The following is a 60,948-nucleotide window of genomic DNA, read 5'->3' on the forward strand; positions in this document are numbered from 1 at the left end:
GGAGTCTAAAATAAGCCCTCCTCCCCCCTTGCCTTACAGACTAACAAGTTCAGCCCAGCATCCTTTCGCAAACTACAGTCCAATCCATCACATGTGTGACGTGTTATCCTGAGTTGTGGGCATGCACATACATTAGTACAGACCCACTTCTCTACAGAACTGCCACATGGAGGACGGAGCAAGCTTGTTTTCTGCTGCTCCGGAGCGTAGGACCCAAGTCAATGGCTTCAAGTTGCAAGAAAGGTGATTCCAACTAAATATTGGGAATAACTTTCCGGCAGTTAATAGCTTTTTGACAATGGAATGGACTTTCTCAGAAGCAGCCTCACATGCTGTAGTTCCTGGCCAAAAAAAACAACGGGGGGGGGGAGCTGTCTTAGGCACCTGACTTGCCCTTTATTACCAAAATACAGGTAAGAGGAGGGCTGTTTCCGTGTTGCTGCCCGGTGTGCAAGCATCTGACATCACCAGATTAAGGAGCTCCTCATTTCACTTCCTTGTATTGCTATAAGAGCGTTGGCCACTCAAATGAAACTTGCACCTGACCCCAGAGAGCCCTTTGGTCAGCGCAGGACCAAGCGCCTTGGCTGCTTCCAACTTGCCTTAAGTCTCCCTCTGCCAGCTCCCAAGTTCTTTTCTGAAAAGTTGATCGAAATACTTTTGGGAGCTCTTTGAACCCAGGGCTTTATTACTGCGGGCACTCGAGGAAAGAGGAGGCAAGGGCTCTAGTGGACTCGCAGCTTTAAGCATAGCTGTCACCTTTCCCCTTTCCTTGCGAGGAATCCTATTCGGAATAAGGGAATTTCCCCTTTAAAAAGGGAAAAGTTGACGGCTATGGCTTGAAGGCCCAGGGTCTGACCCCGTCGCCCTCCTCCCCACATCCCCCCCTGGGGGGGCCACACTCCTTTGCCCCAGCAACAGCTGGAGGGGGGAAGCCCCGGCCCACTTGGGGGGTCTCTCCCGAGGGGGAAGGAGGAGAGGAAGGGGCGCTGGGGGTCCGGGAGGCGGAGGGGAAGAGCATCTTCTGGGGGGGGGGGCGAGAGAGACGCCGAAGCAGCACCACAAACAAACAACAACGCCCCCCCCCCGCCTGCATTAACCCCTTGGCTGCCGAGCCCTGCAGAAGAGAGGGAAGGAGGCGCCTTCTTCTGGGGGGGGGGCGTCACCAGAGCTGCCCACTTTCCCCTTGTCTTGTGAGGAGGGGGGGGGAGGTTGACGGGTCTGGGCGCCGGCGGGAGCCTCTTCTTCTTGGTCCTCCTCCCGGAGGCGCTTCCCCGGCCCCCTGGGACTCACCTCGGACGCAGAGGAGGGACATGGCTGGGGCGGGCCGGGCTCCGGGCGCCGTCCTCCTCCTCCGGGGCGCCGCCGCCTCCTCCTCCTCCTGCGGCGCGGGGGCCTCTGCTGCTGCGGGGGGGCGGTGCCGCGCGGCGCCGGGCCTCTCGTCCTCCTCATGCCCCCCGCCCGCCCGCCCGCCCAGGCCGGGACTCGAACCCGCGGCGCCCGAGAGCGGCAGGCGGGAGCAGAGAGCCAGCCGGGCCAGCGGCGCCCACCGGGAGGCGCGCCGGAGACCCCGTGGCCAAGGGCGACGCCGCCGCCGCCGCCACGCAGCCAATCGCCGCGCCCGGGAGGGGCGGGGCCAGGCCGGACAGACGCCGCACCTGCCGAGGCCACGCCCCCCGGCGCCCCTGCCCGGCCGGAGAGAGAGAGAGAGAGAGCGAAAAGGCGCTCTGCCCGCGCTCAGGAGCCCCCTCGCCCCGGGGAAGAGGGCGGGATGGAAGGAAGGAAGGAAGGAAGGAAGGCGCGCAGCCTGGGCCGTGTTGTTTTATCTTTTCTTTAATAGAATATTTATTGAGATTATGCAAAAAATTACACATAGAGAAAAAACAAACAAAATCTAACAAACACAAGCTAGCAAGAAAGTTAACAAAAAGGCAACCTAGAAAGAAGGGGGGGAAAGAAAAACAAAAAAAATGATACAAAATACAAAAAACAGATAACTAAGAAATAGGAAAAAGAAGAAGGAAAAATTTTTTTTAAAAAAGCATAAATCCATTTTTCAGCATCTTTGAGCTCGTTTGCTTATTTCCTTGACCTCCTCACACCTCCCCTTTTGTATTCCCATTTTCCAAGCCTTTTCAGCAAATCCTTACCCTCTTTCATTTATCTTTGCTCTATAACTTAACCTATTATCACGGCGTTGTTGTTTTATCATTAACAAGAATTTCACTCTCCGCTTTCTTTTCTTTTTATAAATGCTTTAGTCATTTACCAGTAAAAAACAAGCCACACCAACAATCCGTGATCAAAACTAGTAAACATAATTTATAATAAAGAAAGAATCATCTTTATTTATACCCCGCCTTCCCCAGCCAGAGCCGGGCTCAGGGCAGCTAACACCAGTAAAATTACAATGAAAACATAATAGGGGGGGAAACACTAATTTAATATACAGGTTAAAATACAATTTAAAATGCAGCCTCATTTTTAAAAGAAATAAAGACACAACAAAAAAGACGAAAAATAAAAAACACTAAAAAACCAAATATTTTTCCAACTCACAAACTCATTTCAGGACTACAAACCATATTTTAAATAATCCGTACCCAAAGTTCCTGGAAAGAAGGAACAGAAAGAATGTGAAAACTAGGAAAGTATAAGTACAAAGGTAATTTTTTTCCACTTTCCCCATTCGCCTTGTTGCTGCTCCTCACTGGGGAAGCAGGATGGAGTCGCCCCCCCATCTGCACCCGCTGGCAGGAGAGCAGACCTTGGGGTGGGTCAGGGAAGTGAAAGGGAGGCAGGAATAGTTATATTTCTGCTAATTAGTGGGTGGGAGGGGTCTCTTGATTATTTGAGCGTAGTTAAGGTTATGCGCTATCATTCATACCGTGGGTGTGTTGTTTGTGACACGGTTTCCCTAAGTTTTAGGTAGTAATGATCATCCCTTTTCCCCTTATGGTGTTATGTGTGTGTATGTGTGTTTTTATATACATGCAAGTTGCTTGGGGACTTTTGGGTGACAAGCAACTAGAAGGTTTAAAAAAACCATTATCTTTATCATCATCATCTATTTTAATGTATTTTTAATCTCTTGTTGGAAGGCGCCCAGAGTGGCTGGGGAAACCCAGCCAGATGGGCGGGGTATAAGTGATATATTATTACTATTATTATTATTATTATTATTATTATTATTATTATCCATGGCCTTCTTAGTGCCTGTGTGGCCGTCCTTGGAGTGAAGCAGCCGGGGCCAGGACATTCAGCCCTGGGCTTCCCTCTTCCCCTGACCAGTCTCGCTGCTGCTGCTGCTGCATCGCCTGTGCTTGAGCAGGAGGGAGCTGCGCACCTGTTCCTGTTTGCCCTTTCCCTGCCGTTTGCTTTGCGCCGCCTGTGCCTGGAAAGGCAAATAAGAGGCAGCCCAGTTAAACAACACCAGACGCAGAAGAGATGACTCAGCCTTCAGCCGCTGCGTGTGAACCTGGCGGCCAAGGGCAGCTGCCAAGCGACACATCACCCAGGGCTGCCTCTGCCTTGCAGCCACCCTCCCAGGTGGCCAGAAGAAGCAAAGTGAGACAAACACCCCGACCTCTGAGGGTGGAGGGCCCAGGTGCGCAGCCTGGGAGTCATTTTGGACTCACAGCTGTCCATGGAGGCGCAGGTTAATTCTGTGTCCAGGGCGGCTGTCAACCAGCTCCATCTGGTACGTAGGCTGAGACCCTATCTGCCCGCGGACTGTCTTGCCAGAGTGGTGCGTGCTCTGGTTATCTCCCGCTTGGACTACTGCAATGCACTCTACGTGGGGCTACCTTTGAAGGTGACTCGGAAACTACAACTAATCCAGAATGCGGCAGCTAGACTGGGGACTCGGAGTGGCCGCTGGCCTGAGACCGGTCCTGAGAGATCTGCATTGGCTCCCAGTACATTTCCGAGCACAATTCAAAGTGTTGGTGCTGACCTTTAAAGCCCTAAACGGCCTCGGTCCAGTATACCTGAAGGAGCATCTCCACCCCCACCATTCTGCCCGGACACTGAGGTCCAGCGCCAAGGGCCTTCTGGCAGTTCCCTCCCTGCGAGAAGTGAGGTTACAGGGAACGAGGCAGAGGGCCTTCTCGGTGGTGGCGCCCACCCTGTGGAACGCCCTCCCACCAGATGTGAAGGAAATAAGCAGCTATCTTCTCTTTAAAATACATCTGAAGGCCGCCCTGTTTAGGGAAGTTTTTAACATTTAATGCTGTATTGTTTTTAACACTTGATTGGAAGCCACCCAGAGTGGCGGCTGGGGAAGCTCAGCCAGATGGGCGGGGTATAAATAATTTATTATTATTATTATTATTATTATTATTACTATTATTATTATTAGGGGGAGCTGGGAATATTGCATTTGTGGGAGGGGGCTGCCTTGGAAAGTGGCCTGGAAACTTCACTGAGTTCAGAATAGGGAGTTCAGGGACTGGACAATGTGAGGACATCAAGACCGGGGTTCATTATCTTCACCTGCTCCTCCTCCTCCTCCTGCTTTCCAGGCCCAATTCAAAGTCCTGGACTGGACCTTGAAGGCCCTTCACAGCTTGAATCAGGCCACCTGAATACCCCCCTCCCCATGGTTTCCTACCTCCCCAAAGGCCCTTCTGCAGGTGTTTCCACAGGAGAAAAGGTCTCCTCCGTGGTGGCCCCCTGGCTATGGAAGGTCCTTCCCAGAGAAGCTCACGGTGCCAAGCAAAGGCTCTTCCTGGAATTTTCTCAGCCTTTTCAATCTCATGGTGTCTAGTTCTGTTTTAGCCATACGGTTTACTTTCCAGTATTGGTTTGGGGCTGTTGTATTTTTCACTGTTGTTTTAAAAAGTCTCCCAAAAGGTTTATGTTGTAAGCAACCCAGGTGCCTTTTTGTTATAAAGTAGCTCATCAAGGCTGCTAGTAAATTGGCTCCTTCTGCTCCCTCCCTGCTCAGTTCCCTGTAAATACTTCTTTGGGTGCTTCAGATTCTTGGCTTGTGTGAACTCTGCCTGCACATGCCGGCTGGCTTGGGCAGCCATTCCTCCTTCCCTTCTGAGATGGAGAGAGCCTTATTTGCCCTGCCAAGGCCAGAACGAACTCAGCCTTAGTGAGAAGGCCTCCTCCCAGGAAGGACCCAAGGCTGCTCTGGTGAAGATGCAGTGAGTGGCAGGTTTGGGGTGGTCTGCTGCTGGATGTGACACGCTGTGCAGCATTTGTACTTGACTAAATAAAATAAAAAGAATTGCACTCCAGCTATCATTTCCTAAAGCACTTGATGGATTAGCCAGCTCACTGTGGCAAAATCTCACGCCTATAAGGGCCCAAAGACTTGTTATCATCTGATCCAACCCCCTGCAATGCAAAAACCTTTTTGCCCAATGTGGGGCTCGAACCCACAACCCTGAAATTAAGAGTCTCCTACTGCACTGAGGGATGAGGGTGGCGCTGTGGGTTAAACCACAGAGCCTAGGACTTGCCGATCAGAAGGTCGGCGGTTTGAATCCCCACGATGGGCTGAGCTCCTGTTGCTTGGTCCCTGCTCCTGCCAACCTAGCAGTTCGAAAGCACGTCAAGTGCAAGTAGATAAATAGGTACCAATCAGGGAACTGACATCGGAGCCAGAGGCGGAGGGAAGGCTCTCAAATGATGCTGGAGAAGGGCCCAGCAGGGAGAGAGGCAGCTCCGCAGATGGGGAAGCAAATCAGCGCAACACCAGGGATATAGAGGGGCTGATGGGGGAATCGGCGAGAGGGCTCCAGGACTCTTCACCGGACACCAGCGGGGAGAGCACGGGTCCTCCGCTACCCACGCCCACCCTGCGCAGAAGACTTCCGCGCAGAGAGAGTAGGAGGAGACTGGGTGTCAAACAACTTTTATGTTGGAAAAGATTTAAGAAACGCCCGCTGACGGATTCTGCTAGCGACTGAGGCAGCCACGAAGTGAAGGGCTGCCCAGACTGAAAGGTTTAGCAAGGCAACAAAGCCTGGAGAGGCGGCAACTTACGCACGAGCAACCCATACACATTACAGTACCGCTCCGGCGGGAAGGTAAATGGTGTTTCCGTGCGCTGCTCTGGTTCGCCAGAAGCGGCTTAGTCCTGCTGGCCACATGACCCGGAAGTTGTATGCCGGCTCCCTCGGCCAGTAAAGCGAGATGAGCGCCACAGCCCCAGAGTCATCCACGACTGGACCTAATGGTCAGGGGTCCCTTTACCTTTACTTTTACCTTTACTGTACTAACTGCCACATGTCTTTGAATGCCCCTCTGAATGGGCCCAATAGCAAAAGAGCGGAGTGGGCTCCTGCTCTCTGCGGGAGCCAGTAGATTATTGAATGGCGCCTTGCTTTGCGCTCGTGGTTCGGAGCCTGTGCAGCCTGGCAGGGGCTGGCACTTCCAGCAGATGCCCTTCTGGGAGAAGGGCCTGGCATTGTTTGGCCATTGCCTGGCAACAGGGTGCAGGCTGAGCTCCTGGAGTGCCGTCAGCATAACAGAGAAACTCGATGGCAGGCTGATGTCACCCCAGTCCGCAGCAACACACCATGTTTTCATCACAGGGCAATTCTGCAGACATGGCTCCTGCTCAGAGACAGGGTTGGCTTGATCTTAATTTTATTTTATTTAACTGAGAACACTTACACCTTGCCCTTCCAGTGTCAAGCCCAAGCCCAGGGGGCTTTGTACAAAAAAAAATAGAATTGCCCAAAAAAACCCCAGTGAAATTTATAAAATATTAGTAGAAATGGAGGATCAACAAGAGCAATTAAAAGAGGTGTGGGGAAAGGAGACAACATGGCAGATAGTCTAAGCTGGGGAAAATATGGGAGAAGCACACTTTGAAAATGTTGTCTATAATAATAAAAGAAAATTATTATAAATTAGTTTGGAGATGATATTTAACACCAGCAAGATTAAATCAAATAAACAAGGGATATTCGGTGTTATGTTGGAGGGGTTGCCAGGAAACTGGGACTTATATTCACATGTGGTGGGGCTGTAAATATGAACTTGGGGGGGGGCAAAAAGTGTGTAAGGAGATAAGAGAAATCACTAGGTTAAAGCTGACCAAAAATCCAGAGGTAGCATTATTATCAATTTATGATGGTGTGGAAGATTAATCATAGAATCCTAGAGTTGGAAGAGACCACAAGGGCCATCGAGTCCAACCCCCTGCCAAGCAGGAAACACCATCAGAGCACTCCTGACATATGGTTGTCAAGCCTCTGCTTAAAGACCTCCAAAGGAGGAGACTCCACCACACTCCTTGGCAGCAAATTCCACTGTCAAACAGCTCTTACTGTCAGGAAGTTCATCCTAATGTTTAGGTGGAATCTTCTTTCTTGTAGTTTGGATCCATTGCTCCGTGTCCGCTTCTCTGGAGCAGCAGAAAACAACCTTTCTCCCTCCTCTATGTGGAGGCTGTGAAGGACTTGCTCACAAATTTATTGACAGCTGCATGAGTTATTATAGCTAGGAAGTGGAAGGGGCAAGCAGAATATAAAATGGAAGAATGGTATAAAGCGGTGTGGGATATAGCTATTAACAATAAATTAACGTGCCGTTAAGGTAAGACAGGGAATATGCAGGAGAAATGATTCTGAGGAGATATGGAAGGTATTTGTAGAATTTGTACTGTTAAAATGGAAAGGGGTCAAACCACTGCAAGAGGTGTTGACATTTTGGGAGGCTGGATAGTTACAATGGAATGGTCTTGGGGGTGGGGTTTATTTATTTTTTATTATTACTTTGTCAAAATAAAAAATAAATAAAAATAAATAAAAATTCAAGTATACAGCATAAAAAAAATGCAAGAAATCATTCTGAAATTGAACATCATCTCATGAGGCAATAAAAACTGAAGATGGACATGGAAAATAGGAGCAACTGAGGCCAGGGGTCAGCCGACTGAAAAGTGCCAGCCAGCCAAATGCCCATGCAGGGAAGGGCCAAGGGCCAAATTTCTGGCATAAGCTGGCACTGGAAGTTTGGTTCGACCTGCTGTGAAATGCCAGGTCTGAAAGTGGCAGGAGGAGTGGCAGTGATGCCCCAGTCCCACCTGGCAGGAGAGCTGACTGCCCAGACCTGGTGAACTTCTGGGGCTTCTGTTTTGCCAGAAGAAAAATCACGCAGGAGCAGGAGGCAATGGCAAGGGGTCATTCCTGTCCTCTGGCTGCCTGTGGACCCTGGAGTGAGTCTCAGCAGACCAGTGGTGCTAGAGGAAGAAGCGGCTCTCTCCGGAGTCATCGGTGAATGGGCTGTCAGGGTACACACCCACAAGGCGCATTTGTGTGTGTCCGCCTCTTGGCAGATGGAGAGGATGGGCAGCTGAGAGTCTCCCTGGCACCACCCTTCATTGTGCCCCTTCTGCTGTAAGGACCATTATTGAAAAGGGGGAAGGGCAGGGGATCTGGGTCACGGCTCCCTCCCCGCAACAGTGCCCAGCAAAGGAAACTGGGGGGCTGGGAATCCTTTAAGAATCCTTTACCCTGTATGTAAGTGGTCCCCTTGGCTTTACCTATCAGCCCATATGGGACCAGCATGGGTGGCCAGGCCTGGTGAACATTTCATATTCCTTGCCCCTACTGTTGTGATTCATGGGTTCCGACTTAACTTTATTTTGATTTTTAATGTGATTTTGAACTGTATTTTAACCAATTGGTTGTTTTTGTGCTTTTAGTGTATTACAGTGGTACCTCTGGATACGAAGGGGATCTGTTCCGGAGCCCAGTTCGCATCCTGAAGCGAACGCAACCCACACCTGCTCATCTGTGCGGGTTGCGATTTGCCGCTTCTGTGCATGCACACGACATCATTTTGACTGTCTGCAAGTGGCGAAACCCGGAAGTAACGTGTTCTGTTACTTCCAGGTCGCCGGGGGACGCAACCTGAAAACGCTCAACCTGAAGCAACTTCAACCCGAGGTATGACTGTATACTGTATTTTTCGCCCTATAGGACGCACTTTTTCCCCTCCAAAAATGAAGGGGAAATGTGTGTGCGTCCTATGGGGCGAATGCAGGCTTTCGCTGAAGCCTGGAGAGCGAGAGCGGTCGGTGCGCACCGACCCCTCTCGCTCTCCAGGCTTCGCGGACCTCTCCGCAAGCAGCGGGAGTGCTCCCGCTGCTTGGGGAGAGTTGCCGGCATCCCAAAGCCTGCACGCACCGACCCCTCTTGCTCTCCAGGCTTCGCAGACCTCTCCGCAAGCAGCGGGAACGCTCCCGCTGCTTGGGGAGAGTTGCCGGCATCCCTAAGTCTGTGTGCGCTGATTTCAGCGCGTCCAGGCTTCGCGTACCTCTCCGCAAGCAGCGGGAGCCAGCACTGGGCTTCCACGGCTTGCAGAGAGCAACCTGTTTGGGGGCTGGGGTCGGGGGAAGCTTGGGCCGCCCCAGCCCTGCGCCTGGGGGGGAAATAATTTTTTCCCCTTTATTTCCCCCCCAAAAAACTAGGTGCGCCTTATGGGATGGTGCGTCCTATAGGGCGAAAAATACAGTATATTTGGTGCTAGCCGCCCTGAGCCCAGTCTTGGTCGGGGAGGGAAGGGTATAAATAAAATTTATTATTCTTATTCTTATTAAGAGAAGGGCCTCTGCTGTGCTCTGCTAGGGGAATCTGGTTCCTGGAGAAACAAAGGAGTTGGGTTTGGCATGGGAGGCAGCGGTCCGTTTCCTGCTCCGTGTTTCTCATCCTTCTGCTTGCATTGAGGACTTCCCAGCATAGCCAAGCAGGCTGCCCCCATTTCCTCCTGCTGAGCGGAAAGGAAGCCAGGATCCCGCATCACAGCAGCTGGGAAGGCACCTTTGACCCGCCGGCTGATCGGCCAACCAAGATAGTCACCAGGGGAGCACATAGAAGCTGGAAAGGCTGCTGGTCCAGCGCAAAGTCCAGGTGCTTTGATCTGACCCCTCTCCCTGCAGCGGCGAGAGGCCTGTTGCTGCCGCCGCCTGAGGGGCTTCTTTCGGTTCTCCTAAACCCTCAAGGTCACCTGCTTGCTTCCATAAGCACATCAGCCTTGAGAGCAAGGCTGCAGGCTGCGTTCTCTCAAGCCACGCTGGCTAAGCGGCAGAACGCCTGAGTCTCCTTTTAAATAACACTCTCCACTTGGACAGGGCTCTGTCAAGAAAGTCAAGGCGGCCAAGTGGGCCAGCTGGCAATTCTGGGGGCAGAAGACACGTTAGAAAGAAGGGCGGGGGGGGGGGAGTTGAGAACACAAATAAGAACCTGGCAAGGGATGCAGTAAATTGGATCCCTCTGCCATCTGCAGTTAAAGATTGGCATTGCGGTCTAGATTTAGGTCTTTGCAGCCCATAGAAGCAGAGCCTGTGATCATTCCAAGTTTTAGCATTGTTGTCTTGAAATATATTGGGGGGGTTTTATGTTAACCAAACTCCCAAGTTTTTTCTATTGTCAGCCTGCTAATTAACTGCAATTCTTTTTTTTTTTTTGCCTGCATCCATTTTTTAAAACCTTAAGTTTTATTTCGATTTATTTGAAACCCTGCTACTTCTGCATTATTTTCTAATTTCTTCCAACACCCCGGGTACAGGACAGCGGTTCCTCTATGGGCATCACTACATCATCAGCAAAGGCCTTTAATTTATAGCTCTGTTGACCCACCTGCATCCCATTTATATCTGGATTTATTTGTTTTTTATTCTTCTTGCCAGCATCTCTAGAGCAGTGATAGGGGAAACCCGTATCTTGTACCCTCCAATATTTTACATTTTTCAGTCACAGAATTATGGACAATCAAATTTGCGGTTTGCTCTGTAACCATTGCCTTGATTCCTTTTACAAATCTATCTACAGACTCCTTCTTTTCCAACAACTTAATTATAAATGACCAAAAAATGTTGTCAGAGGCCTTAGTATTTTTATTTAAAAAAAAATAAATTTTAAAATATTTTAAAATATTAAGACTGAGAACGATATGGGAAAATTGTCCCCTATGCGACTATAAATAAGGAATGGTAAAATAAAACAAGAGAGAGAGTTAAACCAGTGACTGCTGGAGCAGATGATCAGTATCAGCAGAAAATAAAGGATGGCTATTAGCTCTTGAAATGCAGAACACGTGAAGTCCCTATTGAAATAAATTAATTTAGACTATATAATTGGATGTATTGTTTTTTGAATTTGGTAAGATTTGGTTTAATTTGTTATCAATATGAATGATTTTTATTATTATTGGGAAATGAATAAAAATTATTTACAAAAAAAATGTCGTCAAAGGCTTTCTCCGCATCCAAAAATATTAATGCTGCTTGTTTTTCATTTCTTACCTCTAAATACTCTATTATGTCTATAGTGTTCCTAACATTATTACACAAATGTCTACCCGGTCGAAATCCAGCTTGATCTTGATATATGAAGTCCCTTAACACCACTTTTCAGCTGATTTTCCATAATCCATGCATAGAACTTACAATCATTATTCAGCAATGAAATCGGCTGATGTTGTCTCTTAAGCCGACTATGGATTCTTTTAGGGTTGCCCTAATATGAAGAGCAAAAAAGAGGGTGCTATGAGAACTCTCATTTTAAATGCCCCTACTATATGTAGCCCCTTCATGGATCCCTGCCTTGTCGTGGCGAAGGGGCTTGAATAACTCTGAGGAACTGTGAGCCATGCCACACAGGGCCACCCAAGACAGACAGGACATAGCCGAGAGTTTAGACTAAATGTGATCCACCTGGAGAAGGAACTGGCAAACCGCTCCAGTATTTTGCCAAGAAAACTCCATGGACATAAAAAAGGAGAAGCTTTGAGAAGAAAGTGAGAGTTTGCAAGGCATGGTTCATGGGGTCACGGATACGACTAAGATGACTAAACAACAATAACTATATGTAGGCTGTAGAAGTTGTGATACATTGCTGGGGGGGGGGGGAGGAGAAGAGAAGAGGAAAGCAAGTCTTCAAGCCCAGTTATGCCTATGTCTCACCGAGAAGTATAGCCAGAGACATAATGGCAAATTTGAAAAATGCACCTGGACAGAAATTTTACCCCGGAAAAAGAGGACACATGGCAACCCAGTGATGGCTCCAACACAACCCTCAGATTCTTATTCTCTTTTTATTTTGTTTGGTGCCTAGAGAATTTACTTAATGAGGTCTCTCGTGAATATAAAACGTAACTATGTCAGTAAATAAATAAATTCTGGGTCCTTCAGTGCTGCTATGGTTGGGCTCTTGGCAAATGGTTGCCTCCGCGCCCTCCTTTGCTCTGCACTTGGCTCCGAGACCTTCCTCGCCGCTTGCTTGAATTTTGGGCCCTGCCCTCGGATTTCTGTTTTCTGCCACAGAATATCCAGGCCCCAATTTTTGATCTCTTTTTTCTGCTGCTTGATTTCTGGTCACTTGTGCTCAGCTTACGTTCCTTGCTGCTACACTTCTGCTCCTTGCTGCTCCATCTCTGCTCCTTGCTGCTTGATCTCTGCTCTTTGCTCCTCCATCTCTGCTCCCTGCTGCTTGACCTCCGTTCCTTAATGCTTAAACTTCTGCTGCTCGATCTCTGCTCCTTGCTGCTCGATCTCTGCTCTTTGCTGCTCGATCTCTGCTCTTTGCTCCTCCATCTCTGCTCCCTGCTGCTCGACCTCTGTTCCTTAATGCTTAAACTTCTGCTGCTCGATCTCTGCTCTTTGCTGCTCGATCTCTGCTCCCTGCTACTAGATCTCTGCTCTTTGCTGCTCGATCTCTGCTCCCTGCTGCTAGATCTCTGCTCTTTGCTGCTCGATCTCTGCTCCCTGCTACTAGATCTCTGCTCTTTGCTCCTCCATCTCTGCTCCTTGCTGCTCCATCTCTGTCCTCCACTTCCAAGCAGCCCATCTTGACTGAGCGTGCCTCTCCCTTCCCCCCTTGTTGTGGGCCTTGTGCCTCTCACCCCACTCCTCCCTCCGCCCATTTCCGAGGGCATCCATAAAGCTGCCCTTACAGAAGATTCTTCAAGCCTGACACGGGACTCCATCCTGCCCGCCTGGAGCAGCTGCACTTTGGGGGCGTGGGCTGAGCCCAGGCCTTGAGCCTCCTCACCAGCCTGCCCGGCAGAGTCTGCTACTTGACTAAAGCAACACTGGGTTTCTTCCCACTTCACAGTGACGGCTTCTCCTGCATAGCTCATGGCACCCCAGTGATGTTGGGCTCCGATTTCCCCCGCGTGCCTCTGGTCCTCATCAAGGCCAGGCCCCTGGTGGCCCCGTGGCAGGCTCTCCTCCGTCTGCCTTCCCTGCTCATGCAGCCAGATGTGGATCCCCTGCTGTGGGCCCAGCTTCTTCTCCACGATGGAGCCAAGCAGGGACAGGTTCTTGTCAGTGTCCCTGTGGCGGCCCAAGAGGATGCCTTTTCCTGCGGGCAGGAGCTGAGATGGGCCTCCTTGCTCTCCTTTGCCTTCACTTCCGTGCTGGGTCCTCCGCAGAGCCCGGTCCCCATCAAGGACTTTTTGCTCTTGTGCCTGGCATGTCCTGCTTCCCTTGCCAACCTGGTGGGCGCAGGAGGCTGGGCGTGGTGCAGCATATTCGGCACATTCCTCGTGGGACGTTGGAGCCTCTTCTGTGTCGTGCCAGCTCTCTGGGCTGCTGCTGCTGCTGCTGCTGTTGCTGCATTTATCTACGACCTCTTTTCCGCTCAAGGACCCTTCCCTGCTCTCCTGCTCCTCCTCTTCTTGGATGTTCTCCTCCTCCTCGGCCTTTTCCTGTATGTCAAACTGGCCCCGGCTCCCCTGGGGGAAGGCCACGGCTCCTAAAGGCACCAGCTGTTGCAGAGGGGGCTGTGGGGGCCTCTGTGTCCAAGGCCTGCCCCTCCCCACCTTGCCCAGAAGACCCGAAGGGGCAAAGATCTTCAAGGACTGCAGGACTCTTCTGGGAAGCCCCCACTGCCGCTGCAGCTTCATCTTCTGCACGTGGAGCTCCAGGTGGTTACGGGTCGTCCCCGGGAGGAAGAGCAGCTCCTGTTCCAGGACAACCACCTGGATCCTGGCCCTACGGCCAGCCGGCAGGAGGGGAGAGCCTTGCATGAAGGCCCTCAGGGACCTCTGAATGAGAGCGGGCAAGCCCCACTGGTGCTGCAGCCGTCTCTTCCTGACGCACAGCTCCAGGGCATCTCTGTCCGACTGGGCCAGGAATGGTGTGGGGGGCTCCAAGAACTCCTGGCCCGTCTGCTGGGGGGCGAGAGGCCGAGCGGGTGGCCCACGGAGCACCACCCGCAGCACCTCTGTGTAGCGCACCCCCAGCCCCCAGAGGGAGGCCAGGTGGCTCCGGCAAATGGCTAGCTCAATCTGACCCACGTCCTCTGGGCGGACGAAAGGAAGGAAGCTGCTGCAAGGTCGAAGGGCACCTTGGCCGGGACGTATCAGCCGGGGGAGCAACGGCCTCGTGGAGAGCGAGGCGAGGCGCCACGAGACCTGGGCCACGGGAGGGAAGACCCCCAAGAGCAGCTCCACAGACCTCTTTGCCACGTGCTGCTCCATCATCTGGTGGTTCAAGACCGCCAGGTGAGCCTTCCGGGGAGTCGCCACGACACTAGCCAAAGCCCCCAGGTAGCCTCCTCTGTTGCAGTCGCCGGGGCTGTGTCCTTCAGGCAGAGCCAGGTTAGATTTTGGTGCTTCCTTCCTGGGGGGCTGGAGCCGCATCTCTGGAAACAGGAAGCGCAGGGACTCCAGTACCAACTTGGGCAGCCCCCACCGCTGGAGAACGACCCTTTTCCGCACATTCAGCTCCAGTTTATGCCGGATTTCCTTGCGGAGAAACAGGGGCCTCTCCTGGAGGACGGTCACAGTCCCCTGCCCACGCCTCTGGCGGCACAGCTGGGGGGTGGCAAGGAGAAGGTTACGGAGGGAGCGCTGGACCAGGCTAGGCAGCCCCCAGGTGTGCTGCACCTGCTTCCTCCTGACGTGCCACTCCAGCTCTCCCCGAACCTCAGTGCCAACGAAGAGGGTCTCTGTTGCGGCGAACCTGGCTGTGGTTGTGCCGGCCACAGGCGAGAGAGGAGGGTCGGGGACCAGGAGAGCCACGGACCTCCTGTAGAGGGTGGGCAGCCCCCAACGGTAGGCCAGCTGTTTCCGGACGAGGTTCAGTTCAATCGACTGCAGCGCAGACTCTTCCAGGAAGGGGAAGGCCTGCAATCTCGGCCGGAGAGGTCTCAGCCCCCGCGGCAGGACCCTGGGAAGGGTCTCCCTGCCCACTCGGTGGCTGAGATCTTGCGACAGACGGACCATGGGCGAAAAGAAGCCCAGTTGCATTTCCAGGGCTTTCTTGGCCACTTGCCGCTGCAAGGCCTGGTGCTTGGCGTCCCAGCGGGTCTCTGGCAGGGTGGGTAGCTTTTGGGGTGGAAGCCGCTCCGCTCCGTGGGGCCCAGAGACCTTCTCCCTGTCCCTGGGCTTTATTGTGGGTAGGGGAGAGGGGGCCCGGAAGTGCTGGAGGGACTCCAAGACCCGCCTGGGGAGGCCCCAACGCCTCTCTATCACCACTCTCTTGAGGTGGCTTTCCAGCAGCTTCTTGGTCTCCGGCGGGATGCAGGGCAGCTGCCCGATTGCAGGGCGCACTTGCTGGGAGCCCCGCGGGGTGAGGAGGCGATGGGTTGGTGGCCGGGGCGGAGGAGCTGGGAGGAAGCGCTGCAGGGACCTCTGGAGGAGGCCCGGGAGGCCCCACTGGTGCTGGAGCCTCTTCTGGAGGGTGTGGGTCTCCAGGCCGGCCAAGGCAGTGGGTGCCACAAACTCCAGAGCAGGGAGAGGTGGGGCTGGAGGCTGCAGCCTGGGGGCTCCGTGGCGAGGAGGGTGAGCCACCTGGGGGCGGGCCCGCTCAGGAGCAAGCGCCACCCTCTCTGCTTCCACCTGCGGGTGGGGATGGCTTGTTGGCTGCAGGTACTTCCAGCCCAGGGGGAAGGGCTTCACCAGGGAGGCAGGCATCTTCTGGGCAGGCGGAGGGAGCTTCACTGGAGAGGCACCAGCGGGTCTGAAGCTCACGGCCGTGGCTTGCTGCTGTGCTCCTCCGGCCCCTGAACTCGCCAGCCCTCGGCCCTCGCTCCGGAGCGCTTTCCGTGGTGGGGCTGGGTGCATGTGTCGCAGGGCCTCCCGCACCCTCTGGGGCAGCCCCCAGCGCTTGAGGCGCACCATCTTCTGCAGGTGCTTCTCGAGTCCTGCCCTGGAGTCCTCGCTCAGAAAGGAGGGCGCCTGAGGCTGGGTCACAGACACAACGTCCCCCGTGGCCTTTCGGGGGGCAGAACCCGGAGCAGCGGGCATGAAGGCCCGGAGAGAGCGCAGGAGGGACTGGGGCAGCCCCAGGGCATGCTGGGCTCGCTTCCAAAGCACGTGCCACTCCAGGATTGCCCGGGCAGCCTCCGTCAGGAAGGGCGTGTCTGTGGGAGCAAACTCTGCCCTCAGAGACCCCCGTTTCCTACAAAAAACAGGAGAGCCTTTCTCCCTGAGGCGCCCTCGTCTCTTGGGACATCCTCTGGTGGGGCTGGTCCTTGGGGATTTCCTCTTCCTGACAAAGGCTTCCTCCTCCACAGGCTCTGCCCATACCCTGGAAGATGTGCTGCTCTCAATCCTCAGCGAACATTCAGAGACTTGCCGGAGGGTGACTTCGAGGGATGTCTTGGACCGAGCAGAAGAAGAGCTGTAGTCTGTCCTGCTGGTGAAGGAGATCTCCGAGAAGCTGAAGGTGGAGGAGCTGAGGGCGGCCTGTTCTTCCATCCAGTTGTCAGAGCAGCACATGCATTCCTCCAGGCCCCTGAGACCCTCCTGCTTAGCCTTCTTCGCCGCCCTCTGCTTCTTCGGGGGTCTGAGCTGGTGAGGACCTTTGCAGGGCGCAGGAGGTGCTCCCAGAGTGGAAAGGGAGAGGTCGCCAGCGGGGCCAGGCTCACTGTCACTCCTGAGCAAAGTGACAGAAGCGGGTGGTTTGGACATGTCTAGGCAGCTGGAGTACTCCAGGCACGAGGTGTTGGGGTCCAGCGGTGCTGGCGAAGATGGGAGGCCCCGTCCTCTGGGGTAAGCCAGCCGTCTGGCCTGCACAGCCACCCTGTCGCAGAGGGTGCAGGCGGGGTCGGCACACAGCAGGTGGCGGATGGGGTCCTGGCGAGGGGTCCTGGGCGAGGGGCCATCCCGCTCCAGCCCAGGCCGCTGTCCTTGGAGGTCTGCAGAGGAGAAGAGGGCGAGCTGTTGGAGTGGGAATGATAGCACAGGCTTTGATAGGGAACCGACATCCAAAGACTGTGAAAGGATATTATTGGGAGATGGTATTAAGAACGTGTCCAGGATGTTTGTGCAGGAAAAGCTCCGCCTTGAGCTATCCTGAGAGGGAGCAGACACGCTGTTCTCTCGCTGAATCTAGCTCTGACAATGCCAGCACGCTTTTCCTTCTGAGAATGTGACTTGGTTTTTCAGCAAGCATAAAATTAAGGCGAGGGAATGCCTCTGGATAAGCCTGTGTGATTTAGAGGCCGGGAGACTCTTGTGGGATTCCCAGCAGCCACTGCTGCTCTGACCAAATAAAGTCACCCCAAACATCACAACTGTGTGTTTATTGATGAAATCCACCGCGCTGCGTTCTCTAATGAAAGCAGGAGGCAGAACTCTGACCGGCAAGTTGCCCATCTCCCTTCCAGGAAAAAAGCACACCAAGAACTCTGGCCAATATAAGTTTCAGTCGTGGGAGCGGTCCCTACTCGCAAATCAATAGTCAATTGTAACAAAAACTAATCCATTCATAAGTATGTATTCTGACAAGGATTACAAATTCAAATAGAGATTACAAACCCAAACAGGGATTACAAACTCATAAGGATATATATAACACAATAATTAGTTACAGAATTAGAGATAAGGGTTTATGAGTAGAGATGTGAAGGTATTAGTTTCAATCATTGAGCAGAAGTCAATTATGGATCAGAAACCAGTAAGTTCATGTTTGTCCATTTGAGTTTGTAATCCTTGTCAGAATACATACTTTTGAATGGATTAGTTTTTGTTACTATTGACTGTTGATTTGCGAGTAGGGACCGCTCCCACGACTGAAACTTATATTGGCCTCAGTTCTTGGTGTGCTTTTTTCTTGGTCCATCTCCCTTCCAGGGCATGCTATGGAATGTGTGGGATGGAGACCCACCTGGCTGCGAGGCACCTGCTGTTGCTGACAGCCTCTTTTCCTTCTCCTCCTCCTCCAAACCCTCACAAGCACCCACTCCAGGGAGCAGAGAGGAGAAAGGGCACTGGTGGAGGAGAATTTTGGGGCACGCAGGAGTTGGGCCTTGGGGGCACCATTAGTGGCAGGATCTGGCCCGACTGCTGGTTGGGAAGGTTACAGGAAAGCCACAGCAGTTGTAGGAAGAGGAGCAGGAAAAGAGCTTGGCTGAGTTAAGGGGAGTTTGGATTTCACAGCCCCGCTTCCAAAATGGGTTCCTAACAGGGCCACCTGGTGGTGCTGATACCAATTTGGGGGAGCTGGGATCTTGGGGTGTCCCCAGGGCCACCCGCCCTGCATTACCTTTCGCCTTGCTTACAGTTGCCTGGGGCCGGTCTCTGCTCGTGGGATGAGCCTGTCAGGAAGAGACGAGGGAGAAGAGTTACTCAAATGAAGGAAAAGAGCCTTTGTTAATTTTTAAATCTGATTTTCAAACATAAAGAAAGATAATATAGAAAAAGAAAAGAGAGAAAGAATAAACTTACATCAAAAGATCATATATATGCCACATATCGAGATTACTCTGAATTTCCTGACTCCCCCCCCCATCCCATCCATGGTCCTCTTAATTCTATTTTCAACTCCAATCTTTCCTCTTCCTAAGTTATCTATACATCCTATTACATTACAAGTGTATCTAGAATCCTGCTAATGTTTTATCCTGTTTACAATGATTTTGTATATACATTATAAACACAATGTTTCTGCTCTGCCTCCACAGCTGGAGACAGTAAATACTTTTGAATCCCAGTTGCTGTGTCCAAATCCTGCCATTGGCCTGAGCCAGCACGTCCTTCTTATGTTCTTATCAACCCCAGCCAGTGCAGCTATTTGATGCTGAGGCTGATGGGAATTGGAGTCCAAAACAGCTGGAGGGCAGCAGGTTGGGGAAAAGGAAGGATTCTCTGGCAAGCTTAAATGTGGAAGCAGCTGCTGCTCCCCATCTTCTCCTAAAGCATCCTTCACCCAGACTGAGCAAAGGGCACTTTAAGGAGCTTTTGCACTTGCTACCAGACTCATTAAGGCGCCACCAAAGCCTTGACCCTCCTCCCACCCTTTCTGCACATGCTCAGGTGCAGAACCAGAGTTCCTAAACCAGGTCAGTTCTTGCAGATGTGGCAAGAGTGTCGTGCGCCTGTGTTGCATGAAAGTCCTGGCTGCATTTCGCCTCAGACGCAGATACCCACCCGTGGCGTCTTGGGCCAGGCACCTGCAGACAGCGGACAGGTTCTCCTCTCTGGAAGAAGCCTCCCCTGCAGAATCTTCCGGGAGAAGCAGACGAGGAGGGAGAAGACGACGCTGCCGCCGAGGAGGAACCAGGGGACCAAGCAGCAGGAGAAATAGCAGCTGAAGGAGTCATCGTGTGACACCCCCATCTTGGCTGCCCAGGCCTGTGGGCCCACAACAACTAAGCCTCCCCCTGCTGCCTTTCTGGGCCACCTGAGGCCCATGGCAGCGTTCCAGGCCACCTCATAAAGGCCCCGGGCATGTCATAGAGGGGCACCCTGCCCTGAGCCAAGACCATACCCTGGTCACCCTCAGGCACCCAATACAGTGAACCCCCAGAACATGCACCCCTTCAGTCTTACTGTGGACTCCCCTTCCTCATCGTTCCGGCTGCTGCACATTCTCTCTCTCTGGACATGGGAAAGCGAAGCAAAGAGGCAACACGAGGGTCTCTCTCTCCTAAGTCCCACAAATCAATCCGCCAAGGAAACAGTTCGGTGGGGCAGCTCCGCTTGCTGTCGTCTCCCCTCCCCACTGATTTAGCTCTTGGCATTTGGGCAGGGATGTAGATGATTCATGGAGCCGGCCGAGGAGGTCGTCTCTCTGCTCTGACTTTTTGTGACGAAATAAATTCTCAGCGCACACAAAAAGTATGTTTTAAAGCTTTACCGGCAGAAAGTTGCTTTAAATGTTACAAAAACAATAAACGATACATCGTCTCAGTTATACATTTCTGTTTTTGCATATATTGATCCCATGTTGTTTGGATGCCTGATTATCATCTTCCAGAGCAACTATTCTATTCCCAACGTACAGAAAGCAAAATACTGGTGGTCAACAAAAGAGTTTTAAAGACGCTCTCAAAGCAAATCTTTAAAAAATGCATTATAAAAATCGATAATTGAGAAGCACTGGCCTCCAAGCGCTCCAATTGGAGAACAGCCTCTACTAATGGCATCATGGATTTTGAAGAAGCACAAATTCAGGGTGCAAGGGAGAAATGTGCTAAGAGGAAGGCATGCTTGGCAAATCCACACGGAAAAACTCCGGCCCGGAAACCGATGTCCCCACTGTGGAAGGACGTGTGGATCCAGAATTGGCCTCCACAGTCACTTACGGACTCATTGTTCAAACCGTGTTTATGGAAGACAATCTTACTCAGCTACAAGGGATCACCCAAGAAAGAAGAAGAAAGATCAAACTCACCATAGGACAATGGGAAATCCATCTCCAAAGTGGAATATGACCCAGGCTGAACAAACAAACTGCGAACCAACATGTAAATTAGGGCTGCCATATGCCCAGAATTTCCTGGACAGAGTCTCCATAGAGACTCCATAGTCTTTTATGGACTCACTGTTATGACCATGTTCATGGAAGACAATCTTACTCAGCTACGAGTGATGACCAAGAGAGAGAGATTCCAGTATAAGACTCAAGAACACACCAGCTTTTTCAGCTAAAAATTGAAAGAACTCTGCCTCCATCTTTTCCAACTTGCAGCATTTTGGTCCGTGCCCAGGAAGCCCTTTGTGTGCAAAAGCAACGCCTGACTCTGAGCGGTGGGGGCTGCTTCATTAAGATTAGTGAGCACTCGGAAAGGCTGTCCTAAAACCTGTGACTCAGTCAGAAAACTCAGCTCACCCCACCTGTTCAGTGGGAAAATACAATTCTTCACAGTAACTTGAGCACAATTTTATGGAACCTTAGACCAGTTCATTGGCTCCCAGTACATTTCTGAGCACAGTTCAAAGTGTAGGTGCTGACCTTTAAAGCCCTAAACAGCCTCAGTCCAGTATACCTGAAGGAGCGTCTCCACCCCCATCGTTCAGCCTGGACACTGAGGTCCAGCGCTGAGGGCCTTCTGGCGGTTCCCTCACTGCGAGAAGTGAGGTTACAGGGAACCAGGCAAAGGGCCTTCTTGGTGGTGGCGCCCGCCCTGTGGAATGCCCTCCAGATGTGAAGGAAATAAACAGCTACCTTATCTTTAAAAGACATCTGAATAGAGCCCTGTTTAGGGAAATTTTTAATACTTAATTCTGTATTGTTTTTAACACTTGATTTGGAGCCGCCCAGAGTGGCTGGGGAAACTCAGCCAGATGGGCGGGCTATAAATAATAATAATAATTCAACAATGGAGGCACAGAAGGATAGGCAGATAGATTGAGAGAGTGCCCCTGCTGCATCTGAAGAGTTCTCTTGCTTTGTTGTCTCAGGCTTTGAAAGCCTTTTTTGGAGACAATTCTGCCTGTTGGTCACTAGAGAGCAGCAGCGCTCTTCCTTTCTTTGAATTCTGGTTTAAAAACATGGAATTCCACACAAGCCTTTCAAAGGAATTGCAGTCAGTGCCTTCCTTGCCAAGCCTCCTTCCACACCTTGCAGAGATCCTGTATTATGTGCACTCAGCAGGAACAATTGCTGTCCCCAGTCTGGTGAGTGAATACCTTCCTTATTGTCAGGCACACTTCCAAGAAGGGACTCCAAATTTAAGTGGCACTTCCTTCGCTGTCAGCCTCAGACTGAGCTGGTCAGGGACAATACAAGGAACCACCAGTTTTCTGGGGCCAGAGCCACACCTTTCTCTTCTCAAACACTGCCTACCTAACACCTCTTTTTCCGGTTCTTCTTCTTCTTCTTTGGCGATCCCTCGTAGCTGAGTAAGATTGTCTTCCATAAACACAGTTTTAACAATGAATCCGTAAGTGACTGTGGAGGCCAATTCTGGATCCACACGTCCTTCCACAGTGGGGACTTTGGTTTCCGGGCGGGAGTTTTTCCGGTACCTTGGGCTCAGTGCCTCTGAGCACGTGCAGATTCTCCTTCCCTCTCCCAAATGAAGCTAACCACCATTACGACAAAGTGTTCCTGAGTTTTAGTCAACAGCTTTTTCCTTCATGAGGAAAATGCCTTCTTGTCTGCCAAAGAACTAAAGTGGTACCTCGGTTTTCAAACGTCTCTGTTGACAAACATTTCAGTTTTCGAACGCTGAAATACCGGAAGTAAATGCTTCGGTTTTTGAACACGCCTTGGAAGTCAAAAACATGCCACGCGGCTTCCATATTGAATTTTCTTTATCAAGGCTTCCAAACTGAGTTTTCGGTTTTCGAATGTTTCAGAACTCGATCAGTCTTCCGGAATGGATGATGTTCGAAAACCGAGGTACCACTGTATTTGGGGGCGTCCTGGACTCCAGCTGTGCTCTCGGTCTGGTCTGCCTTTCTGTCTGCAGCAGCCTGGGCTGATTCGTAAGACGGTTGCTGCCCGGCCGGTCCCTGCTTCAGCCTGGCTGGTTAGGAAGTCGAAAACCTCTCCCAAAGGAGCGCCACTGCCTATGCCCTTGCTGCCCGTGAGGGGCGCAGCGCTCCCTGCCCCCCCTGAGGACCCTGAATGGGAAAGGGCAGCTCCTGCAGCCACAGGTGCAGCAAGAAGGGACTGGCAGAAGGAACCTTCCTCTCCTTCGGTGGCTTTTGCATCTTCCAATTCCATCGTGTGTTGGTGAAGCAATACGATTTCCATGCAGCAGTTTCTGCTCTGCAGCTTCCCTTCCCTCCTCTGGCTTTAATGCAGGACGCATGTGTCTGGGGTCCCAGCAGTTCACTCGCTGTCATTGATCTACAACCGTAGAATGGTAGAGTTGGAAGGGATCCCCAGGGGTCATCTAGTCCAACCCCCTGCAAGGCAGGAATCACAGGGGACAGGTGAATGTCTGACAGGTGGCCCTCCAACCAGCAACAGAGAGTCCATCACCTTCTGAGCGAGTCAAACTGCTCTTCATGTCAGAAAGTTCTTCTCGATTTCTTATGTTGGACTGAAGTGAAAAAAGACTTAGAAATCTGGTCAAATTTAAAGCTTTCACTGTTAGGCTGTATTGCTGCGATAAAAATGAATGTATTGCCTAGAATGTTGTTTTTGCTTCAAACATTGCAAATTTTGGACAAAATGGACTGTTTTAAGAAATGGCGGAGAGATATCTCTAGATTTGTCTGGCAGGGCAAGAAGCCTAGAATTAAATTTAAAATACTAACAGATGTATAGGAAAGAGGTGGATTTGCCCTGCCAGACCTTAAACTTTATTATGAATCAGCAGCTTTTTGCTGGTTGAAAGAAAGGCTACTTCTGGAAAACGCAGACATTTTGGATTTAGAAGGTTTTAATAATGTATTTGGATGGCATGCATACTTGTGGTATGATAAGGTCAAAGCACATAAAGCATTTAAAAACCATATTGTCAGGAAAGCATTGTTTAATGTTTGGATAAGATATAAGGACCTATTGGAAAACAAAACTCCAAGGTGGCTGTCACCGATGGAAGCGAAGGCTCAGAAAAAGCTCAATATGGAGGTCAAATGGCCGAAATATTGGGAAATTTTGGAACAAGAGGGAGATAGACTGAAATTGCAGAGTTTGGAGAAATTAAAAAACAAAGTGTGAGACTGGCTTCATTATTATCAGATAATGGAGGCATACAACTTGGACAAGAAAATTGGCTTCCAGATGGAAAAATCAAAATTAGAAACAGAACTTTTAGAACCCAAAACTAAGATTTTGTCAAAGATGTATAACTTGCTGTTGAAATGGAATACTCAGGATGAAACGGTGAAATCTGCTATGATTAAATGGGCACAAGATGTTGGACATAACATTATGATGGCTGACTGGGAACAGTTATGGACCACAGGTATGAAGTTTACAGCATGCAATGCCCTAAGAGAGAATATTATGAAAATGATATACAGGTGGTACATGACCCCAGTCAAGCTTGCAAAAATTTATCATTTGCCCGATAATAAATGTTGGAAATGCAAAGAAACTGAAGGTACATTCTTTCACCTTTGGTGGACGTGCCCAAGGATTAAAGCTTTCTGGGAGGTGATCTATAATGAAATGAAAAAGGTATTTAAATATACCTTCCTGAAGAAACCAGAGGCCTTTCTCCTGGGCATTGTCGGCCAATTGGTGCCAAAGAAGGATAGAACTTTCTTTATGTATGCCACAACAGCAGCATGAATTCTCATTGCAAAGTATTGGAAGACACAAGATCTACCCACCCTGGAAGAATGGCAGATGAAGCTGATGGACTACATGGAATTGGCGGAAATGACTGGCAGAATCCGAGACCAGGGAGAAGAGTCGGTGGAAGAAGATTGGAAGAAATTTAAAGACTATTTACAGAAATATTGTAAAATTAATGAATGTTAGAATGATGTTAGAATGAAATTAAGTGGTTCTAGCAGCAATGTCATAAAGGTGTATGAAAAAATGGCCGGTTAATAGGTGAGAATCTAAAGCTATAAAATATTAAGTTAAAGGACTAAGACAAAAACAAAGAGGGAAAGGAATTGCTGAATTAACCAATTGAACTGGAATACAAAAAAGGAAGGTGAGAGGAGGTCAGGTCAGGGAAATGAAATGTAAGATACGGAAGGATTAATCTGTTTTTAAGTGTTTTTTCTAACTTTTTTTTCTATATTTTGTTTGTTTTTTTCTTTTTTTCCTCTATATTTTCCCTGGTCTCTTTTATTTTTAACTATCTAATTTTTTGTTTCTGAAATTTTAATAAATATCATTAAAACAAAAAAAAGCAAGTTCTTCTTGATTTCTTAAAACTTTACACCGTTTGACTGTAAAAACAAAACATGCCAAACAACTCAAAGCCGTTTATAGAGAAGGTAAAAATAATTATCGACAAAAATATTAACAAGTTTGTGTCCTTACATGACGTCTTCCCCCGCGCTCAAGCAACCACCCGCTCAGAACATAAAAACAACCTGCAGGATCAGGCCAACGGCATCCCGTCCTCACAGTAGCCTGTGAGAAACTAGTAAGCAGGATTCGAGCCCCAGAGCCCTCTGCCCTCCGGAGGGTTCCAGCAACTGGAATTGAGAGGCATTGACTGCAGAGGCAGAGTGTAGCAGACACGGCTAGCGGCCCTCAAGCCCTCTCCTCTGCCATGAATTTGCCCAATCCCCTCTTAAAGCCCTCTGGGTTGGTGGTCACCACTGCCTCCTGTGGCAAGGAGTTCCACAGGTTAAAGAAGGGCTTCATAAAGAAGGGCTTTCTTTTCTTGTTGCAGGAATTGATGTATAGGTTGGGGGGGGTTGCCCCTCCAGCAGATATCATGCACATGCAGCCCACTACCAAAACCAGCACAATCGCTTTTGTGACTTTTGTGATTTGTCCCCACAAAACACTTCATCACAGTTTCTTCCTATCTATTCAAAGGGCCTCTGCTGCACAATACCAAATGTAAGAATTCACTGATCAATGTATCTATGTACTGGCTCACTGGAAAACTTCAGAAATTCATCTAGACATGTGAGCTCAGCTACTCAGCAGCCCCTCTGCCTGAGTGATAATCCCTGGCATCCTGATACCGGAGGGCCAGACAGGTAGCCATTCCAGAAATAACAAACCCAGATGAAGACCAAAGAGTGTGGTGAACTTGGCTGGGAAAGAGAGAAATGTAAATATCTCTTTTGTTCCACTTGGTGGGTGTTTGGTGGAGGGCAAGGGGAACCATGGGGCAGGGTCCAGGATGCTCAGATTCCTGCCACCAGACCTCCCCTTTCATGATGTAACCGTGATGTATGAGTGATGTAGTTGGGGGGGGTGTAACATGGGGATTAGCAGCTAATAAAAGTTTGGTGGCTCTTTTGTTCGGGGCTTCCATCTTGTTCCACCTGGTGGCAGGTGGGAGTCCTGTCGCGACCGTCTTCAATAAAGACCAAGCCTCCTGGCTGCTGTTTTGCTCTGGTATTCCTGGCTGGTCTCCTTGTTTTTTTTGTCCAAGGGAGCCCTCAGATTTCTCCATTAACCTTCTCCATCCTGAATCTTCTCGCATTCAGCTTCGCGGATGTCTCCCTGCTTCAAGGGAGTGGAGAGCTTAGCAGCAACTGCACATGTTCATTCACAGAAGAGAAAAGCAACAAGGCCAGGGCAGCTCAGGACAGGAAGAGGTGACTCATTTCTTATTTTTGCTTTTGCCCCTGGCTCTCTCTCTCTCCCTCTTGCCCTCCTTTTGCTGCCCTTTCCTTTGGCTGTGCAGCTGCAGCCGCTCCTCAGCCGCCTGACTCACCTCTTCTCTCGGGATGACACCTGGGTTTTCTAAAGGGATTTAAAAACACCCAAACAGCTGCTGCGGTTTTGCTCTCACCAAGTGAAACGTGCAGAGCAAATGCAAGCGGGCAGCCTTCCCCAAGCTGGTGCCCTCCGGGGGTTTGGGACTACAATGCCCATCAACCCCAGCCAGCGCAGGTAAATAACACTTAGGCAGATGGGAGTTGTAGTGCACAACGCCAGGTTGGGGGAAGCTGCGTCAGAGTTCCGTGGCGAATTCTTTTTCAGGCCCAAATATAATGGATAAAAGAGTTCTGGAGGTTACTCAGCTGAGCTTAGTGCTCCTGAGACTCTTCCAGCCTCCCTGGGTATCTCTGAATCAAGAAGTCCATTCTGAACGAAGCAAAGAACAAATAGGTAACTTTCCCTTAATAGCGACTTCTGCCCCTGAGAACATTGGCCAGTGTGATACCAATTTAAAAAAAATGAATATTGGAAAATACATGTCATGAGCTGAGCATCTATTCTGGGGAAAGTGCTGGGAAACATTTCTATATCTATATAGCATTACAAAGCATTGGATTTTGCTGAAGAAGGAAACAGCCTGGCTTCTGCAAGGGGAAGCCCTTCCAAACTAGCCTTTCAGAGCTCCTGGAGAATGTCAGTCGCCCAGGGCTGGATTTGGGTTGGAGGAGGCCCTCAGCTCCTGAAGGTAATGGGGCCCTTTATATGTCCAGCTGTCCTTTCTCAACAACAAATGGTCGCTGTTTTTTTGTGTTGAATATATACTACAGTATATGCTAATTTGGGACACGGGGGGGGGGTTGGGTTAAACCACAGAGCCTGGGACTTGCTGGTCAGAAGGTCGGTGGTTCGAATCCCCGTGACGGGGTGAGCTCCCGTTGCTCGGTCCTTGCTCCTGCCAACCTAGCAGTTCGAAAGCACGTCAAAGTGCAAGTAGATAAATAGGTACCACTCCGGCGGGAAGGTAAACGGCGTTTCGGTGTGCTGCTCTGGTTCACCATAAGCGGCTTAGTCATGCTGGCCACATGACCCAGAAGCTGTACACCGGCTCCCTCGGCCAGTAAAGCGAGATGAGCGCCGCAACCCGAGTCGGCCACGACTGGACCTAATGGTCAGGGGTCCCTTTACCCTTTTTTATATGCTAATTTATGGACCTAATAGGTATCTCAAGCCATTTGCACATAACAAAATATGTATTTTATCAAAGTAATTGTGATATTTTAGTGAGCAGGCTAGCAGGCAGGGCCCATGACTTACATCATGGGAGCCTGCACAAAACAAAACACTGTTGCTGGATGTAGGTTTTATTTTATTTGTTTTTTATCTTATATTTTGGAAATGGACATCCAGGTGTGTTTTTTTTCCTTTATTTTTTTTTGGGGGCCCCCGAGAGAGTGGGGCCTTAAGCTAGAGCTTGTTGAGCTTCTACGTCAATCCAGCACTGCGAGTATCTCCCTGGCGGGAGTGGACCCTCCAGTCCCAGGAGCAGCCCACCTCCCCGTCCAGCTCCGGGGCCGCCGCCTGCCCAGGATGCTGCTCTCCCGGCCGGGCCTCGCCTGCTCCCTCTCCGGGCGGCGGGGCTGGACTGGATGGCCTCGGAGGATCCCTCTCGGCCGGCCGCCCGGCTCCCGCCCCTCCGGCTCCCGCCGCCCAATCAGACGCGCGCTCCTCCCTCCGCGTCCCCGCCCACCGCGCTGTCATCACAGACCTGCACGTGGAGGGGGCGGGGCCGCCGCAGGAGCTGCGCCCCGCCATTGGCCGCCGGGCGCCGAGGTCTCCAATGAGCGCGGGCGGGGGGCGGGGCCGGGCGGCGGGGCCCGGAAGCTGCTGCTCCTGCGGGGAAGCGAGCGGGAGGCGACCGCGGAGCCGGATCTGCGCCCCCCCGGCAGGGAGACAAGGTGGGCCAGGCAGATCCCGGGGCGGGGCGGGGTGAATTGCCCCGGAGCAAGCCGGGAGGGGGAGGGGGAGGAGCAGGATTCATGGGGCGGGGGGCTGGCTTTTTTGGGGGGGGTCAGAGGCATCCCCTGCAGCCTTGGGGGGATTCCCTTGGGGGCTGCGCAGGAGAGCTTCTCGAGGCTTTAAGGGCGTGGTTTTTTGGGGGGTCCATAGCACTTGCCCCCCTAAGATTGCCTTGTGTCGCGACCCTTTTTCTTCTTCTCCCCCCCCCACCAAAAATAAATAAATGGGAAGGTGGGGGGGCTTGCAAGGGACCCCCCAAAGTGGAACTGGGTTGGGGTGTCAGCCCCTAGAGAAGAAAGGGAAGGCGGTATTTTTTGGGGGGGGTCTTGAGCCTGTGCCCTCCCCCAAAAAGCCGAGGGGCTGCTTTGCATCAAAGCCCTCTGCGTGAATTCGGTGTTTTATTCTTTTCTCTCTCCCCCCCCCCCCTTCTTTGCTTTGTTCCTCCTTCTGAAAGGTTTGCTGCCGGCCTGGTTGCCAGAGACGGGAGGCCTGCAGGTAAGAACCGGATCTGACTTGACTGCTGCTGCTGCTGCTGCTGAGCTCTTTTCTGCCTCTGCTCATGGGGCAATGGGGCTCTTTCTTGCAAAGGATCCCTTTCCCCCCCGCTCTGCTCAAGAGCCGTGGAAACCTTTGCACATTTTTCTTCTGGGTGGGGGTGAGGGGTTTTCCTTACTTGTTCATTTTACTGCATTTCTGTCTCACCTTTCCTCAAGGGTCTCAGGGTGGTATACGTGCTTTTCTTGTTGATATGGGGTCGTAGAATTGTAGAGGGTCATCCATTCCAACCCCCTGCATTGCAGTCAGTGGCGTAGCGTGGGTTGTCAGCACCCGGGGCAAGGCAAGTAATTTGCGCCCTCTAACCCGTGCATTTGCGTCCCCTAACCCTAACCCCCAGATGTTGCGCCCGGTGCGGCCGGCCCCCCTGCACCCCTCACGCTACGCCACTGATTGCAGTGCCTTTTGCCCAAAAGTGTGACTTGAACCCGTGTCCCTGAGATTAAGAGTCCCATGTTGCGCAAGAGTTCCAGCCACATTGTTCCCTGGGCTCAGGCACCTTCTTCTTTTTCTAGGCAACCCCAAACCTTCCATTTTATGGCTGTGATTCTTGCTTTCTCATTAAGGAAAAATGGGCCTTGTTTCTGAGCATAGTTGGAATCCCCCAGAAATATCGCTGCTCAGATGCTTCCAGGGAGAACTGGAAGCTTGGTTGCTCTGTTGTGTGTGCACTTTTAAAAAGCTGAATTAAAGCAATGGCTGAGCTTTATGGATTTTGCACCTGTATCTCTTCACCCTGTCTCAATGTGCCTGAATTTGGGGTCTTTTTTTCCCACTCTGTGCTGCAATCCCCTGCAAGGAAGTCCAGCTGAACTTAGTGGACTTACTTCTGAGTAAGTGTTCATAGGCATCTTCAGGATTTTGTTCGGATGAATATGCCACTCTCCGCCCCAAAAGGTGCCTAAAGCGGCTCATAGCGTTATAAAGAGACACAGACAAGCATTAGAACTAGTAAAATACAATAAATTGGAAAGAAAAATAGAGCCAGCTTCGCTGCTGTTGCTACCAAGAGCTTTCAGGGAGCGCTGAGAACATTTGAGAACACCATTAAAGACGTCTCCTTGTTTGTAGACTTCCTCCTTTCCCCCTTTCCCAATCTGGCTGAATTCTGGGCAGGTTACTCCCCACCTCCAGTTCCCAGAATGTCTGTGGCGAGGAGGGTGGGGGTGTCTGCGCTCTGGGTTTCCTTTCATAACCACAACTTCTGCCCTGTTCCCCGGCCCTTGCCTGGCAGCCTCTGGCTTCCCCATCGCTCTCTGCCTTCAGAGCTGTGACGACTTCCTGTCATTTGTGCTACCAGTCTGCCAGCCAGGTGCTGTGCTGGGCAACAGGAGGGCAAGTCAGCTGCCCATGCCAGGACAGAGCTGCCTTATTAAGACAGACAAAATGAGCAGCTAGGGGGAAGGTTGCAGTGGCGGTGGGAAAAGAGGGCCTAGAAGAGGGAGGCGTCCTGACCAGGCTGTTTTGAGTGCATGGCGGTTGGCACCCGCGAGAGGAGACCACTAAGGACAGTGTGCACAGAGAGTGGGGCGCAGGATCCCTGGGTGATTATACACATCTTGTGGGGAGGAGTGGAATGCTTTCGGAGGTTGCCACTTGCAGAGAGAGACGCCTGAGCTTTGGGGTTTTGACCCCTTCTTGGCACTGGAAGAATGCCCTGTGCCCAAATTGGGGCTTCCTTTTCGTGCCATATTGCACCTTGAGCTTTCCATTCTTTCCCTGATAATTGTGTTGGCCTGCTGTGTGCAGGACCCATCATTTGGCCCAGGACTGGACTTTGGTAATATTTGGTGAGTGAGGCTGGCATTTGGCGCCCCCGAATGGATCTTCTCAGTTATGGATCTTCTCAATTTAGCAGGCCCTCAGCTTGGCATCCTGTGCAGGGGAACCGCCCACACCGTCCTAAATCTGGGGCTACTTGGTCCCTCCCTGAAGTCTCATGTTGGTGGCAGCAGCTGCTTCCTGTCAGTTCTTCTCTGACCTGCCTGGGCTTGTGCCCCTGGTTAATCCAGAATAACTCCATGGCATCCAGAGCGAGGTGGGGAGACACGCTGGAGGTGACCCCTCTCACGTCTCCTGCCTTGCTCATTTAGCCACGCTCTCCCTTTGTTGCCGCAGCCAGTCCTCTGACCTGTGCCTAGGATCATGGGGCGCTCGAGTTGGAAGGGACCCCGAGGGTCATCCAGTCCAACCCCCTGCAGTGCAGGAATCTCCTCTGCGCACATTGCAGCACATGTGTGCCTCCGATTCACCGTTGGCGGGGGGGCAGGGGGAGGACCCTCCCTGAAGAACTTAGAAGCAGGTTGTGTTGCGAAAGCTCCATGGGGCAGCATTGTGCGAATTTATAATAGCGAAATAAAATTGACACGTTTGCTTTGGATTGCTTTGCTCTGTTATCGCCAGGCAGGGCTGGGAATGTCTCCTGCCTGAAACCTTGAAGAGTCGCAGTTGCCACTCAGTGTAGGCAATCCTGAGCTCAGTGGAACAATGGTCTGATTTGGTAGGAGGTCATTCCCATGTCCCGAAACCCTCTCTCCATATTTTTGCCTGGGGCTTCTGAAATGGGCTGAGGCTGGAGCCCTGGGGAGACGCTCTTGTGTGTGGGTGTTTGTGTGGGTGTGGGGGGGTGTTCATATATGTCAAGCAGCCATCAATACGGCCTTTGTCCTGTCTTGGATGCCCATGCTTGGTGCATGGTCTTATCAACCCTGCATGTTGCCATCAGCTTATGTTTGCTTGTGATGTGTAGGGTGGATTTATAAGTGTGTTTTATTCTCCTTACCATGTTGTAGGAATCAATTTTTCCAAAATAATTTTACTTAGTTGACTTGGACAGATTTAGGGGATTTGCCCCCACCACTTGGGGGGTAGGGAAATGCAATGACTCGTGAGCCTGTAATGCTTCTGAATACAAATCGATTTATTTTATTTATTTCATAAAATTTATATGCTGCTTAACTGTAAGGAAAAATAACCCCTCAAAGCAATTTGCAAAAAGAATTAAACAATAAAAAATATCAATTAAAAGCCGCCATTTAAAACAGCCAAAGAGCAGTGAAAAGGAAAGATAAACTACAAACAGACTGTAGATTTTTGGGTGGGCTTGCTTAAACAAAAACCTCTTTAGCAGCTGCCAAAAAGAGTTCTGTGAAGGCGCTTGAATGATGCCACTAGGCAGGGAGTTCCCCAGGACGGGTGCTGCTACGCTAAAAGGTGGATTTCTCACAGATGCAAAATGGGTGCCGTGTGGCACATAGAGCAGTGCCCGTCTGCGGATGAGAGCGGTTGCGTGGGCATCTAGGCTGCAGAGCGCAGGAGCGAAGGCTGCCTTGTGCCTGGGTCCTGCTCGCGGGTGTCGTGGAAGAGCATCCTATTGGCCACTGTAAAAATAAAAGGCGGCTGAACTAACTGGGCCACTGGCCTCATCCAGGAAGCTGATATTACATTCTTAGCTGGGGGAGCAGCAGGACGAGTAGTTTTTGCTGAATCATGCAGACATACCAGCAAGGACCCCGCCAACATTTAAACACATTTGCCTCTTTCTCCACACCCTCTCCATAAAATTTAAATAAATATTTGGAGCATTTCCCCCTGTGCTTTGGGCGCCTAGGGTGGTTCTGCGGAAGTGGCTGAATCCTGCACTCCTGGCTGCAAGCTGCGCCTCTGGCGGCTCCTGTGAATGCTGGACAGCCGGTGTCTAACTTGGATGGAGCCTCCCTCCCCAGTCTCCCAGTTGGATCCCAAGGGGAGCTGGTCCCCTCCTGAAGAGCTGGAGCCCCGAGTGGCCAGGGGCGTCCTGTGTGCCGGGTGAAGGCCCAGTCCCTCTTGCAGGAGAGCCAGCTTTGGGATCTGGGCCAAATTCCAGCCGGGGCAATTTAATCCTCCGCCTCCTCCTCCTCTGACCTTGCTTGCATGAGAGATTCCACAGCCCCTTGCTTCCTGCCCTCAGGGGTTGAGGAGGTGAAGCCACAACACCTCCCCCAGTTGGAGGGCAGTGGGGCTTGTCCTGCTCTTAGGGTGCCCCTGTTTCTAGATTCCAGAATTGGTCCTGCCTGCTCTGGGTGTGGCCACTGATGCTCAGTCTGGCTTGGTGTGCCCCAGTTGCACAACAGGTGCCCGGGGAGGGTGGCAGTGGTGGTGCCCAGGACTGGGCAGCGTGAGGCCTGGGGAGCAAGCGAGCAGGCGAGGGATGTGCCGCCCGGTGGGTGGGAATGGCCTTTGGACTGCAGCTCCTCCGCATGGGATTCCCGGCCCAAAAGGGACCACCTAAAAATAACCGCTGCTGTCTCCTTCGGTCTCCCAGCGCGTGAGCGATGGGGCTGTCCTGGAGGGGGGGGCAGCAGGCGGTAACGTGAGCTGCCAACATTACGCAGCCTTTATCTGCCATATTATGTCTCAGCTCCGGGTGGCCAGAGCGGATCCTCTGCTGGGGGGAGGGTGGTGTGGTCTTGAGGGCCAGGAAGGAGACTGGAGAGGGCTACTCTTGGGCTTGGATCCTGCTCGCTGGTTTCCCAGAAGAGGCGTCTGGTTGTCCCCCCCCCCACCTGAGAACAAGAGGCTGGACTAGATGGGCCCCCTTTGGCCTGACCCAGCAGGTTTCTCTTGTGTTCTTGCGCACTGATAAGGAGCAGACCTTTTGGAGCCAGTATGGTGTCCAGGGGACTGCGGGTGGCGCTGTGGGTCAAACCACAGAGCCTAGGACTTGCTGATCAGAAGGTCGGAGGTTCAAATCCCCGCGATGGGGTGAGCTCCCATTGCTCAGTCCCTGCTCCTGCCAACCTAGCAGTTCGAAAGCACGTCAAAGTGCAAGTAGATAAATAGGTACCGCTCCGGTGGGAAGGTAAAGGGCATTTCCGTGCGCTGCTCTGGTTCGCCAGAAGCGGCTTAGTCATGCTGGGCACATGACCCGTAAGTTGTCTGTGGACAAACGCTGGCTCCCTCAGCCAATAAAGCGAGACGAGTGCCGCAACCCCAGAGTCGGCCACGGCCGGACCTAATGGTCAGGGGTCCCTTTACCTTTACGGTGTCCAGGGGAAGGAGCTGCGTCTCTCCAAGGTGGTCCCAAGCAGGGCATGAGGGTGGTGGTCTTGTGCCAAGGACCCAGTCTGCATTGGCTGGCAACTCTTTGGGCTTCTTTCTGCTCCCCCTCCCAGCAGAGAGGAGCCCTGGGGGGCCGGACACAAGGGTTGCATCCTTAGAGTTGGGTAACCGTGTGCCTTGGTGTCTCCGTTGTGGCACAGTGGGGTCAGAAGAGGGTGGGCGCTGTATACCACCTCCAGTATCAGTATGGGGTGGGGTAGTACATGCCTCTGAATAATGCTGATCTGCTTGGCCCCTGTGCGAACAGGGGGCTGCACTCGATGGGCCCCCTTTGGCCTGACGCAGCAGCCAGTCTTCCTAGGTTTGGTTTTGCTTCTTAAATGATTGATCTACTGATTGATTGATAAATTGGCCTTTCCTCCCAAAGGAGGCCAGGGATTAAGAGGGTTCCATCCACCTCCCGTTGGGTCACAGAGACTATCTCAGCGGCAGACAGAGTGCCCCTCGCCCAGGCCTGCCCACACTATGTGGCAGAGCCTCTCCAGGTGCTCCAGCAGAGAAGGGCCTGCTCCTCACCTGCTGCCTGTTCCTTTTAACAGTCAGGAGATGCTGCCAAGAAACCTTGCGCAAGCCGGCCGTTTGGTGCAGTTGACTAAATGGGCAGCCCTAAAAGTGGGGAGGCGACACCAAGCAGAGTTCACTCTGGAATGCCTTCTGAGCCCCAGGCCTTGGCCCCTGAGCATGTGGCGAGTTCCTTTCCTTGGCCACTGCCCAGTCTCTCCTGGCAATTCTTTCAGGCAGCCCACTCTCCCTGCTTGGATCTCACCCTCTCTGCACTGGGGGACAAAGCAGAGGGAGGGGGAGCGGAGCCCGCCCAGGCCACTGAGGCACGTGATGGAGGGGAGAGTCACCATGGCAACCCTTGCAGGGGCTGCTGGAGGAGAGCTGGGCTGTGGAAGGAGCTGCCAGTGTCAGAAGTGGGGTGATTGTGGCAGGGCAGCCTGTCTCGCCCACTCCCAGCAGGACCCCCAGATCAGCTGCCGCCCCCCCTCCTAGGATGTTCCTGGAGGGGGCAAGGGCTCTTCATCCACCCCCCTCTTCCCTGCCCAGGCCTCGCTCAAGGTTTCCATGGAGGGGATCAGTCTCCCCAGACCTAGCGAGCACACCTAGACCCACGGTCATCTCCTCCATACGGCCCTGATCCGGGTGCCCCTCTGCCAGCCTTTCTCCTCTGCTGCTGGGTCCTGGCACCTTGGCTAGTAAGGGAAGCAGGCACAGAAATGGGGTCCTGGCTGGAGGTTCAGAACAACACAAAGCTTTTGTCAGGACACTGGTTCCCCTAGTTCAGTGCTGCCCACTCTGACTGGCAGCCCCTCTCTAGGGGCTCCTGCAGGGGGTCTGCCCCTCCCTCCCTACCTGGAAATGTCATGGGGGTTGGGATGGGGAGAGTTGAAGCTGGGACCTTTTGTTCACGTTTTATTATTGACTTGTTCCATTTATCTCCCACCATCTCATTCTGCTCTCCCCCTCCTCATTTAACCCCCAACAACCACCCTGTGAGGCAGGTTAGGCAGAGAGCGCCAGTGGCTGGCCCAAGTGAGCCTCATGGCCCAGTGGGGATTTGAACCCTGGTTCCCCACATCCTAGTCCTCCGCACTAATCACTGCACTCCTGATGGGAGTTGTGGTCCTGAACACCAGCTTGGCAAAGGCTGCCAAATGGGCATGGAACCTCCTTGGGAAGGGAGCCTGCGCTGCTTTTGCACTGCCCTCTGCTGAGTGGTAGTTCTGCCTGTGTTCTGCTAATGATTAAATGGAACTGGAAATGAAAATTGTATCAGTAACAAGAAGACAGCAAGGCACCTATAAAGGACAATGGCCAGCCAGGCTTATCTGGCATTAAAACACAGGTTGCCCCTTGTGGAATGACGCCTCTTCCACTGAAGTCAGCCTGGAGGCTCATGTAGCTGGGTGTTGCCTGCACGGACTGGCAGCAGCTCTCCAGGAAGGAGGACGAGCCTCCCTTGGGTAGGCCAGGCGAGGCCGCTGGGAACTGAACTTGCACCTGCGCTGCAGCTCTCCGCTTGGATCCAGGCTCCCCAGACACACTCTCCTGCCAAGTTAAAAGGCACAGGGGTGGTACTCCAATGAAGCTTTACTCAGAGTAGAACCAACTGGAATTAATCTTAGACTTGGGGAGTTGGAAGGGACCTTAAGGGTCATCTAGCCCCACCTGCTGCAGTGCAGGAATCTTTTGCCCAACGTGGAGCACGAGCCCATGACGTTAAGAGGACCACCCTCTACCAACAGCTATCCATTGATTTCAATGGGTCTCCTCTGCGTAAAACTCCGTCGACTGCCGCCCACGTTTCTGAGGTTGCCCCAGAAGCGCGAGAAGAGCCGACCTTTCAGAGGGCGCGGAAGGGCGCAGAAAACACCTTGCCCAAAACGCACCTCCCACCCCCCTCCCCGCCCTGGAAAGCGGCCAACCTGGCAGGGCGGCCCTTTGGAAATCTTGGCTAGCATGGGGTTACCCCCCCCCCGCAATGGATCCTCTCCGCGTTGCGCCTGGTGCGCTGCGCCCCGAGGGAGCGCGTCTCCTGCGGCGGAGCAGCGCCGCGCTCCTTCCCTGCCGCCTCGGCGCGGGGATCCCTCGGCCGCCGCCGCCGCCACGTCTCCTTCCTCGGCCGGGATCTCCCCGCCGGGCGGCGCCCCTGCGCCCCGAAGCTGCGCCCGGCGGAGGGAGGGCGGCGCGGAGTGGCTGGTGCGCCCGGCTGTTGCGCATCGCCAGGGATTGCGCGCGGCGGGGCTGCGCGGACGGGGGTGGGGGGGGCGGTTTGGGGGTGGGGGGTGTCAGAGGGGGCGGGGCTTTGGTCCCGGGGAGGGCGGGGCCGGGCTGAGGGGCAGGCGGGCCGTCCAATGGCGCGGCGGGGGCGGGGCGCGGCGGAGCAGCTGGTAGGAAATGGAGCCCGGCGGTGAGTCAGGCGGGAGGCCGGCGGCCGGGGGCTCCGGGGTGGTCGTCTCCCCTTGCAGGGGGGCTGCTGCTGCTGCTGCCCCAGGCCGGGACCCGAAGGGGGCTGCCAGGTGAGCGCAGGCCGCCCGCCCCCCCCCAGGGGCTTCTCCCCCAAGGGGGATCCTGGGAAGACGCCCCCCAGCAGGGACGCAGCCTTTGTATCCGCGGAGGGAGGGCGGGGAGGGGGCTTCTCAGGGCTGCCTTCGTGGGGGGGGGGCTCCCTCTCCTCCCCCGACGAGCGTCGACATGGCACCGGGGGGGGGGCGCGCTGTCCTTTGTATGGCTCCGTGTCACTGCATCCCCCCCACTTGCATGGCTCTGTGTCGGGGGGGGGGGGCTACCGGAGCCGCCTCCTTAGATGGGGAAAAAGGCCCCGGGGCTGCCACAGATCTGGCAGGGTTTTTGGGGAGGGGGCGAGATTGGGGGCTTTGAGCTGGACTTGCAGACTGTTGCTTCACCACCACCGATGGGAAGGGCTGCAGTCGCGCCTCGGTCGTTTTAGGGGGGAGGTTGAGGGGGGCTGTAAAAGGACAGTACCCCCCCATAAGGGTTAGTGCAGTGGGGGCTCTGGAAGGAGGCTGTGCCGCAGCTATTATTAGTAATAGTTATTATTATTTATTAAATTTGTATGCTACCCTATACCCATAGATCTCAGGACAGTGTTCCCCCCTCCTGTGGCTACCCCATTGAGACTCCTGATTTGGGGGGCAGGCACCCCTTTTGTCTCCAATCTCCTGCTCTCTGCCCCCCCCTCCGCCTGCCAAGGTTGCAGAACCGGGTCTGGCAGGGGGCGGCTCTGCTCTCAGGTCCTGTGCCGGTTTCGGGTTGGCACAGCCTCTGCCCAGGTGTGACCCAGTCCTGCCCATTCCCTCCTGGATGGGATGAGACAAGTGTTTGCTCACAAGCCAGGTGCCAGCGCCAGCTTCCCAAAAGCAGCCACTCAGATGTGACTCATTGCTCCAGGTTCCTGAGCTTTCTCAGCCCCCTTTGTTGCCAGGGTGGGTGGGGTTGGGGGGCAGCTGTGCTTGTGGCCTGGTGTTGGGTTTTTTGGTCCCAGGGTCTGCCTGGGCTGGCAGTGGCAGCATATGTTGGTGCGGGGCCTTTACCCAGTGGCAGAAGCAGGAAGGTCTCCGCCCCCAAAGAACTTACATTCTGAAATACCAGGAAATGGGGAGGGCTGAATGGGAGCAAGGCAGTTTCAGGGGCTTGGGCTTCAGAGGGGACCATGAGGGTCATAGAATCAAGGGAAGCCACAGGCTTTCTGGGCTTTAAGGATTGCTCGGCATCATCCTGTGTCAGCTGAGCTGCTTCCTTCCTTTTCGTTCCCCTCCCCTTTTTGATCTCATTTTGCAGGCTCTCTGGGGCTGGGACCTTTTCCATGTTGTTTCTTTTATAGTGCTGTGCTGCAAGAGGTCCAGAGGGCAGGGACATGAGGAGGGGTCTTTTCTGTGGTGGCTCCCCGTTTGTGCAATGCTCTGCCCGGGGAGCCTTGCCTGGCACCTTCCTTACATATCTTTAGGCTCCAGGCGAAAACGCTTCTCTATAACCGGGCCTTTGGATGTTTATCATTCTGTGACAGCAGCATAAATTTAGGGTGCAGCTGGTTGGGGGGTGTTTGCTAAGGAAGCTTGTGGTGCATAGCATTGTGGCCAGGCAGGGGCAGGGAGATTTCTTTCCTCTGCCAAGCCCTAGAGTGGCTTCCTGGCCTCTTGGGCCTCCGTGCAACCCTGGCAAAGGTCTGGGCTGGAGCTCTCAGCTGGGAATGCCTCTGGCTTGCCTGGGACTGCCTCTCCTCTTGCCCCCTTTCAACCCCCAGGCTCCTCGTTGCCCTCCTCCTCCTCCTCCCTGCTCCCCAGCTGGGCTGCCCAGAGGAGGGCGTGGGGCCTGCGTGGCAGGTGAGGCTGCCAGGGGGCATCTGAAGCAGCTGAGCTGGTAGGGCAAGCAGGCAGGCTTCCTTTGCGCCAGCTGGAAGGTGCCCTTATCGTCCAGCCTTGCCCTCGCGTCTGGCGGGGCTCCAGGCCTCGGGGCCAGCTGCTTCAGCAGCACCGCCTCCCTTCCACCCCTGGAGCTGGTTCTGGAAGCTGTGGCAGGGCCCTTGCTGGCTGGATGCCACAGAGAAGCTGTGGCATTTCTGGTGGCAGCCCAGCACTAGGTGAGTCAGCCGGGAGAGAGGCGTCCTCTGGGGCTGACGCGGGCAGCTCTTGAGTCAGCAAGGAGGCCCAGCTGAGAAGTGGAGACAGGAAGCTGCTTCACCGCCGTGGTTCCCCTCGCCCCGACTTCTCCCTCGGCCTGCAGGCGGTGGGATCTCATGACCGCACTCCCCTCTGGCAGTGATCATGGGGGGGGGGGGGTGTACTACAAACAGGCGTAATTTTATTTGCACGCCGCCTTTCCACATTTCAAGCCATGTTCAAGGCGGCTTCCAGCATGAGAAAAATGCAGAACTGCTAAAGTAGTCAGGAACAGTGAAAAAACATTTTAAAAAATGCACAGCCAGAGTGAGCAGTTTCCACATAATTCACAAGAAGAACTAAAATAAATATACGAAAAAACAACAACACACCACCCAGCAACAGCAGCAACAACAACCCTCCCCCAACAACAAACCCCAAATAACTCCCCAGCCTAAGAGTCTGCTCAGCAGCTTTCGTAGTTGGAGTCAGTCCAGGCCCTGCGCTTCCAGGCAGCGTTAGAAGCTCAGATCTATGAGCCAGGCGCCAAATGACTTCTTAAACCAGGGTTACAGTCACCAAAACGGAATGCCTAGTTTTCTATTTTGGGGACAGACGGCTCGAAAGTTGTGTTTTTCAATGTGGCTTTTGGGTTCCTGACATTCATTCTGATTCTGCAGATAAAATATAGCAGATGGAATTGCACAGGATGTGTTGCTAGTGGGTGAGAACAGTCAAGATTCAAGGATCTCCAGGGATGCACCTCCAGATGGGGGAGACGGCAGGTGCCAAACTGGCCCCCGGGCACTTTCACCACAAGAGGCCGATAGCCAGATGCAAAATGCACATGGCGCCTGGCACATTTGAAAGTTGCTTCCAGGCTAGGTGGAAAGAGCCCTGCAAGGCAGAGAGCAGGTGTTCCAGGGCTCACAGCAGAGCCGCTCTCTGGCCTCGTCCGCAGCCTCAGCTCCTGCAGCTGGAGTCAGTCAGGCCCCACCCTGGACCAGGCCCAAGGGGGCTCCCCTAGTCCAGCTGCCTGTTCCCACAGTGACCAAGCAGGGGCCCCCATGGGGAGCCCCTGTTGCAACAGCAACTCTCTGCTACTGTGTTTTCCAGAAACTCAGATTCGGAGGCATGAAGGCAGAGCAGAGCAAATCGTCTTCCCATAGCCCTCTTCCTCCGTGCCTTTGTCTGGTCCTTTTCAAAGGCCACACTTTAACTCTGCGCTGAGTTCCACAGTTTATCTATACTCTACATGAAGAAGAAGAACGTTCTGTTCTCTGCCCTGCATCTTCCAACACACAGCTTCCCAGGGTGCCCATGAGAGAAGCTTTTCCCTGTCCACCTTCCCAGGAAAGGCTTGGGAGCTTCGTAGGGGCAGCTGCCTTCTCAGCAATCAGCACAGCGTGTCAATGGGGTCCAAAGGTTTCTGCAGCCGCTGTGCCTTTCTGTATTTTGTTATGGAGCTCAGAGTTCCTCTCTGAATCCAGAGTGATCAAGCGCTTCCCCTTTGTTCAGTTGATATATTTATTTTATTTATAAAAATATTTATTGGTTCAAAATTGGGAAAGGAGTACGACAAGGCTGTATATTGTCCCCCTGCTTATTTAACTTATATGCAGAATTCATCATGCGAAAGGCTGGGCTGGATGGATCCCTAGCCGGAATTAAGATTGCCAGAAGAAATATCAACAACCTCAGATATGCAGCTGACACAACCTTGATGGCAGAAAGTGAGGAGGAATTAAAGAACCTTTGAATGAGGGTGAAAGAGGAGAGTGCAAAATATGGTCTGAAGCTCAACATCAAAAAAACAAAGATCAGGGCCACTGGTCCCATCACATCCTGGCAAATAGAAGGGGAAGAAATGGAGGCAGTGAGAGATTTTACTTTCTTGGGCTCCATGATCACTGCAGATGGTGACAGCAGTCACAAAATTAAAAGACTCCTGCTCCTTGGGAGAAAGGCAATGACAAACCTAGACAGGATCATTAAAAGCAGAGATATCACCTTGCCAACAAAGGTCCATATAGTTAAAGCTATGGTTTTCCCAGTAGTGATGTATGGAAGTGAGAGCTGGACCATAAAGGAGGCTGATCGCCGAAGAATCAGTGCTTTTGAATTCTGGTGCTGGAGGAGACTCTTGAGAGTCCCATGGACTGCAAGAAGATCCAACCTCTCCATTCTGAAGGAGCCCTGAGTGCTCACTGGAAGGACAGATCCTGAAGCTGAGGCTCCAGTACTTTGGCCACCTCATGAGAAGAGAAGACTCCCTGGAAAAGACCCTGATGTTGGGAAAGATGGAGGGAACAAGGAGAAGGGGCGACAGAGGATGAGATGGTGGGACAGTGTTCTCGAAGAGACCAGCATGAGTTTGACCAAACTGCGGGAGGCAGTGGAAGAGAGGAGTGCCTGGCGTGCTCTGGTCCAGGGGGTCACGAAGAGTCGGACACCACTAAACAACAACAAAAAATATGCCACTTTTTCATTTTTTAAAAAATTGAAGCGGTTTGCAACAAAAGCACATGCAGTTATGGGCTGTTGGCTGCTTTGCGAAGTTTGTTCTTGGCTACTCCCCTCATGTGTTGGGAAGCAGCTTGCAGATTTGGGTGCAGTTTGTTTTCTGTTACTGATGGCCTGGCCACCTTCTCAGTCTGGCCTAGTATGAAGCAAGGTGGGCTCTCTGGTACCCAAGAGCCTCTGCTCCCTTCCTACCTGTGGGCTCTCAATGCAAGTTGCTGGCAATCCTGAGCAGGAGATGCTGACAGCGTCTTCACATCCCAGAAGAGGCATTTTCTTGGCCTTTGTGAGAACAGGATCCTGAGCTAGACGGGCCTCATCCAGAAGCCTCTTATGTTCTTACGCCCAATAAGCAAGGATTTGGAGTGGGCAAAAAACAAAACTCTGGAACAGATTTGCTCTTTCAGCAGAATACAGTGGTACCTCGGGTTAAGTACTTAATTCCTTCCAGAGGTCGGTTCTTAACCTGAAACTGTTCTTAACCTGAAGCACCACTTTGGCCAATGGGGCCTCCCGCTGCTGCCGTGCTGCCGGAGCACGATTTCTGTTCTCATCCTGAAGCAAAGTTCTTAACCTGAGGTACTATTTCTGGGTTAGTGGAGCCTGAAGCGTATGTAACCTGAAGCATATGTAACCCGAGGTACCACTGTAATCACCAGTGAAATGGTTAATTGCTGTGTAAGGGAGTCCCTCCAGAGGCTGCTCCTTCCAGAGCCCCCCCCCCTCTACAAACATGTTTTGTCTGCTTCTGCATGATAAGGTTGAGAACTCCAAACTTCCTGAGCCCAGGCAAAATGCTCTGTTATTTTTAAAATCGATTCCAGGGCGACCTGTATTGTCCCACCCATCCTATCTTTGCAGCAGAAGTAAATTTACTGTGAAGCAAATTCATCCAAAAGACAATACAGTAGCCGCCAAGCGAGTTTTGCGGCTGAGTGGGAATTTCGAAGTGGGAATTTAAAATAATATAAACTGATTCTTTGTTTGCCAAAGTTTTATTCTCGGTGTTTGTGGTCCCCCACCCCAATTTGGCAGCTGCCAAAGGGTAAAAATGAAAATGCAGCGTGTCCTGTGGGTTGGGGCCTGTGGCCGCCTTCGCCTCTCACCCTGGCTGGTCTCCTTGTCAGTATAGATTGAGTAAAAACCAAGAAAAATGTCCGCAACCTTCCTTTCACTTTGCAGAAACGCCCCGAGCAGCGCTCTCTGCCTTCCAATTGCACACTGAGTTGTGCATTACACATTTCGTGTTTCTAAAGTTGTTAGGGAAACTCTGGCTTCCCTGTGTCAGCGAGGCCCCTCCAGGCCTTGCAGAGCCATCCCGGGCCCCTCCCTGCCGCCTCCCTGGCACCTGCTCCCCCCTCGCCAACTCCCTCGCCTCCATTTCCTGGGGTAGGTTTGCCCAGGCTTGACACCAGCCGGTTCTTAGCCTGGCGCTGCCCTTTCCTGGAGCTCGCCCGGGTGTGTGGGTGTGCTGGATCAAGGGCTGGAGGGATGGGCTTGGAGCGAGTTCAGATTCTCCCCTCTCCATTTCTCTTCCTCACCTGCAATGTGGGAATAGCAGCAGCAGCGGTGCCCTGCCTTGCAGGGCTGTTGTGGAAGCTCACAGGGCTGAGTCTGTCAAGCCCTTTGCCCATAAAATGCAGCATCGACTGGCAAGTAATAAGACACCTTCCATATTATGGGAGGCTGTATGGGCATCTCTCTCTGTGCCCACATGCGTGGCAGAGAAGGGCATGGCTGTGGGGCGGAGAAGCGACCCACAGCTGTTCCTGGGGCTGCCTCTCAGGTCTTATCTGTCAGAAGCAGCCAGCGTCTCTGCCCTGTGTGTGACAGAGAGAGAAAGGGGCAGCGGACAAGCTTTGCTTAGGTGTGACTGAAATGGGTGCTGCAGCTCGGGGGGGAATGGAACGGCAACCGCCAGGGACGCTTTAGCTGTGGCTCCTGCATTTCGGGGGTTGGACTGGATGGCCCTTAGGGGTCCCTTCCAACCCTACCATTCTGTATTCCCCCTGCCCCCCCCAGCTGTAGCTGGGGAAGGGGAAAGACCTGTCTTGTTGATCCAAGAAGCAGGGAGAGGGGAGAGAGACCCTGCAGTCTAGTGGTTAGAGCGTTGGCCACAGAGTCCAGGGCTCGAATCCCCACCCGGCCCTGTAGCTCCCTGGGTGAGCTTGGGCGCCAGTCGCCCTGCCTCTCAGCCTGGCGTCCCTCACAGGGTTGTTGTGGGGATTAAATGACGACCAGGAATGCCAGCTTGAGCTCCATGGAGAGGAAGGTGGGGTAGAGCAATCAATTGTTCCCTGTTGGCACCCTGGCATTGGCTGTTTGGGCTTGGTGGCGTCTCCGGGGGCAGCAGGGCTGGAGGAAGGCACTGGCAGGAGACCCCCCCTCCAATGCCCCCTGCCCCCCTTTTGTTGTTTGGCTTTCTTGGCTGATTTACATACTGCGCTCCCATTGGCTGGCTCAGCCACCACCATGGTGACAGCTGGCTGAATGGGGAGGGGGTGTCTGTCCAGGGGAGGTGAATTGGGAGGGGGGCAGCAAGCAGAGCCAGACCCAGGACCCTGGGAACTCCCTTTGCATAACTCACCAGTTTGGGTCTTTACCCGCCTGGCACTTGTGCCAACCTGGGCAGAGGCCTCCCTCTCCGGCTCCTGGGGAGTCTCTGGGTGCCTCTGCAGGAAGAGAAAGGTAAAGACTTGCTTCGGAAGGAGCTTCCTGCCTAAAAGTGGCTGAGGATGCCTGCCCCTCGGAATATGGCTTGGCTCGCTTGCCCGAGCCCTCTAGCACTGACTAGATGTGCGGGTGGATCTGTGGAGGGAGCTGGGGGATGATCAGGACGGGGGGGCAGCCCCACCCCGGAGGCAGGGGTCTGTCGGATTCAGCCTTTGCCAACTTGGCGCCCTGCCGTTGGTCTGGACTACCACTCCCATGATCCAAAACATAGAATCATAGTTTTTTTCTAGAGCTGGAAGGGACCCTGAGGATCATCCAGTCCAACCCGTCTGGCGAACAACTGGTTGGCAAAGGTGGAATTGGACCGTCCGGCCTGCGGTCCCTTGAGATGAATGGCATGTGGGGGAGCAGGGCTGGGGTCTCCTGGATTCTGCCTAGGGACTTACAGCCTAGAGAGGCATGAGGAAGGGGGGGGGACGCTTCTGGACCACCCTCCTGGGCTGTGCCCTTGTGAGGCTTCCTTTTGCTTCAATGTGGCCCTGTGTGGCTCCAGCGCTGGCCTTTGGGGGCATTTCCTTCCCTGCACCTGCTTCCTCCCTGTCTCTGGTTTCCTGCTTGTAATTCCAACCCCCGTTAAATACAGTCATACCTTGGAAATCGAACGGAACCCGTTCTGGAAGTCCGTTTGACTTCCAAAACGTTCGGAAACCAGAGCGCTGTCCCCTTGCTTGGTTCGGGGCCCTGGGCTTCTTTCTGCTCCCTGCCTTACATTCTTCCTTGGGATTCCAGCATCAACTCCTGTGAAAGGATTCAGTTCTCGCTGAGACGGCGGCAGCAGCCTCTCTGCAGCCTCACTGCCCCTATTTGGAGCTTGCAAAAGGCTCCAGGAGAGGTCTGCCAAGCCCAGAAGCCCTGGGCCTCTTCTGCCCCCTCTCCCCCCACGCATATGCAGTGGGGGGGAATGGGAATTGTGGGTGGCAGGGCCCCACCGCTGCCACTTGCCCACGGGACTTTGGCCCATCCCTGCTCAGCCAGAGGAACCTGGGGGCGTCTATAGTCCTGGTTCTCCAGTTCTCTCCTTTTCAGGTCTGCCTGCTTCATTCTGAGGCGATGAGTCCCACCAGTTCCTCCTTCCTTTCTCTCATGAGGCTGGCATGGCTCTTCCACTTCAGATACCGGATGCCGCCTCAGCCGGCTGCTTCATTTTGCTCAGAATAATAATAATAGTTTATTATTTATACCCTGCCCATCTGGCTCGGTTTCCCCAGCCGCTCTGGGCAGCTTCCAACCGAATATTAAAAACAATGCATCGTCAGACATTAAAAACTTCCCTAAACAGGGCCGCCTTCAGGTGTCTTAGTTGTTTATTGCCTTGACATCTGCTGGGAGGGCGTTCCACAGGGCAGGTGCCACCACTGAGAAGGCCCTCTACCTGGTTCCCTGTAACTTGGCTTCTCGCAGGGAGGGAACTGCCCGAAGGCCCTCGGAGCTGGACCTCGGGTGTCTGGGCTGAACGATGGGGGTGGAGAAAGGGCTCCTGGGAAGACAGATGCCACAGGAGGGACAGGGCAGCACCTGAACCTGCCGTACAAGGAAAGCAGAGCCCGGGAAAGTGGCCTGAGCATCTCTCACCCTCTTATTGCGAAGTGTTGCACAAGCCCCCAGAATTGCACAGATTCTTTTTCCACTCGCTCCTCCTTGGGGCGCTAGGCCTCCCGCTTTCCCTCTGTGGTCGGTGGTGGGGCTCGTGGCTCCCACGCCCTGTCCCCTCTTTCTCCCTCTCTCTCCTGCTTGGGATTCACCTGGGCCTGTTGGCTGGCTGCTCTCAGTCTCCTCTTTTGCAGGATAAACATCCCCGGCCCTTTCAACTGTTCCTCATCAGGCTTGGCTTCCAGACCCCTGGTCATCTTGGTTGCCCTCGCTCCCCTGCACGCCTCCCAGCTTTGCAATATCCTTCCTAGATTGTGGTGCCCAGAAGCGGACACGGTGTGCCAGGTGTGGTCTGACCAAGGCAGAATAGAACAACGGCCCTATAACTTCCCTTGGTCAAAACACTAGACTTCTGTTGATGCAGCCTAGAATAGAATTAGCTCTTTTTGCTGCGGCATCACACTGTGGACTCATGTTCCACTAAGACCCCAAGATCCTTCTCACATGTACTACAGTGGTCCCTTGGTTCTCAAATGCCTTGGTACTCAAACAACCTGGAACCCAAACACTGCAAACCCAGAAGTAAGTTTGCAAACTTTTTTTGGAAGCCAAACATGCTCCGTTTTGAATGTTACGCTTCCAATTTGAGTTCCACACTTCCATTTTGAGGTCTGTTTTTACTATTTTGCGTTTTTGTGGTTCTTTTTTGTTTTGTTTTTGTGACTGTGTGGAACCCAGTTCAGCTACTGATGGATTGATTGTGTGACTGCAGTACATTGTTTATTGCTTTCATTTTATGGATCAATGGTCTGGTTAGATCGTAAAATTCATGTTCAATTGCTGTTTTAGCGGTTGTTTTTAAAACTCTGGAACGGATTAATTCATTTTCACTTTCACTTTCTATGGGAAAGCGCGCCTTGGTTTTGGAACAATTTGGTTTTGGAACGGACTTCCGGAACGGATTAAGTTTGAGAACCAAGGGACCAATGTACTGGCAAGCCAAGTGTCTCCCACCTTAACTAATACATATTATTTGGTACTTGAGAGAATTTGATGATTGCATAATTAAGCATTATTTTTGTGCCCTTTGAGGGGCCACGTGGCAACGAGTGCATCTCTCACCTGGTCCTCTGTGTGCTTCTCCCAGGTCTTGAAGAAGGGGCTCTGCCAGAATCGAGTGCTTCTGGGGTCTCTGCCGCTGGCGGAGTGCCATGGGAGAAGACTCCTGCTGCCATTGCCACTCTCTGTTTGAAAGGTCCTGTGGAACTGGTGAGTTAGCAAGTCAAGTAACCTTTCTTGGCATCACATAAGAATATTCAGAATACATTCAGAATAGATAGGCCAGTGCGATCTCGTTGCCACCCAACGGCACAGTCACCCACCAAAGGGCAGAAGAGGCGAGCAATCTGCCTCATCTCTGAGGGTTTCCAGCAAGGGCAGGATCCTGTAGCATACTTCGGCGACAAAAAATCAACTAGAGGAACTTAGCTACTGTCTTGGTGAGTTCCTGGTCTCTCCCCTGTAATAAGAAGTGCATAACCTCCGCCTCTGGTTTCCATGTTGGAATACATAGATGGTCTAGAAATTGTTGGCGGAGATCACCCTACATTTTACAGTTAAGGGCCATGTGAGCTAGAGTTTGGTGAGTGCGCAAGAGAAGAGCCTGCGGTTGCAGCATGATTCCTGCTTGCAGGGCGAGTCTCTGCTGAGCTTCCCACTGAGCAGGGACTGGGGACCCGTGGCCCTTCCACGCACTGCGGCAACCAGCCAGTGGCAGGGGCTGGGGCTGGGAAGTGTCTTTCAACAGCGCCTGGGGAGCAACAGGGGTAGCCACCCTGGCCCCCTAGAAGAGACCAGCTTACGGTCCTAAGCTAGAAATTCCCCAGGCATCAGGCGTGTTTTGCACCTGGTGCAGGTCCAATTGCAACCATGTGGAGATCTCTGGATGCCAGGCTGGTGACTGACATCTCCACCTGGCTGGCCTCTCCAGCTTTCTTAGGCAGGTCAGCAAAAGAGCTTATTTGTTGCATATATGACCCACCTTTTTCTACAAGGGGTCCATGGTTCACCCCCTCCTCAGTTAATCTCTACAACGTCCCTGGAAGGTACGCGAAGAGGCTGCGACCGACTCCAAGGTCACCCCGTGAACTTCACGAAGGAGCGGTCTTAGTCTGACCCTCTGGCTTCCTGGAGTCCTTCTGCTGTGGGGCAGCTTTGTCAATTAAGTAGGTAAATAAATAGGGGGGAAGCAAAATGTCCTTTAGAGAAGCATCTGAAATAATTTCCTTGACGTTTGAATTTGTTTTCTTCTGGATCATTTTACTGGATGTTACACACACACACACACACACATTTTTATTAATTTTTTAACATATCATTTCCAACAGTCATTTAATATAACTTCTTATCTTATACAATATTTTAGACTTCCGTCAACAACTTCTGAAGATTTTCCGTTCTTTAACACTTATTCTACATTTCTTAATTTCTTTATTTTAATTATCATTAACTAATAATTCTCTTCATAGTCTTCCTTGCAATATTTCATATAATCCTCCTTACAGAACTTCTTGCAATCCTACTAGCGTAATCTGTTTATTACAATTGCTTTTCAAATAGTTCAGATATTTACTCCAGTCCTCTAAGAATCTCTGGTCCCACAGGTTTTGAATCCTTCCTGTTAATTTATCTAATTCTGCATAGTCCATTAATTTCATTTGCCATTCCTCTTTCGTCGGTAATTCTTCTTGCTTCCATTTTTGTGCCAATAGTATTATTGCTGCCGTTACTGCGTATAAGAGCAACTTACAGACCTGTCTGTTAACATCCTCCCCTACAATGCCAAGTAAAAAATGCTTCTGGTTTTTTAATAAATGTATATTTCAACATCTTTTTCATTTCATTATATATCATTTCCCAGAAGTTTTTCACTTTCTTACATTCCCACCACATGTGATAAAAAGTTCCTTCTTTTTTCCGTTTTACTGGGTGTTTTAATGTGTTGTCAACCACTTTGGTTCCCCCCACCTTCAAAATATAAAGCAGTATAGAAATGAAATGATTAATGACGATGATGATTCTGTGTTTGTTTCCCTGCAGCCCCACTGTTGCTGCTGCTGCTTCCGAGTTGCCCTGTTTGCCCGCGAGGACTTTGAGGAGGCCGGGAGGCAGAACTTGCGCCGCGGCCCGTGATGGTGGGAGCCATTCCCAGGCAGCCACGCCGCTTCTGGGGAGTGCCAGGGTGGAAGATCTCGCCTGCCGGCTACGCCAGCCACCGCCTGCTGCTGGAGGGGGAGCCCAGGGCGCCCAGGTGGAGGACGAGGGACCCTTTGCAGAGGGGTGAGTGCCCGGCTGCTTTGAGGCAGCCATTCTTTCATGGATGGGATTTTCCTCCCTTTCCCATTTTTTGCTATAAGTATCCTGGCAGTATCTCTCCACTTTCTTGAGTCTGCGCATGAGTTCATGAGCCTTTTATTTTTGCGCTGCCCCTCACCCGCCTTCTCTTCTTGTTCCAGATGCGGCTATGAAGCACACTTCATAGCAGGGCCTTTCTCCAGGCTCCCAAACGCCCCGCGGCACTTTAGCACCCTTCCCTGCCCCATCGCACCCCATGCGGCACATCAATGCAGAGTCGGCCCTCCCCCAGGAGCGCAGTGCAGGCACCAGCCGGGAGGAGGAGCAGGAGGAAGAGGAGGAGGCGGAGGCGGAGGAGGAAGGGCCCCTCCCCTGGCGCCGCCACCGCGGGGTCCTGATGGGCTGCGGCCCCCCGGAGCTCGCCTGCCAGAAGGTCTACCAGGTCTCCATCTTCTCCCCGCCGGCCGGCTGCTCCCCGCCTCCGGAACAGAGGGCTCCCGGGAGGCAGCCCATCAAGCGCCCCTGCCCGGAGCCCCAGCGGGGGCCGGAGGGGGCCGAGTGGGACGCCAAGAGGGGCCGCTGGGAGGAGGGGGACGATGACATTGAGGATGGGCTGCTGGTGGACGAGCTCTCCCTGGGGGGTGCCGCCCAGCACTTCTCCCACAGTGGCCTGCGGGTGGTGGAGCACCGCCCCCAGAGCAGCCCCCCCGGGGCACGAGGGGCCACCCCAGCGCAGGCCCCGCACACCCCTTGCGACACTTTGCACACGGCGAAGAGAGGCTGCGCCCCTGCCTCGCCGGACCCTGGCCCTGCCGGGGGGCAGGAGACGAACGGGGGCCCCAGGGACCAGGGGGCCCCTGGCCCCAACCGCCTCCTGGGCCCTGGCTTGCACAACCTTGCACATCAGCCCCAGCTGGGGGACGCGCCCCTGGGGGCACCCGGAGGGCACCTAGAGCCTGGCACTCCGCCAGCGGCTCGAGGCTCGGATGCCAACGGGCTGGGCTCTGCCGAAAAGACTCCACACCCCAGCTGCGGGCTCCTTGGCGGAGGGGCCGGCTGCTGCCCGGCGAAGCGGAAGTTGTTGCCCTCCTCGGCAGAGGGGGCGGCTGAGGCGGGGGGCTCCGAGGACGAGGGGCGCCCCCCTGCCCGGAAGAAGAAGAAGAGGGCCCCGCCCTGCCCCCCTGTGCCAGCCTCCTGCCGCAGCACTGACGCCAAGGGCGCTCCTTTCTGGAACCACCTGTTGCCGGTGGCCAAGGTGAGATTTTGCTTTGCTTTGCTGGGGGGGGGGGCTGGGTGTGTGTGAGCTCCCCCCATGTGGGGGTCGGGGGAGGAAGGTTGCAGCATTTTGGAAAAGGACCGGGCTTCTGTGATATTATTTATTCTTTATTTCATATATTTTATATACAGTCGTGCCTTGGTTCTTGGACGGTATCCGTTCCAGAAGTCCGTCCGACTTCCGAAAACATTTGAAAACCAAGGCACGGCTTCTGATTGGCTGCAGGAGCTTTCTGCAACCAATTGGAAGCTGTGGAATTCGTGCCAGACGTTCGGGTTCCAAAGAACGTTCGCAAACTGGAACACTCACTTCTGGGTTTGCGGCGTTCGGGACCCAAAACGTTTGAGTCGCAAGGCCTTCGTGAACCAAGGTATGACTGTATTTATTTTATACGCCACTCGGTCATAGGAAGAAACCTCAAAGCAGTTTACGGAAAAGGTAGAACAATGAAAGGATCGCTTGGGAGATTCGCAACCATGATTTGAAGCATGCGTAAAGTTAAATCCAGGATAGAATAGAGTCAAAAGATTGAAACATACAAAATGTCACCAAGGAAATGTTGCAGACAATAGTTTGTCTCCCAATGAGGAGGAGAGCCTTGTTTGGTCGCCTCCCAGTCTCTGCAAAGGATTTTCTCTGGCCCTTGCCTGCTATTCCTGAGTTGAGAAGACTGGAGCCGTCGGTGGGTACCCAGAAATATGAATGCTGGTCCTGAGGCGTCTTGTATTTGCAGCCTTTGCTATAAGTGAGTTTGGCCTTGCCGGCCAAGTCAATTCAGTGTTTGCCCAGGCTGAGGCCAGAGGGAAGGGAGAGAGAACCCTGTTTCACTCCAAAAGCCTAGACCAGCGGCTCTCCACCTGTGGGTCCCCAGATGTTGTTGGACTACAACTCCCATCACCCCTGAGCTCTGGCCCTGCTAGCTAGGGGTGATGGGAGTTGTAGTTCAACAACATCTGGGGACCCACAGGTGGAGAAAAGCTGGCCTGGACTAAGAGAGGCTTCCTTTAATCTGCCAGCCTGTCTTGGGGCTCCTTCCTTGCTCTAGGGGTTGGGGAGGCCATTGTTGTGGTTGTGGGGCCCGTGCCAAGGAGGGCAGGGTGATGGGGGTGGGGGGCTGCGGTGGCCAAGCTCTGCAAGAGAGGAGACCCCCACACCCAGATGTGCAGAGGGAGGAAACAGCCGTCTGCAGATGCTCAGACGAAGGCTCTCCTCCATCTCCCTCCACATCAAGGCTGAGCTCTGAGCCAAGGGTTGTGCCATGGGGCGTGAAGCCCTTTGGCACGAGGGATGCCTTGTGATGCCTCAGCCCCGGAGGAGAGCTGCTGGCCCCTGCCCTGTCCCTTTCCCCCTCTCTGTGCCAGGGAGGTCACTGCCTGGTCACTGAGCTTGTGACCCGCCGGCCTCTCTCTGGAAGAGCCCAGCTGCTGGTCGGTTCAGTGGGCATCCTGCCTCCCACCTGGGTGCTCTCCCTGGCATCTGTCCATCCCCAGGCTTGGCTCCCCTCTCCTGCCCATGGGTGCCCACCTCCTCCAGGCACACTGGCTCCAGAGGACCCTCTCAGGGGACACTTCTAGTAAGTCACTGCGGGGGCTTCTCCCCCTGAGAGAAGACCAGGCAGGAAGGCTGAGCTGTTGCTGCAAGGTTGGGGGAATGGGACCCTACTGATGGGGGTCCTTTGGGGCTTGGTGGGCAGGTGTGGGGGTCCCAGGCAGGCATCTGGAATAGAGGGCACAGGTAGCTTGGACCCCTCGCCTCTGGGGCCTGTCCGTGTGGGGGAATTCACATGCGCGTGCAGTTCCTGGGCTAGCTGCCTGCACGGCGGGGCTTGTAGAGCCCAGATGACGGTCGCTTTGTGGGAACCACTTTTCGAGAGTTCGGTGCGACCGCATCTTACATGGGGGTTCAGCCCCAAGGCTCCTGGGGAGATGCAAAGGCGCGTCTTCTCCAGTTGCCCCAGCGTGAGCATCTCTAGCCTTCTGGAGCCAGCATTGCGCCCCCTGCCCCCAGCACAGTAGGGGTTTCCTGGCACAAAAAGAGCCTTCAAGCTCTCTGCCCTTCTTGCAGCTTAACCTGTGGAATTCCAACCTGCTGGCCTGCAAAGGCGGAGCTGTTATTGCACGAGTCAAATGTGTGTAAGATGCCGTCGCTTTGCAGTTCAGACCGCGAGGCTCCTTCGCTGCGTTTGGGGGTCCAGCCTCTAACCTCCCTCTCCCCCCTTTGTGTCTCCTCACCCCCCACCCTAACCCCCCCAGGGCTCGGCCACCAGCAGTCCTGCCGGCTGCCAGCTGAAGGCTGGGCTGCGCCTCAAACAGTAAGTGCTTTCCCCTGCGTTCCCTTTTGGCTCCCCCCACAGTCAGTGACCCACTAAGGTGGCTGCCCAGAGTTGCTGGACTGGTGGGGGGTGGCTCTTGGGTCTTCCCTGCTTGGGTGCCCTGGCTGGCAGCCTTGCCCTCGTGCCCTTGGCTGTCTCCCTGGCAGAGGGAGGGGTTGCCCCCCCGGCTCTCTGGAGATGCTGCCTGGGTGCTTTGCTCTGGCAGGTCTCCGGGGTGGGCAGGGCGTGGGGAGCCTCTGCTCAAACTGACCCCCCCTGATCTTCTGCCCCCCACAGGAGACATCTCCGCAGCAGCCTGCCCAGGAGCCCAGTGGGCTGCAGGCCCCCCAGCGCCACCCCCTGGGCCACCACCTCCACCAGCCGCGCCCTGCTGGGGAACTTTGAGGTAACGGCGGCTGGGAGGCTCTGGGTGCGAGGGAGCGCTTCCTCTCGGGCGCCCGGGACTGAGGAGGGCAGAGAGGTGCCTCTTTCGTGGGGAGACTGGCTCCATCTGCCCTGGGGGGTGGGGCTGGAGGGGCAGCGGATGGTGCCTCCGCCCTTTAAGTGGCCCTGGGATAGCTGAGTCCTGGGCAAAGGGCACCTTGGACATGGAAACAGAGAATCATGGAGTTGGGAGGGACCCAAGGGTCATCTAGTCCAACCCCCTTCAATCCATGAATCTCAACTGAAGCATCCAGGACATGTCTCCCCCCCCCCCCGCCCGTGTAAAGCGGTTTCAGCATGATGTGGCCCCTTTTGCCCACTGTGATGGCAAAGGGCTCCTAGACACCCTTTTCTGGTCTCCAGTGTCGATGCTGTCAAGAGCGGCTGTGCAATCCAGTCAGATGGTTGGGGTACCATTATTAGTATTAGTATTAGTATTAGTATTAGTATTAGTATGCAAATGCCTGAGCTGCTCTTGCTGTTTGCACTGGGGAGGGAAGGGTTAAAGAGCCCTTTGCCCACATGGCTGAGTTGCATGATAAAGGGGGGGTTGGAGACTAGATGGGAGGCCCCTTTGTGTGTTGGGAGGGAGCCCTGTACTGGCCTGCCCACCCACCCACCCTCTTTCCTCCCTGCGCAGGAGTCCATCCTGAAGGGGCGCTTCCCGCCGGCCGGCCGGATCGAGGGCTTCACGGCGGAGATCGGGGCCAGCGGCTCCTACTGCCCGCAGCATGCCACCCTCCCCGTGGAAGTCACCTATTTCGACATAGCGGAGCACAGCGCCCCTTCGCCCTTCCTGGTAGGTGCCCTGGAGGTGGGGGTGTTGGGTGGGGAGGGGGGGCTAGTGGCACGGAGGGGGCTGACTTCAGTGGAGAGACCCACTGGGGCAATAGGGTGGCATTGGCCGCCCCTGGTTGGTCATGAATGAACCTGGCTTGGATAAATCCCATACATTCTATTTATTTTTTGGGTTTAAATTGTTATTAGATTTTTTATTTTTATCATGTTAGCATTTCAAATCGTCGAAATAGAAAAAACAAAACACATTTCCCAAAATTCCCCCCCCCCCGACTTCCCTCAACTTCCTCTTCTGGTTTTATACATATTGACTTCTCCTTGTTTTGTTATATCTTCATATAAGTTCTTTATATTAATTATTGTTATCTCTCATCATTTTAACATCGTCTTTATAAATTGTGTATTAAATCCCATACATTCTAGAAAACAATGGGTACACCTGGAGAGAGACACGATTGAAAATACCCCCATCACGGCATTCCCACTCCTCCCACACAAACTGAGGAAAATCCCCACAACACTAAACAGGTTCACACAGACCACGCTTAAAGCATGGAAGGAAGAAGCAGGCAAACTGCCCCCAACCCCATCCCCACTAATTCCCCTGGCTTACCACCCATTATTCCTCCATGCAGCACAAAACCTCCAGGTAAAAACCTGGCAAGGCAAAGGCTTATACCGTCTGGCAGACTTCTACAAAAATAACAAGCCCACTTTGACATAAGAAATACAAGACAAACTAGGGGCTAAGACACCACCAATTACATGCCCTCTTAAACAATCTGGTAGTAAAATCAGCATCAACTAGGCCCCTGACAACCTTTGAAAACCTCCTCCTAACAACAAAGGGACACGGCAAAGGGATGGTATCCGCAATATTCAAAATACCACTCCAAAATCCCACAACCCCCCCCCATGACGCTATTAAAAAACAGTGGGAGGATGACACAGGCTATGAGATTAACCTCACCCAAGGGACTAGAATGTGGGCTAAATCTCCCTTTGAATCCATCTCAGCTAAAAGAAAAGAACTCACACTGAAACTCACCTACAGGTGGTACCTAACACCATGGAAACTAGCGCTAATACGCCCAGGAACCTCACCAAAATGCTGGAGAGGGTGCACCTCCACAGGCACATACCTCCACATGTGGTGGGAATGTCCCAAAATCCAAGTCTTCCGGACCATCAAACAAGAAATATGCAAAATAACTAAGCAAGTATTAGAAATCACCCCAGAACTGGCCCCACTAAACATCATCCAAGACAATAATGGCCACTCACATGACAAAGAGCTCATAACCCACTTGCTCTCAGCAACCAGAAACATCATAACCAGACACTGGAGAGACCTGTCAGGAGGAAGCATGGACCAATGGTACCAAATAGTATGGGAAACAGCCCTACTAGAAAAATTAACCAATAAACTGAAACTGACACGGGGACAAACAGAAGAAGACACCTTCACCCCGGTATGGCTCCCCTTTATCACATACACAGCCCAACAGGACAATGACAATAATCCGCCAACAGCAAACAAATCAATATGGCTAACCTGATCCAAAACACCCACCCACCTCACCCACACACGAAAACAAAGACCACCACAGCCAACCAAAGACAGCCAACCGCCCCCTAGGCCACCCCCAACCTCTCTCACAACCAAGGAAATACAACAAGTGAATAGTAAGGGGACCCACACAAGTGATGCCGACACAACCCCCCCCTCCACATACACTAAGTAGAAGAATGGAAAAGCATTGCCACCTGACCCCACCCCAAATACCATTCCCCACTCTCCTTTTCTTCCTAACCTAATACTATACGCAGAACTAATGTCTCACAGCAAACGAAACTGACCTGTAGAAAACACAGCTTGAATAAAGAGACAACACACATATTTTTGCAAACGAAGATATCCTTAATCTATCTATCTATGGAAAGGTCTTAGCTAATCCAGCGTTTCTCCTGTGGCTCAAGTGGCCACGAAATGCTCTGCCCTGGCCGCTGCCCAGTGGAACTGCCCACAGCGCCCCTCCCAGGGCTTGTGGCTTCCCAGTCTGCAAAGTGAGCGTTATTCCACTGCCCTAACCTGGGTGCCCCTTCCCTGCCCCTCCCACTGTCCTCTGAGCCCCCCTGAGCCCCTGACCTTCTCTCTCTGCTCCAGGGAGTCATTGATTTGGAATCCTTGGGGAAGAAGGGCTACAGCATCCCCAAAACGGGCACCATCCAAGTGGTGAGTTGCAGAGGCGGGCAGGTGGGCAGCCTGGCTCCTGAGCTGCGCATGCGAAGAGAGAGGGGAGCAGGGAGGTGTGGGGGCCGCGCTGGCCTGAGGTTTGGGGGTGGGGAGCCCGGAGACCCCTTGCAATGCCCCCCCTCTGTGGGGCAGCCGCTCTCCTCCGCCTCCGTGACGGCCTCCCCTCTTGCAGACCTTATTCAACCCCAACAAGACGGTGGTGAAGATGTTCCTGGTGACCTACGACTTCCACGACATGCCCGCCAACCATGTCACCTTCCTGCGCCATCGCATCTTCCTGGTTCCCGTTGGCGAGGAGGTGGAGCAGGGCCCCAGCCCAGCCCAGAGCGAGGTGCCCAGAAGGGTCCTCTGCTACCTGATGCACCTGAGGTGAGAAAGAGCTGGCCGTGGGGCTGGCTGCCTGGGGCCCCTGGGCCCTTCCTGGGCCACCCTAGTCCTGTCCTGGCAGGACTATCTATTTACACGCCCAAACACAAGACCCACTTAGGGCTTTTGCTTCTGGGCCCAAGCCTAGAATCCTAGAAGCGTAGCTTTGGGAGGGACCCCGAGGATCATCCAGTCCACCCCCAGCAGTGCAGGAATCCCAACTGGAAGGTTTAAGGTGATTTCTGAAAGTCCTGCGCAAAATATAATACAAATGCAGTGTGAGTGTTTTGGGAGTCCTGGCTTTATACGGGGCTGCTGCCACCTCCATATTTGCATGGGGCTGTTCCCCCAGTTGCCTTGGAGGTGGGGAGGCAGCTCCTCGCCCCCGCCCCAGGCATGGCAGTCAAACGGTGCCTGATCCTGGCAGTCTCTAGGGCAGGGGTTGGCAATTTTTTTTAGCTGCAGGCCAGTCCACTGTCCCTCAGACCTTGTGGTGGGCCAGAGGAGTGGCGAGGGGGGCCAGCCGTTGCGCTTACCTTCCCAGGGGCGCGATCCATAGCACATTTCATCTCTGTGGGCTTGCGTGCTTCTTCAGGCAGTGAACAAGCGGCCTTGAAACGATTGCGGCTTACTTGCGAATAAGTGCGCCTTTAGGGCTCTTCGTGTCCTTGCATCCAGCGGCAGGGCAAGGGCAGGGTGCGGCTACGCTGCAATACGCAGTGTCTCCTGGCGGCGCAGGTGGAAGCTGGCAGGGAAGGGAAAGCAGACCTCTGGAGGTGGCGAGGCGTGAGGAGCCAATCTCTGCCAATCAAACGCCGCTGGAGTAAACCAGGCGCGGCGTTTGATTGGCAGAGACGTCCCCGCGCTGCGCCGAGGTAAATCAGGTGCGGCAATTGAGTGGCAGAGCCGCTGCCGCCCCTCACCATCGCCGGGAGTCTCAGCGCCGCGGCAGGTTCTGGCTTTGGGGCACGGGCTGGATTTACTACCCAGGTGGGCCTGATCTGGCCTGTGGGTCTTAGTTTGCTGACCCCTGCTCTAGGGGAAAAGCTGTCTTGGGCAGTGACATTTTTGTGCCCCGTTTTCCTTAAAAGATCACAAGGAAATGTATTTCACATATGTATGGCCACTTTAAGAAGAGTGACAGGGCTCCTCTCGCCCAGGCTGCTGTTCTCACAGTGGCCAACCAGGTGCCCTAATGGGGAAACGGCAAGCAGGATTTGAGTATGAGAGATCCCACCATTCCTGCAGTTTCCAGAAAATGCAATTCGGAAGCATCACTGCCTGCAGCCTTCAAGATGAAGTGTAGCCATCGTGGCAAGTAGCCATTCCAATCCTCTTTTAAGGCTATCCATTGCTGCTTCCTGTGGGAGGGAGTTCCACAGTTTAACTCTGCACGGCATGAAGAAATTCTTTCTTGTTTCTGGCCTGAATCTTCCCACGTCACCTCACTGGAGAGCCTCATTATGTCATGTCTTTTGTGGAGGGATACTTAATGTGGGAGCCAAGTGACCTCTCCTCTGCCCCCCCTTTCAGGAGTAGATGGTTTGCCCCAGCAGGTCGAAGCTTAGCACACCATCCAGGCTGGGCCCAAGCACCTTTAAGTGCTGGATCTGGCCCTTCTCCTGCAGACCGCCTTCCCCCGCCGCCCCTTCAAAGCCGGTCCACTCGAGTGGATCGAATGCCATCTTGCTAAATCAGCTCTGTAGGTTCTCCCCTCCCTGCCAACGTCTTACCCCACTTGGGCTATAGTGCCTTTGTTCCTCAAGCTAAGCAGACTGCCCCCCCCCTTGAGATTCATAGGGGAGAGGGCTTTGGATGCCTACAAGCCAGGGTGGCTCTGCTCTGCCTCCACAGCTGGAGACAGCCATGCTCCTGAATCCCAGTTGCTGGAAATCTCAGGCGGAGAGAGTTGCTCTTGTTCTCAGATCCTGCTGATGGGTTTCTCCTTGAGGAATCTGGTGATGCCGGACTCGATGGGCCCCTGGCCTGATCCAGCTGCAGGCTCTCCTTATGGTGCTCCAGGTTCCTAACCTCTGAAACGTGCCTCCTCCGCTTCCCAGGTTCCACAGCTCCAAGTCGGGGAAGATCTACCTGCACGACAACATCCGCCTGCTCTTTTCCCGCAAGTCGATTGAGATTGATTCGGGGATCCCCTACGAACTGAAGTCCTTCACCGAACTCCCGCGCAACCCCTGCTACTCCCCCCGAGCCTGAGGGAGGACGGATGGACGTGGGGAGAACCCCACCCGGAGCCAACAGCGCTTTGGCAGATGAAGAAGGAAGAGGAAGGGTCCTGAGTGCGAAAGATGAACTGGGCTCATAGTTTTTTTGTCTGCCTCGAGAGAGAGGCCTGCGCCCAGCCTGGATCCCAAATGCAGTGCTTCTCAAGCTCTAGTTGCGGTGCCCTGTGCGGTTTGGCAGGGGGTGGGGGGCAGGAGGAACCAAAGGAAGGGGCCCGGCCGAAGGAGGGGCAGGGTGGCGTTGAAACAGGGGTGGGGGGGGAGAGACAAAGAGGGGCTGGGGCTCTGAGATTAAGATTTGGGGCCATCGGAGTGGAGGGCAGGGTGAGACATATATATGTGTGTGTGTGTTTGTGTGTTGGAAGTACGAAGCACTGAAAGGGTCATGAGGGGGCGGGAGGGAAGGAAGACTGAAGATGCAGCCTTGACCATCCAGGCAGAGGCCTCCAGCTGCTTCACGGGCCGCCACCTGAGTGGAAATGTCTCACGTTGGCAAGCAGAGGATCGAGTCGCGGATGCTCTGGGGACGGTGGGAACTCCCAGCTTTGCATTTGAACCTGCGAAGAGCAGCTGTGCGTGGTGGGGGGAGAGAGCAAGCTGTCCTTTGCACCCCACGGGGCTTCCTTCGCGTTCCTGGATTCCTTCCTCCTGGGGGCCAGGCTCCCTGCCCTTTCTCTATGGCATCAGCCCACCCCTGCTCTCCCCTGCCTTTTGCCAGAAGCACGAGACTCGGCAGCCCCCGGATCTTGCCCAGCTGGCCGAGGGCTTGGTGCAGGCAGGAGACCCCGAAAGGGCCCGGCCCCTGGCATCACGACGCCTGGTCCGCCTGGGGGGTTTCCAAGAGGCAGAACGCAGGAGGGGCGTCTTGGGAGAAGCTGTGTTTTGAGGGTGGGGAGACAGTGAGTGTCGCTCGCTGCTGTGTCTCCATGTCTTGAGCCGAGACCACCTCCCTGCCCATTCCATGCCCACCTCAGGTTGAAGACGTACACAGTGCCAAACTTGACGACGTTGCCATGGGTGGGTGGGGCGTAGAGGAGCCGAGTTGAAGTTGTTTTGGGACTCCTGCATGGCGGTTTCCCTGTATTGGGGTTTTTTGTTAGGGGTTCTTGGGGGTGGGGGGTCGAAAATGCTGCCTTTGCAATCACCTTGAAGCCCCTGCCGGTGGGGTGGGAGGGGGGTGGCGCAGGGGCAATTTGCACCATTTCACAAAGGAGAAAGGAAGCCTTGCTTCTGTGAAGGATTTTGGTCTTTGAGGAGCAGGAGGAGGAGAGGGCAACTTTGCCTCGCCCTCCAAGCTGCCCCCCGTTGCGTCTCCTCCCACGTCCTGCTCCCGAGACGAAGCGGAAAGGAGGAGAGGAGAGGGGCAACCATTGTAGACACTTGAAAATATTTATATTGAAGAAGAAAAAAGATAGAAAGGACTGTACCAGATACTTTCTCTGTCTTTTTTTTTTTAAAAAAAAGAAAATTCTATAAATGTGTGTTTGGAAATGGGAGTGCGTCTTCATTTTGTGCTTGCAATCCTCTCCTGCCTCAGTTTAATGTCAAGAGGACTCTCCTCACAAGACCCCAAAGAGCGGCCCGGAGCCTGGGCGCCAGTCAGGCACTGGCCTGTTGTCTTCAGAGTAATCCCAGCAGTTGCCCCTGAATGGAACTTGCCCAAGATGAATCTTGTAGGGCGGTTCTTCCCATCTGCGCCAGGAGAAAGGGTCTCTTTCACTCGTTTTCTGTTGGAGCCTTAGCGCAGCCCTGCTGGATCTCAGCTTCCCGTTTCCTGCACTGGTCAGTCTTCATCATCAACCACCAACTGCTGCTTCCGAGAAGCCCCACAAGCAGCCAAGGACCCTCCTCTGCTTGC

At 53.3% G+C, this 60,948-nt stretch overlaps 2 protein-coding genes across 13 annotated transcripts in view; one reads left to right on the forward strand and one right to left on the reverse strand.

Moving 5' to 3' along the window:
* The window catches only part of UNC13B (unc-13 homolog B), a gene marked incomplete at its 3' end in the record, with an annotated part of 165,867 nt that extends 164,368 nt beyond the window's left edge, over window positions 1-1,499 (reverse strand). For 8 of the 11 annotated variants that reach the window (XM_082241708.1, XM_082241705.1, XM_082241710.1 and 5 more), the window contains exon 1: window positions 1,294-1,499. In XM_082241708.1, coding sequence (XP_082097834.1) covers window positions 1,294-1,315 — 22 coding nt within the window. In that variant the 5' untranslated portion in view covers window positions 1,316-1,499. The remainder of the gene's footprint in view (window positions 1-1,293) is intronic. The other 3 variants (XM_082241715.1, XM_082241706.1, XM_082241707.1) reach the window with 3 other exon arrangements.
* Window positions 1,500-28,842: 27,343 nt separating this feature from the next.
* ATOSB (atos homolog B) lies at window positions 28,843-60,581 on the forward strand. 2 transcript variants are annotated; one of them, XM_082242003.1, is made up of 10 exons: window positions 28,843-28,918; window positions 47,192-47,313; window positions 49,144-49,383; window positions 49,560-50,653; window positions 52,927-52,985; window positions 53,283-53,391; window positions 54,070-54,228; window positions 56,395-56,463; window positions 56,657-56,853; window positions 58,911-60,581. In XM_082242003.1, exons 4-10 carry the CDS (start codon window positions 49,655-49,657, stop codon window positions 59,062-59,064), a joined length of 1,746 nt encoding a protein of 581 aa, XP_082098129.1. In that variant the 5' UTR covers window positions 28,843-28,918; window positions 47,192-47,313; window positions 49,144-49,383; window positions 49,560-49,654; the 3' UTR covers window positions 59,065-60,581. The 2 variants fall into 2 exon arrangements, with proteins under 2 accessions (XP_082098129.1, XP_082098128.1); XM_082242002.1 differs by lacking the exon at window positions 28,843-28,918 and adding an exon at window positions 44,240-44,409.
* The last annotated feature ends 367 nt before the right edge of the window (window positions 60,582-60,948 follow it).

Source organism: Podarcis vaucheri (genome assembly GCF_965113315.1).
Source record: "Podarcis vaucheri genome assembly, chromosome: 11".
Lineage (NCBI taxonomy): Eukaryota > Metazoa > Chordata > Lepidosauria > Squamata > Lacertidae > Podarcis > Podarcis vaucheri.

Coding starts and splice junctions, on each gene's coding strand:
- ATOSB (XM_082242003.1), top strand. CDS start 49,655: ATGCGGCACATCAATGCAGAGTCGGCCCTCCCCCAGGAGCGCAGTGCA. Junction 50,654..52,926: donor ACCTGTTGCCGGTGGCCAAG/GTGAGATTTTGC, acceptor TAACCCCCCCAG/GGCTCGGCCACCAGCAGTCC. Junction 56,854..58,910: donor TGCTACCTGATGCACCTGAG/GTGAGAAAGAGC, acceptor TCCGCTTCCCAG/GTTCCACAGCTCCAAGTCGG.